Genomic DNA, 72,089 nt, shown 5'->3' on the forward strand with positions numbered 1-72,089 from the left:
GTTGTGTCCAACTACAACTAAAAATAAATTTAAAAAAATTAAAAAAGAATGAATACATTCTTCCTGAAGGTTCATTTTTTTTTTAACCCAAAGCACCTCATCAGATGGTTGTTCACTTCCACAGAATTCCCAGGAGAAGGTAATTGTATGGTCTAATGGGGGAATGCATTGAAAAGAGTAGATTTTTTTGTGGATGAAAAGCAGCATATCTTGAAAATACAAAACAAGAATAAGAATGTGACCTATGTTTAGACTCTGGTCTACAGTTGCAGAGATGTGGAGAAAATAAGGAGTCATTTGTCATTGCCCGGTGGCCTGGGGAAAAGCTAGACTCTCTGGCTTAGAGTATTGGTACCCTGTCCTGTAGCCTGTTTTTGATGGAGGGAGTCATATCCTGCCCATGATTTTAAAGCACCCTCCTAAGTTTAGCATGCATACAGGAAACCAAGCATCACAACCAAGTTGTATCAATTGCTCTTATTTATGGAGTAATTTACTGAATACCAGGCACTCTTCTCAGTATTTTAGCTGCATTGACCGACTTAAACCTTAAAATAAATCTGAGAGATACTCCTATCATCCCCGTTAGATGACTCAGAAAGATAAAGAAGTTCTCTTTCTCGAGGTGTTGTGGATGACCAACAGATTCGACCATCAAGGCTGTATCTCACAATTCTTATATATGAAATGAACTAGTTTAATAAATTTGCTACAAGACATAGAGGCAGGTACTAGAACTATCCAGTTAGGGGGCTTGTTAATAGATATAGCCGAAACAACAATTTCAATAGATGAGAAATGGCCAGGGACAGAGGCCATCAGATCTCTTACCACTCAGCCCTACATTGCAACTTGCAATCTTTGCTTCTACGGTGCTCAGTGGAGATGGCCCCAGTCGAAAGACTTCATAGGGAAGCATCCAAGGACCTCAAGGTGGGGCCTGTAGATATTGTTGAAGACAGACCAAGTGGAAGAGAATTCCCTGGTTGGGAACGTGTCCTCCGGAACATCAGACAGGGCACTAGAATGAGCGTCTCCATGTCCATCTACTCACCACAGAGGAGAAGGCTCAGCTATTCATTTCACTTTGGAGACCAGGAATGAGTTGATTTACATGGTCATGGGAGGAAATATGTATCTCCAGGCACTTAAGAAAGTACAAGTTCTGTGAACTCTATTGTGGAGAGTACAAGTTTGGGAAGGACTTTGACCCTCTGAGCAGAGCCAATAAGCTAGACAATAGTTCAGCGTTTTCAGTGAGCAAATTTCCTTACCGTTCATCTCCATGAGATGGCTAGGCTGTCTTTCCTCATGTGAACTTGAGGAAAGTTCTGTCCAATTGCAGCTTCACCTTTGTAAAACCCCTGCCTTGGTTCAATTTGGTAGTGGTGTTATTTAAGTATCATTGTGTTTGATGTCTACCTTTTGGGGCTGGAATTTTATTTCTAGAGACTAAATCATTTTGCACATTCTCATATACATATACACACCTCAAGCTGACTTGAACTTCATTTCCTATTGTTTTCCTGGAGAAAGACAATTCCTGGAAGCAATAGGAAACATTACAAATTTGATTTATGGCATGAGGTGGAAGAATTAGAAGGACTTTCCATACTCTTCAAGGAATCCTGAAAGGGACTGAAGAGAAGGAATGGGGGAGGTTGTGTAGCACAGACTGAAGACAGTGTGACCTCTGAGTCAGATAGACCTGGCGTTGAACACTGTCCCACCAGTTGCTGGCTGTGCGACTTGGGCAAGTTGTGGTTTGATCCTTATTTTCCTTGTTTGTAAATTTTGGCAGACCAGTAACTATCTTGAAAGAAAGTTCCAAATAATTAGGAAATGTACCAAACACAGTACTCAGCACAAAATAGGTACTCAAAAGTGAAATCTATGGACTGAATTTAGCTTCCAGGGTTGTATAGACACAATATTGAGCCAAGACCATGGGAGATATAAATTCTTGTCCTAAGCCAGTGTGGCCATACCAGCATCTGGTTTTCATCACACATTCTTTCTACATCTTATCTAGTGCTCACCACAATGTGGGAGCTCATGGGTCTGTGCTCATACCAGGCAAAAACCTCCAAGTCATCCAAGACTGGGTCCATTTTGCTTACCACTTAATGCCTGGAACATGGTCATGGTTCTGTGTTTGTGGAATAAAATTCACAGCTAATTGCATTGACTGCCCACATTTGGGATGTTTGGCTCTAAGAAGAGAATATGGTGAAGACTTTCTCTACCACAGTACCACATATGTTCTTAGACATTTTTCAATTTGTTTCAGAGTTTATTTCATGTATAGAATAATGCCCAGGTACTTAGCAAGGATACTGAAGAACTCAAAGAAAAATTCTTAAATTCAGTCCTTTCATATCTTCTGATACATGTAACTGAAAAAGATGCTTTAAAAATAGTCCTAGAATCTAATGGCAATAATGGAATAAAAAATTATCTTAGAAAAATATTTTTTTATGAATGGACACCTACCAATTTCCTAACAATAAGAAAAAAGGTGGACAATAAGTTCTATAATATCTGCTACTAAATTATTGTAGCCTAATATTCCAACAAAGGAGATGAATAAGGTTCTCCTTCTATATTTTATTTCACTAAGACATTGACCTGGATATTGCTACTCACATGTAATCTAGGAGAGAATAGAAGATAGTTTGAGGATTTGCATAGAGCTCAGGAAAACATAAAATCTGAATACTATATGTAGCTTCCATAATGAATGTTCTCATTCTTTAATTTCAACTTTTAATGATTTACGTGATCCAAAATATATTTGTAAAAACTAGCTGGCATTTTTATGCCTTTGATTTTGGGAAGTTATATTTTATAGATTTTTATAAAATTTCTTTCATATTATTTTTGGCCATTAATATAACCATTTTTTTTACATTTTTGTTTGAAGAAGAAAATTAATTCCTTGATTCATTGCTTAGCTGCAACCATGTTTTGACAGTAAGTAGTGTGGGGCTGGATTCCAAGTTTTAGAAGGATTGTAGAATTTTCTAGAAGTAATAAGAGAACACCTTTTATGGTTTAGATATACAATGTCCCCCCAAAAGCTCATGTGTTGGGAATGTTTCAGAAGTGAAATGACTGGATTGTGAGGGCTGTAATGTCATCAGTGTATTAATCCATTTGATGACTTAATAATTTGAATGAATTACTAAGTGGTAACTATAGGCAGGTGAGGTGTGGTTGGAGGGAGTAGGTCACTGGAGGCCTGTCCTTTGGGACTATATCTGTCCCTGGCCCCTTCCTCTTCCTCTCTCTGTCATGAGCTGAGCAACTTTCCTCCACCTTGCCTTTATGCCAGGATGCTCTGCCTCATGTCAGTGATTGAGTTGGCTGACCATGGACTGAGACTTCTGAACCCATGAGCCAAAACAAATGTTTTCTCCTCTAAGTTGTTCCTGGCAGGTATTTTGGTCACAGTGATGAAAAGCAAGGTTTAGTGTCTAAGAGCGCACTTTGGCTCTGGAGGGAGATGTTTGGTTACACTCTGGGGTGGCCCCTCCTGATCCTCATTTCCTTTAGAGTCTGGGCAAGGCCTATGACTGTTCCTATGGCCAGTGTGAGGGATGTCACCATCATTACAATGGTAAGTTGTGTGTCTCCATCTTTTTGTTAGGTTCTCTCTTTCTCTTTATTTCTTCTTCGGTCCCTCCCTTCTGCCCCCACCACCCCATTCTTCTGTTTCTGGCTTTGAAGAAGCAAGCTTTCATGGAGCCCAAAACTTCAAAATTGATTCTTTCAATAGCTTGAAGAATCTTGCAAGTAGACTGTTCCCTGTCCAGCCATGGTGGACACACTTGGATTGCGAATGGATCCTAAGCCGAGGACTCATCTCAAGCATGCTTTGACTCCTGATTTAGACATTGTGAGCTAAAAAAATGAGTGAAATTTCTTTGTGGTAAAATTTATTCAGAATAGAAAACCAATTGCCCTACTCTGAGGCACCTCGAAGAATCTCTAATTCTCTAGAGTACACAATTTTGGAAACTAACAAAGAAAGATACAATAGAAATCACAGCAGTTTATGAAGCTCAAATTCAAATACCTGAAGTCTTGAAAAATGTCCACTGTGGTTGCTCCTGTCCATAATCTGCTGTTTCATTTTCTTCCTGTTACACTAGGCAATACAGAATGACAAAGGGAATCATGCTATCCTGGATCAGACTAAAATTCTGGATGGCAGAATGCTGGTACAGTAAGGACTAGAATTAGGCTCTGCATTGCTTTGACGATTTGAAAATTTTCTACAATAGGAGGAAAACTGAAGTAAAGAACAAAAAAGTGACGGGATATTATTTATTAGCTCACAGTAATGACAACATCCACAGATTGCAAGGACAAAAGCTTGTGGTCTCTGCTCTGCTTTCTTGTCATAACTTCATTGCTTGTCATATTCTTTCCACATTTGTGCAAAACTGACCACCAAGTCCTCCAAGCGCTCATCTAATAAGAGTAACCATCCTGGTGGAGAGAGTACTTGGCAGCAGCAGTCTTAAGCAGTACTCACATCATTTCTTTTTCCTGGACACCCAGGAACACTGCATTTCCCAGTCTCTCTTGTAGTTGGGTTGAGGCTAAATGACTTAACTCTGGATAGGAAAAATTAGGTAGGAGGGATGAAAGCCACTTCAAGATCTGGCCATTGCAAACAACTCTTGGTGCTTTTTAGCTTCTTCTAAATATTAATACATCCCTTTGCCTTGATGCCTTAGAGTCCCCATGGTTCAGGTGGGAAAGTCACAACATAACTGAAGGCTGCTCAACTTGAATTGAATCTTTTGTGAACTTGAAATAAAACTTGCTTATATAAAAACATTGAGATGTCAGGTTTTATTTTCTTTCAGTCATGGTCCAGCCCATCCAGATTAATACAAGGACTATGTTCCCAATTTCCTAAGGACCAACTCTCACTCTGCTTATTTACTCTTGTACCCGTGCTTGAGATAGTTCTAGTAAGGGTAATAACATGTGAGGAAGATTCAATCCCTATATGGTCTGAGATGTGAAAAAAATTGCCCTATGTTTTCCATGGTCATTACTGATCTTCTGGGAGATAAATTACTATATATTATGGTCAATTTCCTGGATCACTGATAGAGCACATATTCAAAAGTCTAAGAGCTTCCAGGATAATTGTTTATGAAATAGGAATTTGGTCATTTATACCAATTCGGGTTCATTGAAAAAATTTTTTTTAGTCTAATAATCAAATATTTATCAGCCTGAAATTTTTCTTCTTATTCATACCCTTTTCATGTCTGGAGTTTATGCTGCACGATTTAGTATGTTTGTTCAAATATAGGAGGGCTTCATGTAAATTCCTTATTTTTCACTAACACTGTATCTGGCTTTGTTTTTATTAAATATTAATACATTTATCTTGCAGAAAATTTAATTTTTTTTCTTTGCAAATCCTGAAGAAGTGGAAAGTTAAACTCCAGGGATTATGATTAGTATTGTACATGGGCAATCTCATCTACATTAATCTCATCCTGGGACCAGTTTTCATTACAGAAAATCTTTCTTGCACTGAGGAAGTGGAGCAGGGAACTTTAGCATCCTTGTGTTGTAGGAAAACCCTCCTCTCCCTACTGAAGTTTTTATGATGCAAATACAGATATCTTTAATGACCTAAATTTTCTTTTCTTATGAATTTTAAATCTCTTTGGAATGTTATATTTCCATAGTTGGACAAATATCAAAAGGCATATTTTTTCTGACAAGATTATTGCTCTCATTGGCAATTGCATACTTTTATTCTTTAAAATTGATAGTGTGAGCATTTCACTAATGCTGTAAAGAATGAAAATAAATATACAAGACACAAAAAAAGGAGATTTTTGTTCAGAATTAAGTGCTCAAATTAGCAACATATGCAGTAAAGTACTATTGAAAAATTCAAACCCAAAAGAATTTGAAAAAAATATATAATGGATATGTGTGCACCATTTTTATGATTTCACCACTCTTACCTTGCCACAATATCTGTGTCTCTCCATGTTTGTACATACACATATACTTGTGTGCATATGTATAAATTCATACATTCTCTTTTTCCAAATCTTCTGATGGTATCATGAAGATACTTCTTGACATTTCTGCATTCAATACTGCATAATGCATGATCCAAGAACAAGAACATTTTTTTTCTAAATAGACTCTATATTACAGCTGCACTTAGGAAAACCAACATTGACTCCAAAACATCATCTGGTTTTCAGTCTCTACACATTTTCACTATTTCTTACTTTTAAAGTAAGGATCCTTTTAAGATGTATATGTAGCCTTTGCTGGGAAGTCCCTTTAGTCTCCCATAACCTAGAACTTTCCTTTTGCCTTTCCTGTTTCATCATGGTATTGCGTTCTTTGATAATTGCAGCCACAAGGCCTACAGAACATTCCACCTTTTGAATTTGTCTGACTACTACATCTTGGTTAAATCTGAATCACACATTTCAGGCAAGAATTCCACAAAGGTGATATGCGTCTCATAGAAGTCATATTGGAAGACACAGGACATCAGGACAACTCACTGTTGAGAGGGAGCTTAACCACTTGGCTAAGGTGATGATTACCAGATTGCCATTTCACAATTTTCCCTTTGAAAATAGTGAAGCATTGGGGGGTACTCTGAGATAATGTGATTTTTTTTTTTGGTTTTGTCCAGTGCCTCTTCATTCAATGGTTTCTGTATTTATTGATGTATTCTTGCTTGAATTGTACAGAGGTTACCAATGTTGATTTTCTAATTCTATCATTCCTTCAACTTTTACCATATTGCATTCTTTCATAAAATATTTTTTTAAAATTTTATCTCCGTGCATTATATGTTTATGCAATATTTATTTTTAGTATTATTGCAGACCCAGGGATTATTTAAATATGGTTATTCTTACACATTATGACTTTGTTGCTCAGATTCTTCTAGACTTGGCCAGTAAGGTTCTTCTCACCTCTTCACCCCAGTTTTGTGCTTATTTGACATGAACACATTAACATTTGAATACTTACTTGCTTTCTGGTCCAGTCGTATAAATGGAGTGATGCAATGTGTGATCTTCTGCACCTGATGACTTTCACTTAGCACACTGTGTTCCAGGTTCATCTCCGTGCATCATGCATCAGTATTTCATTTTATTTGTTGGCAAGTAACATCCATCGTATGAATATAGCACTCCCCAGAGTTTGGAGTGTCCCTTTCTCATTTTGAATCTAAGTTTTGCAATGACTCAGACTTTCTCAACAGAAACAGGGGAAAGAAGGTCTGCAGTAACTGTTAAGAAACCTAGAAGGAAGAAGAGACATCCTGCAATCATGTTTCTGTCCAACAGAAATACATTAAAGGAAACATATGGTAGAATGAAACTGGAGACAGATGAGGCTACCTTTAATATAAGTCAAGTGTCTATGGGGCCTTTTAGGAATAAAAGGAGATAGGGAGAGGAAAAATACCATCAGGGGTGTAAGGACTCCTGGGGTGGCAGAAATGGGCAGACAGTCATTCAGCACATAGTCAGCCAAAATTTGGTGTATATAGAGTCACATTGAGGGTTAGGGCTTCAACATAAGAATTTGGGGGGATACAATTCAGTCTGTAACAACTACTTAAGTCCTGTACTTCTCTATGTCTAAAAAAATCATGTCAGTTTTTTTTAAGGAAAAGTTCTTACTTATTTAATCAAAGTTTCTGTAACACCAGGGTTCAGTGTAGTGCCCGACATATAGTGACAATCAGACACATTATTGGGGTGAACAAATTCATGATTGAAAAGAACAGTAACAAATTAAGAGAGTCCTGAACTTCCTGTTGACACCCATTTTCAACAAAAATGTTAGAAAATCCACTCCTAGGTACATTTTATGCCAGTTCTAATATTGTCCAATTCTTTTTCTCTGAAGGGTAGAAAATTGTAGGTGTGAACTTCTAAAGGAGAATACACCGAGTGAAGAATGAACTAATGTCTTTTGGGACCCAGATGGGTAAATTGTTTTATTTCATGGTAACTGCTGAAGAGCTCTCAAAAATAATTTTTAATGATTGCATTTGGTTCTCATACATGGGGTCCTGACTCCAGTCCTTTGGTCCCATCTGTGACAGTGGCAACATGAAGCAAGATGACAGGTCACCATCAGTCTGGTTCAGGTAGAAGTGGAAGTGGTGGAGTTGACATCAGTGCTGCAGTAGAAAGTCACCAAGCCCTTCCACAGCAGCCTGAACTTGTGTTTGTGGTCATTGATCACCACAACAATAATATTACAAGCAATAGTTATCGGAAAAGGAAACTCAGTTGAAGACAGGAAGTCCAGAGACATGGATGAAGTGGTCTGTTGAGAGTTTGAATTGTAAGCAGGGACTATGAAGATGCATAAAACGTTGTGAACTTCTACAGACATAGAGGTTTGGGAACTTAAGAAAACTTGGAGCATGAAATCCTCATTTTATAGTTGAAGAAATCAAGATTCAAAGAAGGAGGTGAATTTTCTGTTTTTTAGTTCTTCATAACTAAGTGATTAAGGTCCTTTATAAATATATAATTTCTTTATCTTCACTAGAAGGTCAACTCCATGAAGGCAGCGTTTTAAAAATCAATTATTTACTAAATTTCCCAATTACTTGGTACATATTAAGAAGGCACTCATGTTGAATGAGTCTTTTTGTGGCTAAGATTTTAAGCTTTGAGTCAATAAGATAAAAAACTGAGATACTGACTACTACCTACTAGATGTGTTAGGGTCTGTGAGCTGTAAGGAAGATGTCAATCAAAATAATGCATATAAACCAACTTGAGCAGCCTGGTACATAGTAAGCACTCCATAAATGTTGGACATTTCCAATAATAACAGTCATATTTCACTTTGCTGATGGTATTATAATTTCAATTATAATATATTATAATTGTTGTTGATTGTATTATAATTTCAAAAAATTTTTGTTTCACCCAACTTTCTTCCCAAGTTCAGGTGGTTAACCTTCTTGCTTTCATAAATGTTAGGCCATTCCTCCATATAGTCATTCTTTAAATGGTTTATTTTAATTTCCCTCATGAAAATACATTAATGTGTCAAAAATTAGCATTTGCATTATAACCTCATTTCACTTGCTGAACAGTCTGTCAATTACTATTTTTCTCTAAATCATAATTACTCCCCAATTGCTCATACAGTTAAACAATCAATGCCATTATTACATCCTCAGTCAAAAATGTCAAGATAAAAATTATCTGATGGGAGAGACAATCCTTGAGTAATAGTTCCAGTTCCATAATGTGTGTTTAGCAATTTAAAATAGTGTCCCTCAGTGCTTTTGTTTATTAACTACATGAAAAATAAGAAAACTCCAGGGTTCTATTTACCTAGAAATCACTACAGCACTAATAAACCAGGGAAACAATTTCAGGCCAGGATTGCCAGAAACTACATATGGAGTGAATGATGAAATGGCTTGCTGGTGTAATTAGCAAACACAGTTAGGCCTTTGCAATACAAAGTGTTTTCTATTCATCTGCTTTGGCAACATCCGGGAGCTTGATATGAAGGCAAACTCTCTATCCCCACCCCAGACCTATTGACTTAGAATCTGCATTTAAAGAAGATTCTCCAGGTGATTAAAGTTTGACGAAAAGCACTTTCAAACTTTAAAGTGGAGGGTTTAAAAAGGCATGCAGAATTGCCCAGAACTGCTTTGTTTTAAAGCATTTTGTTTTGTACAGCACATTCCTAAATGAAATAATTTAAATAATATTAAATCAAGGTCATAGACAAAAGTTAAAAAAAAATTTAAAAAATCATATCCTCTAGCAAAACTCAGACTGTCTATGGATATTTAAGTGCACAATTTCATATACAACAGACTATACTATCCATGCTATTTTGTAATATGATTTTTCCCCTTTCAAACAATAATACATTGTGCTCATCTATGTAGGACAATAAACAGAGCTATATATCATCATTTTAAATGGCTGCATAGGATTCAGGGTTTCCATATACAACTCTTATTTATCAAATGTCCTATTGATTGAAAGTTAGGTTTTTTCAATTTTACGCTATTATAATCTGTAAGTGGAACATCTTTGTGATATGTCTCCTTGCTTTTGTGCATTTATCACCTAAATCGAAGATTATTCATCATTTGTCACAATTTTTCTTCCCCCAAAATGTTTTTTGCAGAAAAAGTACTGGATGAGGAATCAAGGGATTCTAATCCTGGTTTGGTTTTCACTAACTTCGTCACTGCTACTTCAGTTTGCATATTCATAAATAAGGAGTTTGAAAATTATTGTTAAGGCACTTCATAGTTATGAATATGATATAAAATAGTGATGTCAAAAGTCTTATCACATTTAACATTCTAATGAATTTTGTAGGGAATTTCTATATTTGTCAGTCATTAATAAACTCCATTTAGTTGAGCATAATATAGAATTTAATTTTCATTTCTTGAGTTCACATCAATTTGATAGTAGGCAAAGGTGACCTTAAAAAGATCCAGGGTGCCAAGGAGAACTTAACTTGGCATAACGTATATGCTGTATTTGAGATGTTGGGGTGCATTGATTTATATCAGACTTTGATCCTCAGATATTTAGGACAAACATTGGTTGGTATCAGACAACCAATATTTGAGGCCCAGCTCTGTTTTTCCTAGCCATGTGAATTTGGGAAGATTACAAAAATTCTTTTAGCTCTACTTTTTCTATCTAAGAACATGACCATCTACAGAGGTCATGGGATCCTTGTTTGTGTCATATTAGAAGACAATGCGAATGCAGTCCTTGCCAGAAATGGTCTATATTTACTTATCTGCAATTGTAAACTTCTTCCCACTTTGAAAGCTTTTTGTACTGTAAGAGGACAAGTAAAAATGCCAACTTGCCATCCTTAAATAACATGTTAAGATTATGAAGGAATCTGATGCTTTAAGAGGATTTGGATCATTCTCTTAGTTATTCTAAATCCATCTTATAGATACAGAGCATAGTGTTTAGGCTAGAATAGGATTATCCTATCCCAGAATGGAAGATTATGTAGAATATAGGATTTAGATGATTCTTATGCAGATAAAGAAAAATAGGGCACAGGGAAGAATTCATTTGCCTAGATTATGTAGTTAGCTACTATTATAGTTGTAGTTGATTCCTTTTCCTGGTCCAAGCTTTAGCCACCAATGTTACCACTAATGAAGAGGGACAAGGGAGTGATATCTAGGTGTTATAGTCCACTGACAAATTGTGATTGTTCTGTGGAGCAAAATGAATGAGCAGCTTAGAAAATGTCCAAATAGACAACTTAGGCAGTTGTACTCACTAGTAACCAGAGGAAAACTGTATCCGATGCTTTTTGTGACCTATCAAATTTCCATTTTAAAAATGCTACCCAGTTTGGCAGTAGACCATGAAAATTATCATTTGACAAGAAGTATCCAAAGCTAAAAATGCTCATCGTCTTTTACCAGCACTTCTTCATGTAGGGACTTATCCTAAAAAATAGTCATGGATGTACACAAGTATTTATAAACGAGGATAATGTAAGGTCGGGCAGTGGTGACCAAAAGGAGACAGTTTTTAAAAAGGCTGCCGAACAGGCTTTATTGAGATTTCAATCCAGGGAGATCCTCAGACCAACAGGGTGGGTCTGAGAAGAAGTGCAGTGGGGTGGGGGGGGGGGTTGGACCAGACTGGAATTTTTTTGGGCTTAGGGCAGGAAGGGAGGGCTTGGTACAGGAAAGGGGGGGTTTTAGAGTCCCTTGTCCTACTGGGGTTGTGGGGAGCTGGCTAAGATTCAGGATTGGCCAGGAGACCCTGCTGATTGACAGGCGGTTCCGTCAGCGTCTGATTGGTGGTTCTTTCGCGCTTGTGGGCTGCTTGATGCTTAGTTCCTTAGCCACCCACCAACCTAACAGATAATAACAGGAAATCACAAAAAATTCAATAATAGGACATTGGTTAAAATTGCAGAAATAATGCAGACAGGGAAAAATCACATTTGAAAAGAATATTTAATGAAATGAAAAATGTTCATAACGCATTGAGAAAGTAGGTAATCAAACAATAGGTATAGTACAACCCTAAACACTCAGGTACTAACTCTGAGTTAGTATTGCAGGCCCAAGTTTTCCTAATCTTGAATTGTGATAAAAGAAACTGTGCTCCTAGTTTATTCCTCCATGGAACTTCAAGTTTAAAAGGCTGATCCATATAGAACTTTCTCCATGCTGCAGTGATATCAGATGACATGAATGGTAATGTGGATCACAAGATATTTGATTTTTTTTTGTATTTATTTTTTAGGTGTAGTTGGACACAATGCCTTTATTTTATTTACCTATTTTTATGTGGTGCTGAGGATTGAACTCAGGGCTTCTAATGTGCTAGGCGAGTGCTCTACTGCTGAGCTACAACCCTAGTCCCGACATTTGATTTTTAATTATGCAATTATGAATAAAATTGGTAAGAGATCCAGCAGGTTTGCATTATATGCCAGGCTCTATGGGCAATGACCAAACAGACTCCATTTCGCTCTGAGACTCCATATCATGTAAGAAATGCTTCTCTCATGGGAAAGCCCCTCTTCTGTCCCCATTAATAGTTACCATACTTGGCAACACAAAATTGCATTTCTTATACAATGTAAAATTGTTCTCTTTGGTTTCCATTTTTCTTGGCAATGTACCTTGTCAGAGATTGACCATTTTCTAACGTGTACTGAACTAGGGTCATTTTGACCCACTTCCCTCTGCTTGCTTACTGCTATGCCAACCTGGAAAGTCCCATGGGAAATTCCAATGTACCCATTGCATTGTCTCACTAACTGCTCAATTCAGCTTCTGTACCTGCTTGCTTGCAGCTATGTCAACCCAGATGTGGTTTTTGCCTTTAAATACCCTAAAATGTTCACGTCCAGGGCTGTTCCTTGCAGAGACCATTATGAGTCCTGTGGGGGGCAGTAACTGCCAGCTGGCCAGCTAAGTAAAGACTCTTCAATTTGGACAAAAATGGGACCTAGTATGTTTTCTGAGCCACCTGCCCCACAACATTTGCAATACTCCCCAAATTTCCTAACAAAAGCATTGGAGCACATCTCTTCTTAAAAAGTAAACTCCCTCCTTGCTTTCTCTTTCTCTTCTACTCATGGAATCCTTCTCCAATTCTTCTTACACAGGCTCCAAGTGAGCAAATACAGATTTTGCTCTATCAAACTTGGGACTATTTACTATATAAAGATGGGACTATTTTTCATCATGTTATTTGAATACAATAATATTATACTATTATATTTAGGGATGGAGATCTTTAAGAGTCCTGGAAAGGAAGCAATTCCGTTAATTATAAACCTGAACCTGGTTCTAACTCTGTCCTACTTTTTTTGTTGAGTCATTTTCCTCCTGTAGTGTCTGGTCTTCCCGTAGTATCTTGATGATGTGCAGATTTTTTTCTCTAAATTCAAAAATTTGGTTTCTACTTAATAACTTTAAAAACTTCTCTTAAAGTACTATGATTCTTTTATTGACTGATATTTCCCAATTCTGTGTGCTGCAGAACAGAATTCTCCTAATGCTAATTCTACATGTGTGATTGATTTTCCATTCTCTTTCCATTGCATAAATTGCCATGACCATTAAACATGGTGGGATACACTGCTCTCACCAACTCTCTCCCAAATAGAGACGTAAAATAAATCTCCATTTAAAGTAACTTTTACTACTGCTTTCCCTACTCAGAACAGACATGCACATTTTGAAGAATTTTAAGGCTCTTCACATTATTGACCAGCTAAGTGACAAACTAGAGTTTAGTTTTTTAGTGAGGAACCTGGACCCCATCTCATTTGATCATTATTTGGAATACTTAAGGGAAAAGTATTTTTTAAAAAAAGTATTTAAGAAAAATCTGTAGCAAGGATTAGATGATGAAATTCCAGTATCTGAGGCCCTCACAGATGTGCAGAAGTGAATATTGAAATCACCTGATCCATCATTCTTTCTGATATTATGTAAATAGATTTTTGTGTAACTGTAGATTGAAGTCCTTAATCAAGATACAAGGGTACTCATTGTTTTAGTCACATCAGCAAAAAAAATTCTACCGGGTGTTGTGGTGCACACCTATATTTCCAGTGGCTCGGGAGGCTGAGGCAGGAGGATCTAGAGTTCAAAGCTAGCCTCTGCAACTTAGCAAGGCTCTGAGCAACTCAGCAAGATCCTGTCTCTAAATAAAACTTTAAAAAAGAGCTGGGGATGTGGCTCAGTGTTTAAGTGCTCCTGGGTTCAATCCCTGGTACCAAAATAAATAAATAAATAAATAAATAAAATTCTTAAACTCAAAATTCTAAAAGTTATAAGAATAAAACAGTTCATCTCCAAAAATATCTCCTAAGAAACTGGTAAGAATTTGTCAGAGATAATTTAAGAGATATTGGGTAGGATTGTAAGGGTCCAGCGAACGTCGGAGGAAGAGACCACCAAGAGACCGGCTCATGCAATAGCAAAAGGGGATTTATTGAGGATCCAATCCAGCGCGCTGGGGCTCTAGGCTCACTCAGGAAGGGAGAGCGGCCAAGAGCCCGGAGCAGGGGTTGAGCAGTGCTTAAGTACACTTTTTGGGGAGGGCGGGGGCTTTGCATACATCAGAACAAATCATCATGAGGCGTGGGAAAATTGAACAACAACTCTCAAATATGATTAGTCCATTCATTGGCGGGAACAGGTTGGGCGGGGGTGATAGGTCACTCCTAAAGAGGGGGATACATTTAAACTGATTGGTTTGGGCCCTGAATGCCTACGTGCCAAACTGCACAGGGTCCTAGGTTATTAAACAACTAAATGGTCAGTACCAGGCATTGTCTTAACTGCCTCAGGAATTTCAGGTTCTGTGTGCAGTTCAGAAACTTTACAGTACCTAGTCCTTTACATTTTAACTCAGGCTTTGCAGCTTAGAAACTTTACCCTTTCAGGATCTCCGGAAAAGTTGTCGTCTGATTACTTTTTGAAGTCAATGGATTGGGGTAGGGGTGGTGGTGAATAAGGGAAAAAATTAAGACTGAGCATACCTGTTTTCCTAAAGATTGTTGCCGTAGAATTTAAATGTCTGTTATGTACACCTTAAATAGGATATCTGTATCCATAGACACAGTGTAGTATGTTAGACCAGGACGCAAGAAAAGACCACTGACTCCAATTAAAATCAAATTAAAGCAAGCTTATTATTTCCACTGGCCGGGCTGCCTTTCCCTCCCAAAACGGCGGGAACAAAACAGCAACCCCACCTTTCTTACAGCCCAGCTTTATAGCCCAGAAAGTTACACAAAGGGGGGGTTACAGATAACAGAACTCTGACAAGCATCACACTAATGGTAGTTTACATTTTTTGCTGGCCCCAACATCAGAATTTATGAAGGTCATTAGAGCCTCAGAGAGGGTCGTTATCTGGCCAGGGAAGGCCAAGATTGATGAGGCCTCACTAAAGTTTGAGAGAGGGCTGCTATCTGGTCAGAGAGCCAGGCATGGGTGAGTTCAAGGCACGGGCAGGCATTCCAAGCAGGTTCAGAATTTGCAGTAATTTATAGTAAAGCCGAAATTATCTTTTCATTGCTTTGTGGCAAGATGGCTCCCAATTTTAATAAAAGATCAGGTTGGGTCTGTCAAGTACTGGAAGAAAATGAACTAGAAAATGAACTAGACTTCAGGTCAGAAAGCCTGAGAGCTGTATGACCTTGAGTCATTCCATTACCTCTCCTGAGAATTGTATTCCCAGGATTAAATGTATCCACAGCTTTTGGAAAGGTGTAAAATGTTCAAACCTGTCAAATGATTTATTAGTTATACAAATTTCCTAGAAATTATTTTAAAGGTAGTACTCATTTGTAGTCATTAAGCTCATTTTCCAAATCCTAGTATTCTAAGAATTAACAGAGTTCCCTTCCCACCACATATGATTAACAGATAGTTTCTAAGCCCCCAGAAATGCTTCCCCAATCTCTTGGCATTATGCCTGCAGTTGATATGCCAAATAAACTTGCTTTCTCACTGTGAATAAAATCACCTAAAATATCTCACTACTATTTGTTGCTAACATCCATTGTTGGCTTACCTCCTGGCACTTCTCTACTGCTGCAAAAGTAATAGTACAATTATGTAGAAAAAGAGCAGAATAATTATGCAAAGAAAATTCCTTTAATAACTGACGTGATAGATGGCACATCTGAAGAACAATATTAAGTCCACTGTCTTTGAAGGGGGTAAATGATATTATGTATATAAAGGAAATTATGGTTGTTTCAGATGCAAACCGTGGAGTTACATGACAATTCACTGCTGAAATAGGCAGGGCATCCATCTCCATTGCTTGCTGAAGTCACAAGCCCGAGGCTCTCAGCTCATCTATCACAGGAAACAGGCCTAATGGACTGAGTGGGCTGTATGAGCTGTTGATTCCTTTAGTTACCTTGGGCAAGATACTGAAGTCTTTAGAACACACGATTCATTCATAAAAAGTTTAGAAGTTTTTCTGTTTTTCCAATTTTTTTATTGATGCATCATAGCTATATGTATAGTAGAATTTGTTGTTACACATTTGTACATGCACACAAGTTGACAATATAATTTGCTCAATATCATTACCCACTGTTACCCCTTCCTCCTCCTCCTCCCTCCCCACCAGTCTGCCTCAAAGAGTCACAGTGAGATTGGTACAAGACAGCAAAATGCCTTCCAAAATTGAGCTCTGTCATCTATTTGAAGCTGGGCAAGGTGGGGGGTGGTGCAAAAGAAAAATTTACAACCCAGAATCTGTCCCTAATAATCTCTGAGTATTCTGTTGCTTATCTTGCATTGTTTGGGACCAATAGAAAACAGTAAGGTTTGATGGTTAAATGTTAATTTTTGGCATCAGACTACTCAGACTACCTGGTTTGGATTCCAAATTTGCTGCTTCAAAGCTGTCAAATGTTGGAAATTATTTAATCTCTTTGGATCTCAGTCTTTTCACCTGTGAATTGGAATTAGTTTCGTAAAACAAAAGCAAAAATACATAAGCTTGTTTTGTACCATTAAATGAAATAATTCCTTTCATGTGTGCCGGTAAATGTCTAATTTATCAGCTCTTGGTGTGCGGGCAGGTTAGCATTTGCTGACTTCCATGGTGTAAATTTCCCACCTGGGCCATTTCAAGCTGGGGAGATGTGTGCACAATTAGTTCTTTGGCCACAACACATGCCACTGATGTCAGACACTTAGAATAGTGCCTGTAATATTGAGGGGCTCTATTATAATCAGATATTATTATAAATTTTATCATTTTCAAATGGATTTTATTATTGAAATTTCCTAAACAAAATTTGCCTTCTCTATTAGTATCCTTCCTCCAAAATAGAAAAATGAAAAATTATTAATTTTGGAAATTATAATGATACTTAAAACGTAAGACAGCTAATCAAAGTCCTGTTTAGAGTCAATTTAGGAGGAAATTGACCATTGAGTGAATCCTAAGTTGACTCTAATTTGGAAGGAAATAACAGTGAAACTTTAATTTTAGCTCTTGTTGCAGTCTGTCTAGTGTGGGTTTTACTTAGTCTCTCAATGCTCAGTTTTTCTGCTCATAAAATGGGTGAGATATTTTGCTCTCTTTACTGGAAATTTTGAGTATTAAAATCTAAAACTTATAAGGAAATTCCTTGTAAACTTTTCAAGTCTTGTTTTATATTCAGTATCACTGATTCAGTAATCCAGTGCAGAGGATTTGTAAAAGTAAAGAAATAATTACAAAGAAGAAGCCTTTTAAAAATACCAAGCAATTGGAACACAACTGAGTATGCATTATTGTGCTTTGTTTTAGGTAATTTATCTTAGGTAAATGCAACTGAATGTTATATTAGTGTAAATGAATATTATGCTAATATACATGAATATTATACTAATGTTATATTAATGGTAATATAACATTAACTTTGCCATAGAGAAATGGTCTTCTTGAATATAGAGGTGGTATTTTTCTAGGAGAAAAGTTTTATGACGTTACATGGCAAAAGTCACCGAATTGTATTATATTACAAATATAATCATGTAATATATGCTATACTTGGAAAACATGGGAAAGAAATGCAAAAAGTATTAAAATTGTGGTGTTAAGTCTTAGATTTTATATTATAAAAGCCATGAATAAAAATCAAATTTTAAAAATACATTATGGAAATAGTTAGAGGGTAATAAGATATTAATGGAAATCCAATAAGTAGAAAGACATCAGCCCAGAGAATTATTTCTTTCTAAAAGAAATCCACATTATTTTCCAGATAGGACCTAGCAAATTGATTAATTACTATACAAAAGTGATTTTTTCTGAGACCTGAGAATGGAAAGTGTCAACTTCCTGAAACTAGAAACATGGTTCAAATTTGAGCTGGTGATGGCCCTTCACTTCCAGGTAGGGTACATATTGAACTTGCGGGTTGTGCCAGCCCATGCCTGGGTTCACGCTGACACTGGTAGAGTGAATAGTACTTAAGATATTTCTGATGGTAGACCTGCCTTCTAATTCTGCTTTATATTTCAAGCTCAGATGACTGGAGTCTTCACTTGACTTATTTTAAGCCATGACTTTGTGGCCTTAGTCTTCCTAGACCTGGTCAGGGCTCCTGTAAACCTTTGTCTTTTTTGCCTGAGTTCTAGACCACTCTTGCTTGACTTCTTCCAAGAAGAGCATATTTCTTCCTGTATGACTCCCTAGAACCCCAATCTCATACACACCTTACGGCTTATCTCCCATCAACATTGGGTGTCCTGTAACTGATGATGATTCATAATAAGGGCCAAATCTTTGTTTCCTCAAAGGTCTGAATTACCTTTGTGTACCAGGGAGGGATACTAGACCATTGGATTGAAGCTTGGAATGTGTGGTAAAATGAAGAGCAGCTCCAATGCTTGAGAGACACTGGCTGGTCTCTGTGACCATGAGAGGCTTCAACTCAGAATTTGCAAGCTCAAAACCACACAAGGGCATTCAGATGACATAGAAAAATAGGAAATAGTGAAGCTGCAAAATTCGGTTAGAATAACACCTCTTCATTTGCATAGTGCATTATGCAAATACTTTGCAACCTAAATATGCTGACCACACAGAGTACTGCAGGTTGCTGATTTGCTGTGCTGCCTACTGCCCAACATAGGGTGAAGAGAAGCAAGAATGTTTATGCAGTGTGAGCTAGTATATCCAGGTGAGGAAGAATGCAGCTCTGCTCCCTCACTTTCTCTCCCCTCACCTTAGCTGGAAGACTGCTTACTGATCTGGGTTTGAGCCAAAAAGGATATAAGTAGCTCATTGCTTCTCTGACACATTAGTAATGGATGCTTCTGGTCCCTCGCATTGTTTCCAATGTCTCTATCCACTCTTCCTTCATGAGTCCATGCAGCTCCTAGGTACATGTACCCTAGCACCTGAACTAACATTGATTTCTTTCCAATGGTGAGATTCTAGAATATGACACCTGCATCAGTTCTTTCAGAAGTGAAAACCAGGCCTTTCATTCACAATTTGTACACAGCTTCCTTCCTACAGTCCTGTTTCAAATGAAAAACCTTGGGGCAAACATGACTGTACTCTAAATGCAGTATCTAAAGCTGACAGGTTTATGGTTTGATTATAGGAAATGTTTTCCATGACTCAGACTCAGGGGGGAATGCTTAAGATCTTATCAAAGGCCATGGCTGGTCTTCTGGAACGATGTTTTGATATTTTTAAATGTACCTTTACAAGCTGACAATGATTTTGCCTCTTCTTTCTGTCAATATATCCATCAGAAATAGTTATTACAGATATTAAATACCCACTTAGTATATGCTCCGCACCATGCTGGGAGCTGTAGGATATTTAGCAGAAACATAAACCACAGTCTCTATCCTCAAAGAGTTTATAATCCAGATGCAAACACATATACACACAAACACATAGTCAGGAAATGAGAGTATGCGTGTCAGGATAATAGTTACCATCCACTGAGGCTCTACTAGGTCAGACAGTTTACATAAGTGATTTTACAACCTCACAATTCTGAAAGTTTTCCATCTGCCCCTAAAACAAATATTCAAAGCCACACAGCCTTATAGGTAAAGCATTTTGCTCCCGAGTTGCAACAATGAGTCTTCCTGATGTCATCAGTTATGTTCTATAAAGAAAAGGTAAATGGATGAAATTTGCAATGTGTACATATTACTGAGTGTACTGTGTCTCAAGGAAGCCCACCTCATTTGAAAATCACAGAAACCTGGGGTATGATGAGTCAGATAGCATATTTACCAATGGGAAAACAGGTCCAGAGTGATAAAGTGAATTGCTGAACATCACTTGGCTAGTTAGTGACTCCATCCAGTGCTCATTTCATTGCACCACTTGGACTAAGCAGCTCCCATAGTGTGGGAACTTTGTGGCACTGCTGCAAATTGAATGATGAGATCAATAATAGAAGGAGCGACTAATTGAATGAGGTGAAGGGTATGGGTATATTAAAAACAATCACTACGCTTGCGAGCACTCCTTAAGTTCCTAAGACAGATGCAGCTCAGGCTGTGTTATCATAATCATCCTTCTAAATAAATTATTCAAATTAAGCCATGCATGCTCATGAGCTTGTGAAATGCAGATAAACATATTTTTTTCCCAAGCCATTTGCTGGGGGCATTAGTATGCATTCCTTGGTCTCTTCTCTTCCCCAAATATAATGGCCTGAAATACTTCAGACCATGACCAGGCTATGGCACAGGAATGTCCATTCAAGCACAGGCAAAGCGATGAATTAGTAGCCTTCGGCAAAACTGCCTTATTTGGCCTGTGCTTCCAGAAATCAAGTTGTCAGAGAATAATTAATTTTGGAGAGGCAGCTACATGAAGCTTCTACAACAGAGAAAGGAGTTAAAATACCAGATGGTGTTATCAATGAACAGCAGATGTTTGCCAGTGAGCTGGGATCTGTGGTTTTAATTCCCAGAGCAAAATAGTTTTCTAAAATAGAGTAGAGCTTAATGTTATGGGTCCCCTTTGTGGAATTGATGCACCCTGTGGAACTCATTGTATAGGATATCCAGCCTTCTATATGAGGTGGCAGATAGGAGCTGGCACAGCTGCCTTAGTGACCCTTCATAGCTCATTTTACCTTTCTAGAAGAACCCTAAGGAAAATGGGGACTTGCACTCCAGGCTCAAGAAATCTATTGGTCAGCAATTGAAAAATAAGAAAAATTTCTAAATGATTAAAATGTATCAGATACAATTTTGAAGACAGCTAGAAAAGATATAATAAACCAAACATGAAGAGGTAAAAGTTACCTATGTGTATATTTAATTCTTCAAAAAAAATGTGTCTAAATTGCTAATATTGTCTGAAAATTGTCAGAAATTTCATTTACACAAGAAAACAGAGTTCCCATTTTGAAGCCATCAGAACTGAATTTAAATCTCATTAGCCACTGGGGGATACACATTGGGCTATTTTGATTTCAAGTAACAAATATTCAGTGAATTAAATAAGGAATGATGGAATCCAAGAAAGAGTTGGATAAGTGCTCTTTGAAAAAAAGACAATCCCTATTTCCTAAAGGAATTGAAGTGACCAGGAGTAGTTTAGAAAATCTTATTAAAACAGAGCACTAATCTCCAGGATATATAAAGAACTCAAAAAACTTAACACCAAAAAACAAACACCCCAAACAATAAATGGGCTAAGGTGCTGAAGAGACACATCTCAGAAGAAGATGTATATTCGATCAACAAATATATGAAAAAATGTTCAACATCTCTAGTAATTAAAGAAATGCAAATTCAAACTACTCTAAGATTTCATCTCAGGCCAGTCATAAAGGCAGGTATCAAGAATTCAGATAACAGTAAGTGTTGGTGAGGATGTGGAGAAAAAGGCACACTCAAAATTGCTGGTGGGACTGCAAATTGGTGCAACCAATCTGGAAAGCAGTAAGGAGATTCCTTAAAAAACTGGGAATGGAACCACCATTTGACCCAGCTATCCCACTCCTCAGTCTACACTCAAAGGACTTAAAATCATCATACTAAAGAGACACAGCCACATCAATGCTTATAGCAGCTCAGTTCCCAATAATTAAATTATGGAATCAACCTAGATCCAATATATGAATGGATAAAGAAACTGTGGTATATATACACAATGGAATATTACTCAGCATTAAAAGAGAATACAATTATGACATTTGCAGCTAAGTGGATAGAATTGGAGAATATCTTGCTAAGTAAAGTTAGCCAATCCCCCAAAACAAAGGGGGAAATGTTCTCTTATGAGTGGATACTGATCCATAATTGGGGGGACCTGGGAAAAATGGAAGAGCTTTAATGGGGCAAAGGGGAGGGAGGAGTGGGGAGGGGACATGAGGGCAGGAAAGATGGTGGAATGAGATGGAAATCATTACCCTAGGAACAGGTATGACTGCACATATGGTGCGACACAACATTGTATACAATCATTGAAATGTAAAGTTGTGCTGCAATTGTGTACAATGAATTAAAATTCATTCTGTAATAAATATATAATTAAAATAAATAAATTAATTTTTAAAAAGTGGTAGAGAAAGAGAACAGTTTTATTTTTGAATAAGCATCAAACTAGAATGTGATGTGCATTACAGGTGAATGCTACGAAGCTTCAAAGAGAAAAATGCTACCCTTTTATTTAACCAAGCAGATGTAATTGGTTGCATTTTTTTTTCAACATAAACAATAACCAGACACAAAGTAAGGGGACTTGACACTGCCGCTTGTCACTTGTAGCTCACACTAGGTTCCCCTGGCAAATGGGAAGAAGAAACAAACTTCTTATATTTTTATTTACTTTAAAATTTTTGTTCTTTTTAGATATATATGACAGTAGAGTGCATTTTGACATATATTTATGGAGTATATCTTATTCTAATTAGGATCCCATTTTTTGGAGTTGTACATAATGGAGTTTCACTGGTTGTGCATTCATAAATGAACATAGGAAAGTTATGTGTAATTCATTCTAGGGCCCTTTCTATTCCCATTCCTCCTTCCTTCAATTCACTCCCCTTTGTCAAATCCAGGGAACTTTTATTTCCCTCCGTCTTAGGTGTTAGCATCTACATACCAGAGAGAACACTCAGCTTTTGGTTTTTTGGGGACTGACTTATTTTGCTTAGTATGAAAGTCTCCATTTCTATCTATTTATTGGCAAATTCTATAATTTCATTCTTCTTTATGGATGACCAATATTTTGTTGTGTATATATAGCACATTTTCTTTATCTATTCATCAGTTTAAGGGCACCTAGGTTGGTTTCAGAGCTTAGCTATTGTGAATCGAGCTGCTATAAATGTTGATGTGACTATATAATTGTATGCTGATTTTAAGTCTTTAGGTATATGCCAAGGATTGGGATATATGGGTCAAATGGTGGTTCCATTCCAAGTTTCTAAGGAATCTCCATACTGCTTTCCATAATGGTTGTACCGATTTGCATTTCCATCAGTGTATGAGTGAATCTTTCCCCCCATATCCTTGCCAAAATTTACTGTTATATATTCCTGATAATTGACATTCTGACTGGAGTGAGATGGAGTTTCAGTGTGGTTTTAATTTGCATTTCTTTAGCTGCTAGAGATGTTGAACATTTTTTTCATATATTTGTTGACTATTAGTATTTCTTCTGTGAAACACCTGTTCAATCCTTAGCCCATTTATTGATTTTTTTTGGTGTTAAGTTTTTTGAGTTCTTTGTATATCCTAGAGATTAATTCCATATCTGAGATTAAGGTGGTAAAGATTTTCTCCAATTCTGTAGGCTCTCTCTTCACTTTCTTGTTTGTTTCCTTTTCTATGAAGAAGTTTTTTCATTTGATACCATCCCATTTATTGATTCTTGATTTTACTTCTTGGATTTTAGGAGTCTTGTTGATGCATTCAGTTCCTAAGCAGACATGATAGAAACTTGGGCCTTCATTTTCTTCTAGTAGATGCAGGGTCTCTGATCTAATGCCTAGGTCCTTGACCCACATTGAGATGAGTTTTGTGCAGGGTGAGAGAGAGGGGTTCAACTTCATTCTTCTATATATGGATTTCCAATTTCTCCAGCACCATTTGTTGAAGAGGCTATCTTTTCTCTAATATATGTTTCTAACAGGAGGTAGTTTTGCAACTTAGGGCAAGGTGCCCATCTAAATTAGGCTCTATCCTCCCATAGAAACCGGGAGATGGGTTTGCTATCTCTGCTGGATTCTTACATTTCAAAGGATGGCTCCCAGGTCCTTGAGAAAGATATTACTAAGTCATAAAGCTGACAAAAGTCCTATTTAGTTTTCAGGAGGATCTGTTACATTTCAAAGACTCACAATTGCCAAGTGTTCTAAAGTGAATGCTCTAAGAAAAAGGAGAGAAGGGGAATCGCTTCCCTTGTTTCCAACAGAGAGAATTTAACTTCCTATTATAAATTTTTGTTGTCTTTCTAAAAAGGCACTTTAATTTTCATTATTGCCCAGCATCTGTCTTGCCAAAACTCATTCAGTCTTTTGCTTGCAGAAGCTTTCCATTTCACTTACAGACCTGAGGCAGGGGGATTCAAAATGAAGAAAGAAAGAAAAAGAAAGAAAGCCATGATAACTCAGTGAATGACAAATCAGTGTTGCATGAGGTCTTAGCACGACTTTCTTCTTTGCTTTGCTGCTCATAACCCCATTTTATTGGTACCTAAATGCTGATGTGGTCCCGCCCGCCCCCAGCACTTGCTAAATGGAAACAAGAAGGTGGTGATGGTGGGGAGGGAGAAGTATAAGGGCACAAGACTTTTCAAAGGGTATTAGCATGGTTCTGACTGAGGGTTTTGAAAGTCACTGGAGTCTCTTAGATTGATACTGTCTTTGTTGTTATAATTTTAACCTAATAGTTTGAGCCAAGCTGCTGCCAACTCAACAGGTGATAAGGAAGAGGAATACAAGCCACAGGGACAGTTGCCACTCAGACTCGGCCTGTTGCTGTTTCAGGAAGGAGAGTCTAAGGTCCGATATTTACATTTTAAAGGACAGGCTGGAAATCTGACTATTTTGATCTGATTTTTTGGGGGATATTTATATTTGCAAACAATTAAAATATTACACCGGCCAAACAGATAGATGTATATTTGCTGTCAATCCAACCCAGGCAATATCTTCTAAATCCTATTTTGTTATCTACAATCCGCACGCGGTGTGGGCCTATGTTAGACCTTCAGTAAAGACTGACAAGCATGGAGGCTGGCATCTCCCATCCTGGAAAGGTCAAAGTAATCAAGTCATCAAACAGAAACAAATCAATACCGTGGCCTCTGCCTGTATTTAGCGAGGGTTTGCTTGACATTTGTCCTTCTCTCTCTCTCTCTGGGCATCTAAGCCCTGAGGTGAAGATAATCCTCCCAACTTCTCCATCCAGGTGCTCCCTCCTCCTCCCTCCCACAGCCTCTGCCTTCTTGCCCAGATTTAGACTGAAAGGGCCAGACAAACCCTGGCCTTTCTAGAACTCTTAACGGGCAGATGTCAGGTTGGTAAGTATTAAATAATCTGAAAATAATGTGTTGCCAAGGATGAGAAGAAATGAATTCCTTTATGGAGACCTAAACTTAACCTCATAGTGACAATCAGTTTTTTCTTTCATTCATGCTTTTGAATCTTTAGTAGAAGGATATATAAAATATATGCATTAAGTTCCTGACCTTAGGATGTCATAACTTCCTGGTGTTCAGACTGGGATGAGGCATGGGTGTTGGGGATGTCCTGTGGTCTTCAGCAAACACCTGGTGATGCCAGGGTGACAATAATTATTATGCATGGATGACTGATCACTAAAGGCCAGGACTCCAGAAAATACAAATGACTGCCTTGGTTGTGACTGGTAGCACATTAGCTCAGGAAGGCAAGCGATGCCACTTCTGTTCATTTAAATCAACACATTTCAGCTTCAAGCATCACCCATCTAGACTGGGTGATGAAACAGAATTGCTAATTCTGTTTCAATCATTAGGGGGACCTCTCTATCTGTGGAACTATGTCAGCATCTAGCTGTTCCACAGCTGGGGCCTTTTAGGAAACTGAGGCAGCACAAAGATCACCTCCCCCCACTTCAAACCCCAATTTTCCTGATCAAGTCCGAAAGCTCTCAGATATGTCACTCAGAGTAACAAGAATGTGTTTATTGAAGGGATAGGAAAAAGGAAAGGGGACACTCTCAAGGGAGAGAGTGGGTCCTCTCAGAGAGGAGAGGGACAATGTACTTCTCCTGAACTTCAGTTTTATTGGGGATCCCAGAGAAGTGTCCAGAGACTCCTTCCCATGTCTACCTCTTGACTCTTAACTAACAGCAAGATGACATCAGACCTTCAAATACTCACTGCCATGAGAACTTTAGGTCACCTTGCCCCATGCTGAGTGATCCCAATTGGAACCATATTCTTACAGATTTTATCATTGGGAGGAATTATCCTTATCTTCCTGAGTTTTGAGATCTGGCTTATAAAAAGGGTCACAAAAGTCTCCCCCTTGAGGGTAACTTGGGTTCCTCTTATCAACATTATTTCAGTCCTGCATTTCTTCTGCAGATGACAGATTGTTTGCAGAAGAATGTGACATATCCTGTCCACTTAGGCCAGGCAGGGTTGCAGGTAAATTACTTCTTGCAAAAGAAAGCATGTGGGGGTCAGCTCTGCATGCCCATTTTATAGAATTATTCTCTTAACCTTGTGTTCCCACCATTCACACCTATATGTCTCCTAAAAGGAATGTAAGTAGTATCCCCAAAAGTGAGGCAGAACCCCTTACTACCTATGTGCTTGCAACTGATATCCTAACTATGCAAGTCTGCCGGGGTACTCTCCCTGTTGATTCCTTCTATGAGATATGGGATTCTGTAGACCACTCAGTACAGGTAATCTCATCCCCAGGGTTCCCTTGCATCTTTGCTTCGATGGAGGCTGCTCAGGAGCTGACTTGGGACACTTTTCTCTCACCTGCTCAGGGATATAGAGCTCTCTCTCTTCTTCCATCTTCCTTGTCTGTACAGAAGCTCACCCCTTGTGTTGCCATATGGGGTCCAAGGAGGTCTCAGGAGTAAAGGAGACTTCTATTCAGAACTTCTGGGTTCTTAACTACCTTGCAGAAAAGAATTTAAGGGAACATTGATATGAGTAGCAGAGCAAGAGTTTTATTATAAAGGGAAAGTATGCACTTGAGAATGGGAGTATAGCCAACCTCAGAGCAAGTCATTTTAACTTAATCTGGGATATTAACCTTTATATAGGTCTATGGTAGCTTGGGGGCTGGCCTAGAGTTGGAGTTAGGGTGGTGTTACGTAATTTCATACCAGTTTTCTTGCCATGCATATTGCCCTTGCATGTCCTAATCAGCCTATTTCTTACATGATATGTCTCATTAGCATCTGAAATCTCCACTCAGTGGTGTGTGTCTTACTATTATAGTGAGGCTAGGGTCATTTTTTGATTGCCAAAGTCTCTAATGAGCATGCTTCCTTAAATGAGTGATTACTTCAGGGGCCTTGAGATTATTTTGTGTTTTTTTTTTTGGTTTTTCATCATCCATTTGGCAAGTTGTGGGACAGGGTGTGGGCACAAGAATTCAGGCTAGGCTGCTCATGAATTACTTGTTGTGTATTCCAACAGTTTATGAACATTCTCTTTTTAGACTCAGTGGTCTGTCTGTACCCCTAAATTTCAATCTCACTTATACCCTTTCTATCCTGGTGCAGATCATCTAAGGATATGTGCACATCTCTGCCATTGCTTTGCATTGCTTCAGATCACAATCATGAACCATAATTAACATAGATTGTGAAATGATCCAGGTAGTTAGAAATGTAGAGTGGTCAATGTTTACTGAATTATCTAAGAATATGCTTCCATTGCAATTTCTGAGAAGTTATATATTCATTTACAGTTAGCCCTCCATACCCTAAGATCCCTATCCATGGATTCAAATCAATATTTGATTGAAAATATTTGAAAAAATTCCAGAATGTTCTAAAAAGCAAAACTGGAATATGCTGTATGCTGAATACTATGCAGGATACATGCAAATAGAGCGATGAGTAGGTATTGTATTAGCTGTTATATAGAGATGATTTAGATTATATGGGAGGTTTGCATAGTTTATAGGAAAATTCTCTGTCATTGATTTTGGTGTCCTTGGGCATTCCTGGAATCAACCTCCAACAGATATTGAGTGATAACTGTATTTTGTGCAGACATCTGACCTATTTACTTTAACACACCCACAAATGGATATATTTGTACTTGTATTTGGTAATGAAGATGATTTACGATTCAGAGCAGTTAAGCCTTTGGGTTAGGTCATGCAGGGATTTCTGATTAAAGGATGATTAATGCTATTTAGAACACACATACACACAGCTATCTTTTCATCTGCATGTGAATTATTTTAGAGTAAATAATACTCAGAAGAGCAACTGGCTTCAAACTTGATCAGAAATAAGAATTAAAATGTGAAATACCAAGAAAGACTAGTACAAGATATCAGTGAAGCAGTCCATTTTTTGTTTCTAATAACAGCATATCACAGGCTGGGTGAGTTAAAGGGAAAGCAGGTTTATTTACCGCACAGTTCTGGAGATGCAAGGGCTTGCACCTGGTGATGGTGTTCATGCTGGCAGAGTCTTGAGGCAGCATAGGGCATCCTGTGACAAAAGACAGGGAGAGTGTGTGTGTGTGTGTGTGTGTGTGTGTGTGTGTGTCTGTGTGTCTGTGTGTCTGTCTGGTCTCTGTCTATTTATACCAAGATTCACTCTACCAGGGTTCAATCAAGAGGGTTCCACTTAATGACCTTTTCTATTCCTAATCACTTTCCAAAAGCCCCACCTCTAAACTCCACAGTTTCCTTCTTACTGCTTCATAAGGGGGATTGAATTTCAACCCATGAAGCCTTTGGGGCAGCTCAAAATATATTCAAACCATAGCAATAAGCTCTAGAACTTTTGTCTGCAAATGACAGAAAACAACTCACAAATTGTTTTATAAAGGAATAAAAGGAAATTATTGGCTCAGATTCCAAATGATTAGCTCTGACTCAATTTATTCTCATCAATATCTTTTTTCTTTTTCTCTCTCTGGATAGTTTCACTCTCTGCTGGGCTCCCTCCTTGATGTAGAAGAGTAAGATCCTGTCTTATACAGTCTTTTTACCTTGTGATTTTATAATAAAAGAGACCTTCTTCAGCTGGCATTCAAATCTAGTCTTTAAAAATGGCCTCTGCCTGGTCTTTGCTCTATCACCTTCCCAGTCTTTGGGTGGAGAGGCATGCCCCATGATTGACACCTCCTTCTCCAGGTCATGGAGATTATGGGAAAGATTATTCCTAGAATGAAAAAAAAAAAAACAGGAAAAGCAAAAACAAAGCAGGCTGACAAAAGTCTGATGTTCAGACTCTTGTCAATATGTGATTTTGACCAATTCCTGGGAACAGGGAGGGATAGGATTTTTTCCTTGCTTATAGTCTTTACTAAAATTATATTCACTAATCTCAGCTCCTGAAAATGCAATGCAAATCCATATGCCAGCTGCAAACATATTCCCACACTAGAGGGTTCAAGAATTAGCAGAATTATGATTGACAACAAATGCATTTGATGAAATGATTAATAATGATGATTAAGAGGTATTTACTCAATCTATGATTTTAATCACATCTTTCTCTGAAAGTCTTTCCAAACTCTTCTAACAGTTTTCATCATTTGTGCCTCATTCCTAACCAGGAATATGGGAATTTGATCTGTCATTGCTTTTGGATTTATTTTATAGCTCCACATACACCATTCCTGAACTCTATTAAATCCTCATTCCTCAGTATGTTTATGTTGGAAGCTCTAGGAGGCACAGCATGCGTTGGGGTTTTAGATCCACATGATTGTCAGCCTTCAACACTGTGCAGTTACAGCTCCTCTTGATTAAAAAAAAAAAAAAAAAACCAAATTGCTTCTTTCTCAAAAGACAAAAATGACCAAACTGGAACTGGATGCTTTCTCCCCAATCCGAGCCTAAGCTGAGGTTTTCAGGAATTAATAATGAAGAGAAAGAATGAAAACAGCCACGAGATACATGACATCAGGTCAGCATACTTGATCTAAAGCATTCAGATCTCTCCTCTGGTCCTAACCCATGAACCTTCTCATAGTCTCAGAGAGGCGATGAGATTTCTAGCAGCAGTGGGTGTCTACTACACAACGTGCTGTAATGGATGCTTTGCAGGATGACAGATTTTACAAGGCCTCATTTGCTTCATCTGCACCATTGTCATTACCATCATTTCCACAGCTAACACTCTTTGAGAGTTTAGTATGTGCCAGCTTGGGCTTAAGCACCTTATGTGTATTGCCTCATTTAATTCTTATCAACAGCTTCAGTAGGTAGTCCATTAGTCACCACCCTTTCACTTGCAGACAAGAGAAGCCCAATTCAATAACAACAGCACCCAGCACATGGGAGGAAGAAGAGGGAGCATCACCACTTGAGCTCAGGAGTTGAGACCAGCCTGGGCAACATAACGAGACTGTCTCAGGGGGGGAAAAAAAAGGAAGAAAAAAGAAGAGGAACTTCTAGTCCAACAACAGAAACAGCAGCAACAGCAACTGCCTCTCAAAGAACTGGGTAGGGCAGGTCAATCTGTGTGAATCAGGAACGAAGAGTTCCAGCTCTTGGTCACTTTGCCTCCCTGTCCTTCTTTGCTCAGGCTTTAGGCTTCCCTGCAGGGTGTTTCCCTCTATGGCAGAACTGATCGCTACCTGCAGGCACAGCAAGCAAACACGCTTGCTCCCTCTGAGAAATCCCAAGAAAGAGCACCAGTTGGTCGAGATTAGCTCCTGTGTTTGTCCTTTAATCAATTACCAGAGCCAGGTAGGTAGATGGAGAGCTCTTGTTGGCCAGTCCTAATAGCTCAAAATAAGGTCTAAGGAACCAGATCCAAGATTCGCATCCCACCAGAATTTTCATTGTATGGTAGAAGGGGCAAACAAGCAAACAAACAAAATCAGATGTCTCCTACAGGTGTTATTATTTAATCACTTAACATGCAGATCCTGAATTTGACCATCCTCCTACAAATGTCAGCAATGAGACGGGATTGTGGGTTTGACAATTTGAAAGCCAATGTTCTTAACTAGGAGCCTAGTTCCTATCTTACAGATAGATATCGAGCTATATTGTGGCATTTATTACAATTTATAATGATGAAAAGTATTATATGTGTATTTAGGTAATTGGTACAGAACAATGAATAGATGAAGGAGAGGCTAACCCTCTTCCATATTCTGTAAGTGAATCAAGTAAGGAACATTAGATAGGATATGAATTTATCAAAGGATTCTTAGAGGAAAAATTATTTAAGAAAATTGAAAGCAGGGTATACAACTGGCTAACCAGAAAAGGAATTTTACTTAATTATGTTCAACAGTGAAAAAAAATTTTTTTGGGGGGAGGGTGTTTGCTAGAACTTTATTTCTGGCCCAATATTGTAAAGTTAAAGAGAAGTAGGTCTGGCCGGGGCTCAGCTGCCGACTCACATGTGACTTGGACATATTCACACTCTGGACTCAGTTTCCACGTCTGCAAAATATAGCACTAATGCCTGCCCCATCGTGCCACAGAGTTCTAACGGGATTCCCACATGAGCACGTGGAGGCTGATAGCAGGTGTCAGCTGCATCGAGATTCCCACGTGAGCTCGTGGTTGCTGATATCAGGTGTCCGCTGCATGGAGGAGCACCCAGAGAACGTGTAAAGCATTATTCCCGGGCGTGTCTGTGAGCGTGATTGCAGAGCAGCCTGGCCTGTAAGTCTGAGTGGACTAGGGGAAGACCCGCCCTGAAGTGCGTGGGCACCATCCAATTGGCTAGTGGGTTGGATAAAGCAAACAAAGGAGAGCCAAGTTAGTCTCTGGCGGGAGCTGAGCTAGGCTCTTTTGCTTTGGCTGGAGAACTCACACCAGTGGTCCTCCCTGGAACTCCACTCCCTGTTCCCTGGCCCTTGGACTTGAATTGAGCCTTCCCACCCGTTCCAGGGTCTCCAGCTTTCTGATGGCCCGTCGTGGAACTTCATAGCGCCCCAGTCAGGTAAGCCAATCTCTTAATAAATTTCTCACCTATCTATGTATGCATCCCATTAGTTTACTCTGGAGAATCCTAACAAATACAGAGAATAAATGCCAAAGCCTTTTAAAAGCTTAAAAACACTGTCTAAAGGGATGATGGCATCATTATTGTTATCCGTTTCCTCCTGGGCATAAAAAAGGACATTTTTTCCTCTGATAGACTCTCTAAAATTAGAGGGGAAATGAGAACATATCACAGTAGCAGTTTCCAAACAGGTGGCTGAAGAGGCAAAAATTAAACCAAACAATTTATCCTTGTATTTCTAGTGTCCCAAGGTAAAGCTTTCCAATTTCAATTTGTTGCACTCATTGCTAACAGCAGCAGGACCATTATAGAATAAATTCTGTGCACAAGAAAAAGTTTTGGTTTGCAACCAAATTAAGCATCTTTCTCTTTCTCTTGATATGTGTTGGTAAGCAGGGGTATCTTTTTGGATGACTCCTTCTTGGTAATTAACTGTTTATTGCTTCTCACTTGGATCTTCTACAAACTGAGCAAAACTTTCTCCTTAAATACTTCAAGTTATTCTCACGTCTCTTCTGAGTAACTACAAATGTGTATGAGGCATTAATTTCAAAAACATCATTTAGGAAACAAGTTTTGTAAATAAGGTGAAATGCTACATTTTATGCATAATTGGATCAAATAACAGACCCCAAATGTGGCAGATGGAAGCAGTGAAGTTCATGCTTTATTTTAACAGGTTTAGTTACATATGTTCACATAGATAATAAAGTGGCAGACAGAAAGTTGACAAAGAAGGAAGAAGTTCTTGTCCAAGAAAGCTAGTCTTTGCTGCTCAAGACCTTTAAATTTTATCCGAGGTGGATAATAAGCTACTTGGTGTATTCTTACAAATCTTTATCATGAAGAATACTGTGAATTTTTTCCAAATACATTTAGTAATGAGATAAGTGAACAGCCCTTTAAAAGCATCACATATGGGATCCTGTGATGTTGAGGGGTGGAGGCAGAGTTTGGCCTCAGAACTGTACTCTTGATGGACATGATCGTGAGGAGGCAGAAAGATTCTTTTCTTGGGTGTTCTTCCTTGGATACAAATCTAGGGTAAAATAACAGAAGAATTCTGCAAAGGAGGGGATGCAAAAACATAGAAAACAGACTGTTTATGTAAAAGGAGATAAATATGATACAGTAGTGAGTTTAACACTCAAGAATTATGGTGCTAACCATCAGAGAACAGGAAAATTACTAAAATGGATTTTCAGGAAGTGGGATTTCAGGCGAGGAACTATGAGGACAGAAAGCTGTTGCTTTTTATTCTAAACCCATCTTGAGTAATTACTTAACCAGGGGCATGTAGCACCTTAATATGCTTAGGATAAATAATGAGGAATAATATGAATGTGTCAGACTAAAAGGACATAGGTTGAACTGAAAAGTGAACTAAATTCCACAACACTGGTTTGGAGTACATTAGTCTGTTTTATAAAATTTCCTAGAAAATGAGAGCAAACCTTAAGTTTTTATGATGTATCAGGCATTGTATTTAGAACTTAATATAATTTAGTTTCTTGAAGGTTAAGTAAATTATCTAAAGTGGGTACTGCTTTCTCTGACCTTACAGAGAAGGATGCTAAGGAACGGAGTTCAGTGGCTCAAGTTTACACAAGTAGCTTCAGAGCTGGGATTTAAGCCCAGGTGCTTCACTACCTCACACCATACTAAGCTCCTCTACTACCCCAAGTGGTTCTTATGCTCATGTAGATCTGAGAATGCCACCTACAGCGTGGATTTCCAATGGAAAATTTCAAAGATCCAACTTGGGAAGCAGTGCAGTAAGCGATAGTCTGTACGTTTGCTACTAAACTGAGATCTGTTGCTTAGATGTTTGCATCATACACCAGATTGGTTCATTCCTCATTGGGTATATGCTTGAGCAAAGCTGAGCTATTCTACTAGGAGCTCTTCTTTTAGTGCTTCCTGTCACCGCAAAGGATATCACATTTTATGCTTTTGAACAAGTTCAGAAAACCTGGGCGTCATCCCAAGTTTCCCCTTTTCTGCTCACAGATTATCACCCTGCGGTAGTAAATGATCTCTATTGCTTTTATCTATGAACTCATTACTACTATTTTGGTACTAGGGATTGAACTCAAGGATGCTTTACCACTAAGCTTCATCCCGACCTTCCCTACCCCCACTTTTTAAATTTTGTGACAGGTCCTCACTAAGTTGCTTAGGGTCTTAGTGAGGCTGGCCTTGAATTTACAATCTTCCAGCCCAGGCCTCCTGAACTCAGGAGGATTACAGGTTACACAGGTGTGTGCTATTGCACCCAGTTTACCTATTATCTTTTGCAAAAAAGATACCCTCTCTTGTTCTCTGGCCACCCCAATCATGTTGCCATAGTCTGAGGCTACTCTCTCCAATCTGTTCCTCATAATGTAGCAAGCATGAGGGAAACTCAATGAAGACTGAAACCTTTAGCTTTTGCTGGGATACCCCGCATGTGCTGCCCCACCAGCCTCTGGGCCTCATCTCTGATCACTGTCCCCACCTGCCAGGGCTCCAGCCATGAGACCTTTTTTCTTCAGCTTCTCAAACTTCCCAGGTTCTCTGACTTCAACCCCCACACACCGCATGCTAGTTCCTCTGCCTGGAATGCGCCTCTCAACCTGTCTTAGGAAAGTTACTGATTGCCAGAAGCTTCAGCTGTCTGTCTCATCTGTAAAGTGGGAATTAAAGTGCCATAGATCAGAGTGGTTGAAAATATGACATGAAATACACACAGGTTCTTGGTATGGAAGAGGTGTTCAATAAATTTGTTTTCCTAAACATTTTCTAGGATTTAAAACTTTCCAATGATATATCATAAAGATAAACCCATTCATATTTGTTCTCTAAATGTGATTGATAAAACTTCTATGTAGTAAGGAAACTTTAAAGGATTTGTTTATCTCAGAAATTTATTGCAATCATAATGTATCTTGCCATGAAGTACTTGAGCTGCAGTTTTTAATTACTGACAAGTTAACAATATCCCGAGAGTATGGAGTCTTTGTTAAATGCAGGTGTTAGACAGCTATAATTTTCAAAATTGCTGCTTTGTCCTAGAGCCTATTAAAACAGTAAAAATAATTAATGAAATGTACATACTTTTAGAGGCAATGACATTTAAAAGGACTCCAAACAAATGAGCAAATGAAGAAAATAAATCAGCATCTAATTTGTAATTAGAGATTGTAGTTCTTGATAATTTGAAATGAGTTAAGCCTTTATGTGATGCTTCAAGGTAGAAGCACAGCCACATTCCCATGAAGATAAAATGACCTTAATAAATCTCCGATTAAAATTGACATATTAAAAGAACAGAGATATAATTACGTAAGGAACATCAACAACAAGAAAGACTCAATTTGCTAGAATGAGAAAGGAGGAGGCGTTTGAAGTATAGGATGTGGAGGAGCAGTGAGATGATGGGAAATAAGAAATAACCTTACAACAAGTTTATACTGTTAAAATTATTAGAAATTCCATTGAGATGGGTGAACAACTAGGGAAAAATCCAAATGTGTGATTTTTTTTTTTTGATATTCATGTATTATGAATGTTAGCCATATTCCAATATTTGAAATGAGAAGTTCTGAGTGTGTTGTGGCTGTTTTAAATCTGTCTTTAAGAAATTGGATAACTGACCTCGGCACTCAGCAGTGCAGCTAATTGCCTTCAGGGTGCTCATGTAAATCTCAGTTGAGCTCAATATTAAAAGTCCCAGCGAGTAAACATCCTAGAGTTTAGAGAGAGGGTTGTTATGGTCAGATGAGAGAAAATAAATGAATGTATGCCTGCAGGTGTGTCAGATCTCATTTATACATCACTCCTTGCTGGTTGTACAAATTGGGGAGGTTAATTGTTATAAGCCTCAGTTTCCAGGCATGTAAAGTGGAGATAATAATAGCTGATCCATGAAATTGTTGTGTTTGCTGATAAAATATTTAAGGAACAAAGTAGTGCCAGGATTCACCTAAGAATTTTGACTCAAGAGTTCCATACTTTTTAATGTTTTCCATGTAATATACAATAAAATTCACTTTTATTTTGATATACAGTTCTATGAGTTTTAACACATGTCTAGTGTCATGTCATCAGCTCAATAAGGATATATAATAGTTCCATTATCCCAAACAAGTGCCTTGTGTACACCCTTTGGAGTCTACCCTCTCCCCACTCCTCACCTCTGGCAGCTACTAACTGATTCTCTAATTATGGTTGTGTCTTTCTGAGACATCAATGGAATCATCATCTAGCATGTAATCATTTGGGATTGGCTTTCTTCACGCAGAATTTTGAGGTTCATCCAAATTGTTGTAACATTGGCAGTCTCCTTTTTATTGCCAAGAAGAACTCCATTGAACCGTTTTGTACCACATTCTGTTGTTCTCTTCACCCATTGAAGAAGTTTTGGGTGATTTCCAGTTTGGGGTGGTTATGGATAGAGCATCTGTGAACATTCATTGCAGTATTTGGTGTGAAGTAAGTTTTCATTTCCCTAGGGTAAGGACCTAGGAGTGGCTTTGCTAGGTCTTGTATTTTTAGCTTTGAATGTTTGTATGTTTAACTTCATAATGAACTACCAAGCCATCTCCCCAAAGGGCTATGCCATTTTGCAGTCCCAGTATCAAATATATGAGAATTCCAGTTGTTCCACATCTTGGAAGCACTGGGTTTGCTAATATTATTAAGAAAACAAAGCAGAGTCAATTCTCCCCACTTTTATCCATGGATCATCTTGGCTCATGTTAACAAGGACTCTTCTTAATTTTTATTCATTTGCTTTCATAGCTCTCCATTGTCTTTTGAAATATAATTTTGTTTAATTTATCCATTTTTTCCCCCTCATCCCGACAGTCGGAGCAGTAGTACTACTAGTACTTACTTCTTCCTTCTGGAAGATGAAATTGGCAATGGTATTTTATGCTCTGCCATTTCAGCTTGATTGTACAAGCTATTCTTCATAAATCTGAAATGACTGTGCAAATAATGTGCAATAGCTGAAAAACAGCATGTGATTTTAAACACCCACACATACAAACACAGACTGTGGAAGCAATTGGATGAATTGTGACTAAAAATGGTAAATCTGTTTGAATATTTTGTTTCTGTGATTATGGGTAAGTTTTTTTTTTAATATACTTTAAGGACTACTTGTCTTTTTTGTCTTTTGGAGATGCTACAAAATTTTTAAATAAATATCTAGAAGCTATTTAGAGAACTAATGAGACAGATGCATCATAAATACAAGGCTGCTGCATTGATATCAGTATCAGGTTTATAAAGTTGAATTAGCTTTTATGGCATTTTTTTTTAACCTAAGTGGATTACCTTTCTCCATTTGCAGAAGAGGGTTTCTTAAATCCTTCATCTGAGACCACTCAGAGAAGGTGAATAAGACTCAAGAGTTGAGAAGCCAGCCATCCACCTGCAGAGTAGGGGGTGAGCATTCCAACCTTGAGGAACAGCATGCACAGACTCCATGAGTTGGGGGATAAAACAAGCCACAGTGTAGGTCGGAGAGACCACAGTGGCTGAGGCATGATGGGGTTAGGACTCAGGCAGGGCCAACACACCCTGGACTCGTGCCTCATTTTTAATTTTATTCAATTCGCCTCTTCCCCACCCACTGGACAGCTCATCCTTTCAATATTCCAGCAGTGAAATTGGTTGGATGATCTTAATAGGGTGCTGGGTTGGAAACCACTTGAATTACACTAGTCTACCTCTCTGCCCAATTAGGCCATTTCTTTGGCGATTTTATGTAAAGGGATAGCCTTGGGGATGACATTTTTAAACTTCTGCCTGTTGTCAGAGGACAATGGGAAGCCAGCTCTATGTTTCAAACTATAAAACAACAACCAAGCCTCTAACCAGCCTTATGGCCAACTTACTCTAGATCTTCACCACTAAACCCTTCTTCAAATGGAAATGAAAACGGAGGATTAAAAAATGATCAATGATGGGTGGATTCCTCTCAGATGGATTTCTCTCCAGGGATTTGGAGAAGCCCTATAAATAAGCAACATGAAGGGAGTCTGGAACATCTTTTCAAAACCACTCTTCTGTGGCCCCTGACTATTAGCTTGATCTGGGAACCTGCTTCTGTGCCCTTCCGTAGAAGAAACGTCCTTGATGGGCCATGGCCTCTAGAGGAGAAATTTCCCCTCATTTCAAAGCTTCCTGTGCAGATTTCATCTGGGTTGCTGACTGTTGGCTCTGGCTCCCTTTCCTAGAGGAGGTCCACATAGTTATCCAGGAGGAGAGGAGGCCTTAAATTATTTCACAATCCTGGAAAGCTCTGAAAACTCAGTGAATAGAGGGAAATAGCTGGCCTGGGGTCCACACAGAGCATTTTAAGTCTGGGATGAGGGCGAATCTCCTCTCCCTCTCCTATCTAGGCTGTAGCTCATAGGAGGGTGTTTTATTTTTATGGAAGAATAGATAATACAACCTAAGTGTCCATTAACAAATGAATGAAGAAAATGTGGTGGATGTGTACAATGGAATGTAGACATGATGATTCAGCCTTTTAAAAGAAATTCATCTTGCTGTTGTGACAACCTGGATGAAGTTGGAAGTCCTTACACTGAGGGAAATATGCCAGGCGTTAAAGATAAGGATTGAATGATTTCATTTATATGTGGCACCTAAAAATAAAAAAACCAAACACACAGAAAGTAGAATGATGGTTAGGGCGGGGGTGAAATTGGGAGATGTTTGTTAAAGGGTACAAAAGTTTGTTAGGATGAATAAGTTCTGCAAATTTGTTGCATAGCATGGTGACTGGTGTTAATAATGGTGTCTTAGATACTCGAGAATTGCTAAGAGTAGTAGTAAAGGTTTTCACAAAAAATAAGTACGAGATAATCCATACATTAGCTTGATTTCATCATTTCACAATGTATATGAAGATTAAAAATAATATTGTATACCAAAAATGATTTTTGTTATCTATACCTTAATTAAGCTAGGGGAAGAGTTCTAGCTTTTTAAAGAAGAACTTAATACTTGAAAACATCTTTTAAAAGTCACCTTCTACAGGTCTTCATCTAAGCTTTTGAAGTATCAGCAGAGGTATAGGGATACTAGGAGCACACAAATCAGAATTTTAGGCACTGGAGGATACTTTGGTATCTAACCAACCCTTCATTTTAAGGCTCATTTAACAAAGTCCTCAAGGAAGGACTTGATACAAATGGATGTCAGAGTGTCCAGTGCTAGAGCTGATTTTTTTTTGGCCGGATTCATTTATTCCAAGACACGGCAAGGAATGTGTCGGTAGCTCTGGGCTAGACCACAAGGTGATGGGTATTGATGGGCACCTCCCTGGGTGATGTCTATGATTCATACTTGGTATCTGGTAGGTTTCTAAGTACCATGGCCACGGTGATGAGCAAAACCCAACACTGTGCTTTGTCTCCTGGAGTTCCCAGTCTTGTCTTCAAGAGATTGTAGCATTTTGAAGAAGCCAAACAACTCTCCACAAAACAGTTAAGGAATGGTCAACAGGTAAATGCCCTTTTAAAAGGGGTAGGGTGCAGAATGAGAGGAATGCTTTAGGAAGTAGGAAAAGGGAACACACACAAGATCAGTCATTAACATTTGTGCTCTGGGTCAAGTCAAGGTCTCCAAAGCAGAGTGCAGGAAGCCTCCACCCTAGGATGTTGTGTATGCGTTAGCATCTCAGAGTGAGTCTGATAAACTGGCAGAGGCTCCAGGGAGCCCAGGTCTGTCTGCAGCCAGCAGTGGTGTGGAGCAGTGTGGCAAGCCAGAAGCACTTGGGTCTCCGCAGCCTGCGATAGTTCATGGGTTCCCCAGCAGTGGGGGGTCCTGAGATTCCAGTTGAAGCCCATGTAGTGGCTCCTCTATCTGTGCAAGTGGCAGCTGTTGCCCACCAGAGCTCAAGTCGGATGGAGTTGGGTAGCTGAGCGCCTGCCCCCACTGTTAGCGGAAAGCCTGGTGTTGGTGTTTGGGGTCTGGGATCCCCTTTTTGCCAAGGTCTCGGCTTGGCACCAGAATCACGAGCCACCACATAGCTTTGTAGGTTCAAACAGCAATTCTTTATTCCCGCTCTCACACCGCCTCCACACAGGTCCAGGGGCAATCGCGTTCTGCCGTCTGCCCGCACAAACCTACTCCACGAGGCTATCTCCAAATCCCATTTTAATCTCACAAGAACTCAACGGGAACAAGCAGCAGGAACACCCTAATCCCAGCAATAATCTTCAACCTCCAACTTCCCTAAAACCCATTATTTTAAACTGGCAACGCCTTAAACTCAAGGAGCCGGTTACTTCCTCAAACCTGATCAGCTCTAAACCCGGATCCGCCTTGGTCCTTGAGCAAGGTCACCTTATTAAAGCATGCATGCAATGTCCCATTGAATGTCCTCTAAGCAGCATGGGGTACGCTTGGCAAGGAAATTTCGATGCGTCATTCCTACTTGGTAATGGCCCTCAGCACCTTTTGGATCCTCTTCCTTGAAATGGAAAAAGTACCCACTGTGGCTCTCCAGTGGAGCAGTGCAAGAATCTTGGTCTTCTGTTCCCTGGGCATCTCTGTAGCAGGACTCCCCGTGCCTGCCTGGCTAACAAAACCCTGGACAAGCACCAGCTCCTAGGCGGTGCTTCTGCCACGTAGTCTCAGGAACACACAGAGAAAAGCTAAGTGCAGCAATGCAGGGGTATGACCTTCCTGTGACTTTCGGATCCCTGAGAATGCCTGAAGCTCAAGAACAGCCTGGGAAAGGCTACAACTTGGAGCTATAGGAGCTGATGCCAGTCCAGCATCACATTTGCTCTGACAGATGACTCCTTGCACACATGTGGACCACTGTTCTGGCCACAAAAACAGCATGAGTAGAGGCAGAGGTGTTGAGGTTGCAGGCAGAGGAGGAGTTGGAAGACTTGAAGCTGGCTGGCCAGTCATTGGGAGGATGTGGATAGGTAGGGCTTCTGGAAAGGCAGGTACACAGCCTCCCTGGTCATTTTCCACAGAAGTGACATTTCTCCAGGGTCTGCCTCTATCCTACCCAGTCTCTATCTTATTCTCCAAATTTCATTCTTGAAAGATGCTTTGGAGTAAGCAATGACTTGTCTCCTAGTTTAAAAACTAGGAATTCCCTTTGTCTACTGATCTTTATTCTTTATTTTATCTCCCTCCCCAACTTATTTTGGATTGGATTCTACATATCAGAAAACATTTGACTTTTGGGGATTGGCTTATTTCACTTTGCATGATAATCTCCGGTTGCATCCATTTACAGGAAAATGCCATAAAATCATTCTTCTTTGTGGCCGAGTAATACCTCAATTTCTTTATCTGTTTATCTGTTGATGGGTATCTAAGTTGGTTCCATAGTTTAGCTATTGTGAATTGTGCTGCTGTAAACACTGATGTGATTATGTCACTGCAGTACGCTGATTTTTAAATCCTTTGGATATATACTGAGGAGTGGGAGAGCTGGGCCGTATGGTGATATCATTCATAGGTTTTTAAGGAGTCTCCATACTCTCTTCCAGAGTGATTTATATATTGATTCCTGAAGAGTGGCAAGAGCTCACCGTGTTGAAACTTGAGATAGAAGCTGGGAGATTCTGATTGAAAATCCTGCTCAGGTTGGCCCTGACAGACAGATGGTATCTGAACTGAGGTTCTTTCTCTTCCTGTCCTAGGAAGATGTCCCATGTTACTCTCACAGGGCTCTGGTGAGACCCAAAGAGATGCTGTTATAAGGCACATCTGCTAACAGTGCTCTGGAGTGGCTGCTGCCATGGTTAACTGTAAACAGATTTATTGATACTTACTGAATGTCGTCCATGTGGAATTTATTGAGTTTGCCACCAAGAATGGCTCCACCTCACCACTTTATTTCTGCCATATGCTTTTTTGAAAATATTTTTTGAGACATTGAGGGACTTTTATTTTGTTCATTTATTTATATGCAGTGATGAGAATCGAACCCAGGGCCTCACACATGCTGGGCAAGTGCTCTACCACTGAGCTACAGCCCTGGTTCCTTCCATGTGCTATTTTACTGTTGCTGTGAGTCTGGTGGTTTGTATGAGGAGAAGCTAAGGTAAGGAGGGGAGGTGAGCATAGAGAGCTGTCTCTCTGGTAACATTAGCTTGCACATATCAGATGGAGAAGAATGAAGCCAGTGTGGCTAAACCATCTATCAGCTACAGCAGAGTGGTTGGGAGAGGGCATGAGCTCCGTAGCCAAGTGTGAGGAGGTTGAACCTGACTTGAAGCTCTGCACCTATTGGACGAGTTAATATTCTTGAGCAAGTCAGTTAATTCCCCTAAGCCTCTGAAATGAAGCTCTGTCATTTTTAATTCAACAATATTTATGAACCAGTTGATATTGTCTTTCACTAGTGCAGTTAACAAATAGTTTATACCTAGGACCTGTTTGCTTAAGTGCTGCAGGTGTTGTGACAAACGGGGACAGGGCTGCTGCTTTCATGAAGCATCTTTAGTAGGAATAGAAAATCAGTTAAAGATGAATGCATGACCAATGTGATTCTGCAACATTGTATAATCAGAAAAATGAGATTATATCCCATCTGATCCAAGTGTATGATATGTCAAGGTCATTGTACTGTCATGTGTAACTAATTAAAACAAAACAAAAAACAAAAGATGAACTTGGGACTCCTTAGTTATATGGGTTAACTAGCAGAGGTACTGATAGCAAATAGAGATGTTGAGAAGATGGAATGAGGTGTTGCTGAGGTGAAATAAAAAGCAGACCAAGGACTGTCCTGCTCAGCCTGGGTTCTGTGATCTAGCAGTGGGAGTGTCATTTCCTTATGAGTGTTGAAGATGTTTTAGTTCCCACGTTACTGGTTCTGTATGCAGAATGCAGCTGCCCTAGAGGGTGGACAGAACTGAGAAGGGTCTTGGTAGCTGGGAGTTGAAGATGGGCTCTTACCTGGCATACTCTGGAGCCCCTGCCTTTGCTGTTCCCTTGGGAAAGGGATTGGGATTTTTTCCTTGAGACCCCATCTCCCATCATTTGGCATCTTCCAGAAAATAACTGGCTGTGTGGGATCCTAATTAGAATAAGATCTATTCCATGCTTGTATAAATAGATCAAAATCCATCAAAATAGTTTCTTCTGTGGTGTATAACTAAAAAGAACAAACCAACCAAAACGGGTACAGTGGCACCCGCTCTCAGCAGCTTGGGAGGCTGAGGCGGCAGGATTGCGAATTCAAAGCCAGCCTGAGAGACCCTGTCTCTAAATAAAATATATTAAAAAAAAAAAAAAGCTGGGGATGTGGCTCAGTGGTAAAATGCCTCTGGCTTCAATCTCCAGTGCCCCCTCCCCCAATCCCAAAAAAGGCTATCCTGTCCCGTAACACATCTGAACTATCTCCTTGTTGAATTTGTCTAGCAAAGATGTCCAAAAGTTGGAAAAAACGTCAATTTTCAGTGAGGTTAAAAGGAGCTCATCAATTTTGTTGGACTTTCAGTCAAATTTTGTATTAATCCCTTGCTGGAAGCTTGTCAGAAATTGGAGTTTGAGAATGTCAAGGAGCCACTGGTTGGGATCCACCCAGGTTGGGATTAGTATTGCTGGATGGTGATGTTGGCTTCCGAGGTCTCTCTCCCTTTCAGGCAGTGACCTTTCTTCCCTTCACCAGTATTTTTGTGAGTCACCTTGCGGAGACCCTGTGAGGGAGTGGGACTTCACTAATGGCGTGAATCAGTGTCATCTTGTGTTTCCTGGAGGCCCCAAAGGTGAGGAGATGGAAGGTGTGGGCTCTGAGCTGAATCATCTGGTTTAGTGTCACCACACGGATGGGATTTGTAGTCAGAGGAGCCGACTGTGCTCCTGCCCAGCCCTCCCACTGGCAGGCTGGGGGGATCCTCGGGCAAAACCTTTAATCTCAGTGCAGGAAGAAATGGAAGGGCTCAAGGAGGTTTTGTGTAAGAGCTGGGTGTTAACGGAGATGCGCTCAAGTGAGCAGAGTGAGAGGAGGAGGAAGCTCCAGGCCGAGGTAGAGTTTCCAGATGTGGTGGGATGGATCTGGTTGGCTTGGATGCTCTCAGCTGAAGAGAAATGGGCAAGCAGGTCTGCCGCTTTAGTGGTGATGACTGAAAGCTGATTTTTGCCACGTCTGCCTTCCTGATGTGCTCACCAGACATCCCCCTAGGTCCAGGGAGCCTCCATCATGTGTAGTGGTCCCTAAGTCCACAGAACCCACCCCACACTGAGGGGTGGAGGGGAGGAACAAGGAGGGGAAAAGAAATAATATTTCTGAGTTATGACTTGGAATTGGAGGTCTTTGGAGGAAATAGATACACGAATAATTTCCATAGGGGGAATCCGAGTTCTAAAACTCAGACCCATGTGCCCACCTTGCTGTTCAGATCCACAGAGCCGAATGTGAACCTCTGGATCGATCATGATTTTTATCTCTCTGCATGACAGCAAATGATAGCTGTGGAAAACTGGCTTTGCAAAGTCGAGTTAGAATATTTAGCATAGGACAGGGTTTCTGTCCATTAGCATGCCAGGGCATCCAGGTTGGGATCAATATTATTGAGCTCTCTGACAGTATGTCTGTGCAACTATAGTGTCATACGTCAGCTTTTCTAAGATGCTGGCTGGTGAGATCAAGGAAGGAGAGAGGAGACAGGAGGGCTGGGAAAGATGTAGCTTCCTTTTTTTTTTTCTCCAACTTCACGATCTTTCTCTTTGAAAACAATTTTCCTCTCCAAGATTTGGACAAGTGTCCTGTTCAATGAAAGCCTTCTTTGAAGTGATGAAGTAGCTGTCACCACTTTTTTGTAAATTTTTCTAAATTTCGCTAAGTAATCGTGCTTTTGCTTTGTTGTAAGTCAAGGCTTCTTTATTTCAGTCTTCACTCTACGTGGTTAAATTCTTTATTGTTAGGTGGATAGATTTAAGATTGCTCACTGTCTCCAGCCTGATCCATACCTTGGTCTTGGAGAAAGATGAAAGAAAAGATAGAACAAGCACTTTGCACACTTGTTACTAGTGAGCTGAGCTGTCTGTGGTATCTCAGATGATCTCCGTGAGAAAGTAAGTAATGTTAAGAATCAGAATCTTGTCCATCTCTCAGGATAATGGAAATAAGAAAAATGACTTGCTAACCTTTATCAAAGTGTATTTCATGGGACATCAGTAGGTGCTGGGTAAAACAATGCAGTCTTTATTGTGAAGGTGGTGGCCTTCCGGATGACATTGGGTTAAATGATGCTCATTTACTGTATTGATCATGAATGGTCTTCAGTACTCTAATGCTCAATGTGAATTCCTGAATTTATTTGAAAATGTGACCCTCTCATTCTACCCCTGCCCCACTGTCTTACCAGACCAGTCCTCTGTGGAACCTACTTGCAAAGGTCTGGATTAGTGGTCTATTTCCATGTTGTGGGTTTCAAATTAATAAGTGATGTGGGGACATTTGTCACCTTAGGTGGTAGCCATCCATAATGTCTTCCTCAAAATCTTAAAAATTCACTTTTGTGTCTCAGACATTTTTCATGTGGTTGGATTTAGGCAAAGACTCGAGGGTAGATGTCCTTAGGGACATTTTCAGTTGCCACCTAGCAGACAGTCTGTGTCTATTCCACTTTTCCTGGCTGACACACTGTGGTTTTGGGGGTGGAGAATGGATTAATAGTAACAAGTTTCCTGTCCTTTGCCAGGTATTTATTTTCCAGCCTCCCCTGTAGCCAAGAGTGGCCTATGCCCTTGTGGCCAATGAGGAAAAGGAAGAAATCCACTGGGGGTTGGGATGGAGGGAAGAGAGAAAGAAGTTTCTGAAAAAAGTTTGAGGAAACTTCAGAGTTGACTGGTGTGAAGGAATTATACTCTTAAGAGTAGAGATTTTGCTTCGGTTTGTAGATAGTTTTATTTATTTTTCTCATTAGGAAAAAATCTTGCCTTTTGTCTAGAGTGTGACTGAGCTTTAGCTGCCGTCTTTGTGATAGTGAAGGTATACACCTAAGGATGAGAAGCCAGTGCTCTGGAGATGGCAGAGTGAAGGACAAACCAAAGTTAGATTTTTGAAGATGAAGGACAAACCAAAGTTAGATTTTTTGAAGATGTTACTGAGCTGTTAAATGGAATTGCCTATCTTTAAACTCCTTGCTAAATAGATTCTTTTTTATTTAATAAGCTTAAAAAAAAACTTGCTTAAAAAAACTTTCTGTGGAACACATCCTAATTGATACATATTTTATTCCTGAAACATGTCCTCTTATCTTCTCTTGTCCTTGCGACCCATGGGTACATCAAGGGTAGCAAGGACCCAACTTAGTATATTTTGAACAGCATTTGAGCATGCTGATAATTTTTTTTATTGATTAAAAGACTAATATCTTGGCCTATTTTAAATGCCTTTTTCCTTCTCTTGTTTGGTCAAATAGGACAGTGTCTCCTGTGACTATGTCCTGTTCTTCAGGGGCACCGAAGGTGGACATGCACTGATTAAAAAAAAAAAAAAAGTCATATCCCATTCATACATAGCTAATCAATTAGGGCTGTTATTCAGTGCATAAAGGTAATCACTGTTGGCTTAAACTGTGAGCTTCCCGGGAGCATCTCAAATACAATTTTAGTAGCAAGAATGAGGTCATGGAGAGCCTTGGAGGAACTCATCATCGGAGGTGACAGAGGGCTGCCCCCTGTTTCTTTTTGCTGCTGAGAAACAGCTGAGCAGCTCATCTGGCAGGAAGGCCCCAGGGCTGGGTGTCAGGTTTCCAGGAGGCTAAGGGGACCTGGGAGCTATCAAGGTCCCTCCCAGGGGTGGCTAGTGAAGGATTCTGAGATGCAGAACTGGCCTGCACCGTGGTGAGGGATGCTGCTCCGAATGCTTTCAGCTTATGGCCTATTAATGCCCAGCAGCCGGTGTTCTCCCTTCTGCCTTCTAATAATTTAACCCGGGCTCAGATTTACAAACCTCAGCCTCGTTGTAGCTCCTTGAGGTTTTGTATTTTCCTCAGGATATTATGGTCTGGGGATTTAAGAAACTTTGGGAAGTGGGAAAGTGCACATAGTCCATGGATGAATTTATTAAGTTTATTTATGGGTAGTTCAGCTAATCTGCATACCCACCTAAATGCTCTCTTCTCCTGAACCCACTTAACACTCCTGGACGACTTTTCCCAACTTACATTCTTACTACACTTACCCACCTACCTATCTTTTCAAAACATAAAGAATGAAATTCTTTCTCCATTTAATGGTTTTGCTTCATTCTCTTTGACCTTGACTTGAAGAGTTTTAGCCCATACTCGGGTGTGGTTATTGTTGTTGTGCTATTTAGGAAGTAGTCTGTACTGATAAACCTCCAAAGAGGATAGCAGGTGTGATGTTGTTGGCTTCTTTAATAGGTGATGTTGAATGGATTATCAAGAGGCTGAAGAAATTGTCTGAGCTGTTGGGAGATTTTTAGCTTGGCTTCATAGAAGGATTTAATCACTCATTTTTAATTTATGCACTTTTCTATTCACCCCTATATTTCCCTTCTGTCATCAAGCCTTACGCTATGTGATCTAACAGGACAGGTAGTGGATTCTAAAGACATACAGGCCAGTCTCTCACAATGGCCCCTGATCTCTCCACAAAAGCAAGACTCTTCTAAAATACTGACTGTACTTAGTTGAAGAGTGTCTCCCTAAAATGCATGTCCACCTGGAAGCTGCAGATAGGGTCCTTGCAGACACTATCCAATTCAGAAGCCTGGGTAGTGCAGCTGCAAATCAAGGAAACCAACGATTGCCAGAAATCTCTGGAATCCAGGAAGTGGCAAGGGTGGGCTTTTCCTCAGAACCTTCAGAGGGAGCATGGCTGGCCCTGGCCTGCTGACCTCTTGGTTTTGGACTTCTGGCCTTCAGAACTGTGAGTGGATCAATTTCAAATTCCTGTTCTAAGCGATACAGTTTGTGGGAATTTGTTACCGTAGTTCTGTGAGACTAATGCAGTTATCTGTGTTTTAATAGGACATTTAATTCAGAAATACAGAACATTAGGAAAAAGTGTGTTGGGGGGGAAAAACTCAAACTTCTATGTATGAATGTAGTCTCTTTCAGTCCTTTTCTAAAATAGTCTTTACTGGTTATAATCATGGGGTACTATTTTTTTTTTTTGCATGGTTTAGAAATTTATCATGGTTTTTTGGCAGTTAGCATTTAAACCTTTTCTGGTTTAAAAAACAAAACAAAACAAAAAAAACAAAAAGCAAACAGAACTTTGGATGTTCTTGCTCCCAGTATATGTGTCTGTATTGAGTTCTTCCCTAGTGAACAGAAAAATTAGTGGAGAGTCCAACCTGTGAACACAATGAGGGAACAATGTTATTCTCTCTGGTAATCGGAGAAGGGCATATTAAAAGGGTACTGTTCTTCACCCAGGAAGGTAGTAGAAACAATATAGTGTGAGCTGAGATTCTTAGCAAAGTTACAAGTCCAAACTCACAAGACCTGTTCTAAGACTGAACAGCTGCTTATTGGGTTGTGATGGGGATAGGGTGGGGTTCCTGAGATATGGATGCAATAAAGTCTTTTAACCCTGAGATTTTTATTTTTCTTGGGACAAAGGAAATATGGAAGCATGCTGTGACTGCAAGTGCTAAATTCAGAGTGGCAGTCTTGCCAAGGAAATTTTTTTTCCCTTTTATGCATTGCCTCAATGTTCTCATTTCTTCTATATTTTCTTCTTCTCACCCTAGGAAACTAAATCTCGGTAGCATTTCTCTAATGGTCACTTTTTGATTAGCACCTCTGAAGTCCTGCCAAGTTTCAACTTGACCTTTTCTTTCCTTTATTCATCTCAAGGGTCTTAAGAGCCAACTTTATGGTTTCCTAAAGCTGATTTCTCACCAGTGGGTGGTGGCTCGTTGCTTTCAGGGGAAAGCGGGCAGCCACAAGGGTTTGAGTAGAGGGGGCAAAGGTGGGATGTGGTGTGTCAGAGATAACTGGCGTTAGGGGACAGGCAAAAGGCTGCTAAGCCCACTGATAACAGAATTGATTTGGCAGTTTGCTTGAACAGCTTTCATTGATGACTGATTTAAAAAACTTCTATTGCATAAGCTTTAGGATTATTTCAGGAAAGTTTTGAGGGGCCTCCTACAGAAGAAAATGTTTACACACACAAACATACCCCCACACACACGCACTTACACATACACACACATTTGAGAGTAGGGGAAATATGTATACACAAGTACATATATATGTGTGTGTGTGTGTGTGTGTGTGTATATTTTCCCCATTTACAAACTCTCACAAGATTTGATTCCTATAGGCACTAGGATCCACTCTGTCACCCTGAGAGGATAAATGAGACTGGGTTAGTCTCAGACTCCTCTTGCTGATGATAACATTGGAATGATGCTGATGGCCAATTCTCTCATGTTCTAAGTAGTGGGTCTGGAAGGGCAAGGAGTAGAAGTTGTTCTTAATTCCCACAGGAAAAGAGATTTTGATGATCCTGTTAAAAACCTTGGGTGAATCTGGGAAGCAGAATCCTGAGCCATCGACGTAAACATGCTGGTTCCGGAGGTCAACACATGGCAGCTTTGCTCAGACACTCTGGGAGGAGTGAAGCAAGTCCCGTGTGGGCAGAGCAGCAGCTAAGGAGGGAATAAGCTGGGTATTGATGGAGGTCACAATTTAGCTCAGGAACTGGGCACATTCCTTGATGACTCTGGACACCACATTCTCTAGAGGCAGGAGTTGCAGGTGGGGACAAGTCTGTCCTGCTACAGAACTTTCCCAGCAGGGCATCCCCTGCAGTTATGCAGCCTGCTAGCTAGCAGGCACTTGCCCTGAAGGTGAGGGGCTGGATCCTGGAAACGGGGGTCTTCCCTAATTTTGACAGTAGCACATTATGGAGTAGGGTATCCCTGCAACCCAAGACCTAAAAATGTGAGGTTTTCTTTTCCTTCCTTCCCATTTGTTCTCGTTTTCATCTTTAGATATTTAGTCTCACAAATGAGAGATTTTTGTCCTGTTCTGGTCCCTTCCTCTGTTAACTATTTCCCCTGGTGAAGAATGCTTAAAAAATGCATTAAATGTTTTATGGAGCACTTGGTTTATTATACTAATAAATCCTTCTTGAGTTTGCCAAATACTTGCAGTAAATGTGATGGGTTTATATGGAAATTAAGGTAGCACTTCATCTTTTTAATAGGACATAGATGTAAGGGGAAGAAAAAAGGTGGGGTTCGGTAGAGGGTTTTCCTGTGGTTTTCACAGGTTAGTGGGCGGGTGTTGACTGCAGGGTCCAGTTGGGTCTACACCTCCCTCCTCAGTAAGAAAGCACTTGGGTGGGGGAAATGACTTTCTGAGCCGAGTTCTTTATTCAGAGCTCCCTCAGTCTCCCACTTAGGTTATTCATGTCACAGGCAAGGAAGGCATTTTGCAGCTTTCCAAGGAGCAGGCAGAGGCCTGTCCATTTGCAGTTCCCCTCAACCATGTCTGCACATTGGAATCACTTGGGTGCTTCACAGAACCATCAAACCTGCACTAGGGCAAAGCATGAACGGCAATAATATCCACAAGTGCAGTGTGGACATCAGGTTTTGTTTTAAAACTCCCCAGAACCTCTCAAGAAATGTTGGGGAATCTGTGTTTTCCAAGGTTGGTTTGTAAAAGTGCAGAGGTACCTGCACATGCTCACCCATGATCACGGACCGTGGCTCCTAACACACACACATAGACATGCGTCAGGGCACAGAGACACAGTCCTAGAACACAGAACATTGAACATCGATGCAGACTCACACAGATGCATGTGCACACAGGCATGCACAGACTTAGATATAGTTTCAAGGAGAGAGTCACACACACACAATACTACCAGGTATAGATGTAGCCCAAGATACAGAGATACATATGAGATGGCACATGGAGACTGTTTACAGATCCACTGAGAGGTACATTCAGACACCCCACAATAAAGAGACACGCTCAGAAAAGCACTCTTGGAAACATTCAGGACTTTTGTGTCCAAGATTATGAAGAAGTCTTTGGCTGATTTCTCCTTCCATAAAATGGATTTTGCCCAAGGATGAAACTTGTGTAGCCCCAGAGGAGGGCACAGGCTGGTTTTTGGAGAAATAGTTCCTACTGAGATGGTGGTACCTTTTCCAAGCCCATAGGCTCCGTGAAAGACAATGAAGCCGTCACTTGATGTGGGGTGGTGATAGCTCTGGAGGAAGGACAAAAGTTCTACAAGTGGTGACATTGACAGTCTTCCAGTTTCTCTCAAAGCCATGATCTCAAATCTACCATTTGTAGTGAGATTTTCAAGAATGTGTTTTGGCCCTCAGAACAAGCTAGTGGGATAAGTTCTATTATTTGTCCTCCTTTTTTTTTTTATGTGTGGGAATCCAGGGACAGATTAATTGAGTATCTTTCTGGGCCAATTGGCCAGTGAATTCGTGTCTAGATTTCACTTGAAGGTCTGTGTCCTTCCCCACCACTCATATTTATACTTCTCTTACTGAGAGGCAGATGTAATTCAATGATCCTTTCCTGCAATGAGAAGACAGAGGGTCAGAGTGGTTAAGCACCTCCACATGGGGTCCTCACAGATACAGACTTTGAATTTGAGTATTGACAGTCCTTGACTTGAAATGGCTCTACTTAAGGGTTTTCTACTTTACAATGTTGTGAAAGCAATGCATAAGCAACAGCTTGAGTTGTGAATACTGAACTTTTTCCAGGCTAGTAATATTCCATGTGATGTACTTTGGGGATGCCATGCAGCTCCCAGTCGGCGAAAGGATCATGAGTGTAAACAACTGATGCTCCACTATGTGCTTGTGTTGCTAAACTATGAAGTTCAGTAGGTTGAGTTATTAAGTGCATTTTAATTTATTTTAAACTTAAAATGGCTTATAGGACCTAACCCAGGATGAGTTGAGGAGCATCTGTATCTGGTTTCTTTCCAAGCCTGCCTACCTTAGATAAACTTAGGTCATTCCTCTGCTTGTATGTGGACTTGATAGTGTGGGGTTGGTGACTCTGAGCACAGGGAACTAGGATTATAAAAAATCAGGATGCCATAGCTATCCTGAGAATCAGATTTTTTTTTTCTCTAAAAAGACAAGGAATTGGGGAAGGCATCTATTTCTCTCTTCCAGTTTGCTTCAATGCCGGGCTTTTTGTAGAACATAGACTATTTGTACTTAAAAGTTCTTGGATTTGAACAAGTCTTGACATCATGATCCTAGGTGAGATGACCTAAGCTTTGGCAGTATGCATTTTCCATAGCTGTGGATCTCATGGAAATGACACTCTTGGCTGAGTTAGTGCCTCCAGGTGGAATCTGCTGCAGTCCTCTCTTTAGCCCTTGGTTGTAGAGATGACTGTTTTAGGATACAAACATGAATCCTGTCAATCATCCAGTGGACCCTTGGTATATTGAGCATTTATCATAGGCTTATCCCTGTGATAGATTCTGTGGTGGGCATAAGAGTAAGTGTTCCTGTCCCCAAGGGGCTTAAGATGTAATTGGAGTGACAAATAATTAAGCTTTAAATTAAGGGCAGAGATTGAAAGTGGAATGAATGAACCTGACTGGGAGATGGTCACCTCTCCTCCAACATAATGTTTAAAAATATTTTAAAATGGATTGGAAATCCATTTCCAATAAATATCAGAATATTTAAAAATCAGAATATTTAAAATAAAAATTGGGGTTCCTGAGTTCTCTTGCCAAAAAAAAAAAAAAAAAATTAGTAGATCTGGCATCTCTGTGCCTACAGGCCACGTAGAAGTGATCGGCTCTAGGACATGGGACAAGGCACCTGCTGTTCCCTTTCCTGTGCTTCCTGCAGGCTTGGGTCTGGGCCTGTGCACTCAGATTACCTGCCTGGACGCTGCAGGCGTTTAACTCATTATCATGCTTAGGAATAAACTGATAAGGTTCAGTGACAAATGTCTTGAGAGACTGAGGAGAGAAAGTCATTGAGGGCTGGAACGGAAGCCTCATGGAGGAATTGGTAACTAAGTTGAACGACAAAAGCATTAGGATTTAGGTAAGGACTTGGGATGGGGGTTGGCATGTCCTCTTGTACATGGCCCATAGGCAAATGGTAGGTACAAAGTTAACTAAAATCTAAAGGGCTGTGAAAAGCAAAAGTTCTACACGTTTGGAAGAAAATGTGGAAGCCTTTTATATCAGAACTGGGAAGAATTTATTTGGATGTCATAAAAAGCCCAAACCTTAAGGAAAACCTTGTCAAGTTTGGCTTCATGGAATTAAAAAGAAAAATAAATCCCCTGGTTAGCTATCAATGGAGGAAACAAAAGGCAAGTATGAGACGGGGAGAGTAACCACGAACAAAGTCGAGGGTTATTGCCCAGAGTTCATCAAATAGAAACTCGTAAAATCGGAAAATATAAGTAGCTCAATAGAAAAATGTATAAAATATACACAATGTAGAAGAAAAGATTAGTGAAATTAGGAGGATATAAATAGAAACTTAAGAGTGAAAAAGGACAAAAAAAAGTCCCAAAAGACCCGAGTAGCAACACAGATGGACTGACATGAGGTCGTGGATACTAACTCATATGAACGTGGAGTTCTGAAGGAAGGAAGGAAGGGAGGGAGGAAAGTAAACAAGCTGGGGTGGTGGCACGTGCTCCTAATCCCAGCGACTCAGGAGGCAATTTAGCATGACCCTGTCTTAAAATAAAAAGGGGCTGGGTGTGTAGCTCAGAGGTAGAATGCTCCTGGGTTCAACCTGGGTAGAAAACACACTGAAGAAGTAAAGGTGATTTTCTTCTTGGAGTTCTGACAATGATTTTCTGATACCACCTTAATCTCCAAGCGGTTGTTCAATTCACATCTGCAGACCCCACAGGGTAAAGGACTTAGTCCCAGGAGGTTGATAGGACACCAGGCACAGGTCCCAGCACCAGCCACTTTAGCCAGAAGCTGACTTCTGGTCAACTGACTCAACTGCAAATTTGGGAGTTCCCTTGATTCCCCATTGGGTTCAATGACTCAGAACTTGGGGGAAAAGAACAATCTAAAATTATGTTTTTACTATAAATATGAATAAATGTCCAGGTGAATAAGAACATGGTCAAGGTCTGGAAGAGGCCCACGTGCAGTAGCATCTGCCCTGCTGGAGTCTGGGTATGCCACCCTCTAGGTACGTCCACGTGCTTTCCAACCAGCAAGCCTCGAGCCTCATTGTGCTCCGTTTTCATTGAGGCTTCATTGTTCCCCTTCCCTCCCTGGTTGGGTCCAGCCACCATCCTGGAACTATGTAAAGCACCTCCCCTGCCACCCTTAACCTCAGTAGCATAACAGATACATTCCTATCGGGGGAATTCCAACTGTCAGATGGTCTCTGTCCCTCCATGCTATCTATGGTCTACTCCAATATATAGACATTCTGACTTTCCAAGTTATATGAAAATTACAAGCCCATATGTCTGATATATTGAATGCCAACTAGGGTGAACATAAAGAAAACCATACCAGTGTTCGAGATTGAAAATGTTGAAAAACAGTGATAAAGCTCAGAAACATCTAAAGAAAAATAGCATATAATTACATAAACACTCAGGCTTCTTGTTTGAAAATAAGGGGAAAAAAAGGTGGTGGAATTTTAAAGTGGTAAAAACAAACAAAAAACAAAACAAAACAAAAAACCCTCAAAAACCCATGAACCAACAGAATTCCATATCCTATGAAAAAATCTTACTGTACAAACAAAACCAGAATTTATTGCCAGCATACCTTCTGTACTACAAGAAGTATTAAAGGAAGTTTTTGAGGCTGAAGGAAAATGATATCAGATAGATCGACGAGGGAACAAAGAATGCTGGAAAATATAAAAGACATTTTAGAATCATAAATTTTTTTGAAAGATAATCAAAGAAATATTATTTATTGTGGGTTTCTACTTTTTGTAGAATTAAACATCACAGTAGCACAGAGGGTCTGGGGGGAATGTAAGTATGCTGTTGTACACTTTCCTGTAAAATAAAACTTTCCAAGATTTGGAGCTAAACCCTGACTAGTGCATAATTTAACTATAGAACAATCACAAAATAAAACCAGGACAGTACGGCTAATGAGCCAAAAGTAGAGCTAGAATAAAATATAAAAACACTATTAATCCAAAAGAAGGAAAGAAAAGGACAAAGGACAGATGGCATGCAGAAAATAAGTAGGATAATAGTTAAACATCACAATATGGACGAGTTAACGATTTAAATACGTAGTTAAAAAGCAAACTATAGACCAGGTTTAAAAAGAAATTCCAGTTATGTTCATTTTTTAAAGAAATGCATTATAAAAAAGACAAAAGTACTGAAAAAAATATGAAGCATGATCACATCACATTTGGAATAGCTGAGAAATACTGGCAGTGGTGGGGAGAACTTTTGAACGGAGTATTTGCAGAGATGGGAACATGTCATAAAGATAAAGGGTTAAGTCACCAGCAAGCCGCAACAACCTGAAATGGGTGTGCACAATAAGAATTTCAAAACTCGCGAAACAAAAATTGGCATAATTAACTGAAAGCAGAAATGAAAGCAACCATAATTATGATTGGAGATTATGAAACACTCGTATTTGGCTTAATAATTTTCACAGAGAAACATAACAAGATTCAAAAAGTGTTATCAACCAACTTGGAGTAATTGAGAGTTATAGAGCAGAGCACTCAATAAAAGGAGAGAACAGCCCTTTGAGAGGCACCGGGAGCCTTTGAGATGGACCATGAGCTGGGCCACAGATAATCTTCAGTGAATTATGAAGGTTGAAGTCATGCAGAGTATGTTCTGGGACCACAGAAATAAATTCAGATCCTGGCTGTCCTTGAAACTTGAAACTAAACTACACACTTCTAAATAATTAATGGGTCTAGGATAAATCATCAGGGAAAACATTTTTAACAGATGTGAAAACAAAACATAAGTGGGATATAGCTAAAGCAGCGGTGGGGGGCGGAGTTTTAGTTTCAGGTGCTTATTTTGTACAAGAATAGGTGTCTATGAGCAATTATCTAAGCTTTGTGAACCTTAAGCTATGAAGACGAAATTAAACTTGATATAGCACAAGAGAAATTAAGATCAGACTTGAAATCAAAGAAATTTTTAAGAACAACAAAGAAATTAAAAATAAACCTGAAGTTATTGAAAAACCACAGTAACACAGGAAGCAGTTTTAAGAGTTCTAAATTGGCCGAATTTGGGATATCGACTCTTCATGAGTATGAACCATCGAATGAAATGGAGAATCAGAATCCCCATGCTAGCAATAGTTTTTTTTTTTTTAAAAAAGACTTGCTTATGGAATATTGATATGTAAGTGGTAATTGTGGACCTAGGACAAGAGTTAGGGAATCATGTTATACCCAATGTAACAAATTTGATCAGGCCAGAATCACCAAAGGATGCCAAATCTAGGGGGAAATTTTGATAATGGGAAAGAGATTGGTATGATCTTAAAGTATCATCCTGGAGAGCGTTTCATTGGTTACAATGGGGAAATATGATAGTAATCAAATGGGAGGAAAATTTGGCAGCCCCTTGACCAGGTGATTAAAAAATGAACAGCGGCACTGTGGGACACAAGGGTATCATGTGACACCCTCAGGAGATCATGGCATCACTGATTCCATATTCCTAAATTAATAGATTTAATCATGATACAGCACCCACAAACGAAGATTTGAGAAATGCATTCATTTCTAGAGCATTGGTGTCATAAAAGTCAGAGGTTGTGAGAATGTTGCTGATTCCAGAAAACTGTATGAATGCATGTGTTGAAACCTTGCCCCTGTGGGTTTTGGGGAAGTAGTTAGATGAGGTCTTGAGGCTGGGCCCCTTTTGAATGGGACTCGTGTCCTCATGAGAGTCTGGGGAGACCCTGCTTTCTCCCTTACGCTGTGAGGAGATAGCATGGAGACTGGCACGTGCCAGGGAGGGAGCAGCCTCCACCAGACACGGGATGTCCTGGCACCTTAATCTTGCACTCCACAGTTCTAGAACCGTAAGAATTGAGTGTGTGTGGTTAAGCCACCCAGTTGATGGCATGTTGATATAGCAGCCAAGCTAAGAGTGGTGGCAGCCGGTGCTGGTGTAGCAAATCCCTGAAAATATGGAAGCAGTTTTGGTTAAGTACAGGGTGTTCAAAAAGGAATTGTAATCCACAGATACTTGTTTTGAAGAATTAATGGATAGGGCCGGGGATGTGGCTCAAGCGGTAGTGTGCTCGCCTGGCATGCGCGGGACGGTGGGTTCGATCCTCAGCACCACATAAAAATAAAAGATGTTGTGTCGACCGAAAACTGAAAAATATATATTAAAAAAAAGGAATTAATGGATACTTGCTTACTTTTTCCTTCATTCAGTTTCGATTGATCAAAATGATTTTTTCTTTTTTTTCCAGATCACATTGAGTTTAAGTGAAAGAAGAGAGAAAGAGTGGTGGGGGGAGAGGAAGGGAGGAGAGAAACATTTGATTCATTTAGGAACCGTTTTATATCCCTTTCTCCACACTCTTTTGAATTTACTCCCTTTGGTTCAAAGTCTTTTCTTGAGCATTCCTGACAACTATTGGAATTTTAAGAGGTTTTCTAGTAAGATGAAATTATGGGTGACCGGAAGAGAAGGGAAATGTGTTGATTCTTCCTTGTGGCCTCACAAGGAAATGAAGTTTGTTTCTCAGTGTGCAGGGATTCTGCAGAGATGACAGGCAACAATAAGCTTTTATCTCTTCCAGAAGATCATTTCTCTCCGGGAATTCAAATCCGGATCCCAGCTTACCTGCAAACATCTGCTGTTCATTGACAGTAAGTCAGATGCTCATTCCAGCTCTGTACTCTGTTGTGAGCACATCAGCCTTGCTGCCTTACAGAAATTATTTATTCTGAAATATTCTGGAAGCACGGACTAGGTAGAGTAGGTTTGCTGAAAGCTACAAGCCAACTTGATGGTTTCCCAGCTCTTGAATGAACTGTCCTGATACTTTCACCTTGTCGTGGTCTGAAGTGTATCGCTGCATCACATTTAGGAAATAATACATATTAATGTGTTCAGTAAGTAACTTGGGAAGAAAAGTGTTTATCTTTTTTCACCAGAAGCTGATGGGCATGCATTTCCTAATCTGAATAATTTATTTAGAGGAGGATGATTACGATCATACAGCTTGGTTGGCATCTGTCACAGGTACTTTCGCAGTGCTTCCTGGAGAGTGATAGCTTTTAATGCATCTATACCCTTTGCCTTGTTCAATTAGCAGTGTTTTGAATTATTGATCTTAGTTTATTTGCACTGGTTCAGCAGGGTCATTTTCATGGTCCTATGGCTGGTGCAGCTACTTAGAAGGTCCCTACACTTTAATATGCTGCAGTTTCAGTCTTGAAAAATCTTACGTTTTGAACAAACAGGTCTGAATTTTAATTTTTTCACTGGGTCCTTCAAATTATATAGCCACCACTGTTTGGTGTTATCAAGCTGTAATGGCATTGGAGTGGGCCAGTCAGGGTCAAGTAATGTAATGACAGAGCTTGGTCACCAATTAGCTGTGTGACCTGCAGGGAGTTTGGTTCTTGGTTTTATTGATTAGAAATAAGTAAAATAATTGCCCCACTAACTTCCAAACTCTTACGATGTTTAAAGGAGATGATACGAGGATATAGTGTAAACTATAATCAACAACATGTATGTATTGATAACTCTTCTCTTACACTTTCGAGTTGAAGTCAAGTGACTTTGTAACGAGGTGATTAACATTAAGGTCTTTGTGGCTGAGAAGCATCAGTGTTTGGGAAAATTATTTGATCCCAGGTTACCTGCTAGAAATTTTCACCTGCCTAGCGCTCTCAGTACTATATTCCAGTGTTTGGGTCAAATAATGGCTTTTGTTTCAGTTGGGTTTTCCTCCTGACCAGCTAAAGACATGCAAGGTCAGATCTCAAGTGGATCTAAGGAGGAAGTGAGGATTGATTCTGCCTTTTTTCTTTGTTTTAATTTTTTGGGTGGAAAGAGCACTGATTTGATGTCGGGACGATTTGGCTTTGCCAATTTTACTGTGACTTTAGATGAAATCTATGAGACTCAATCTGTTAAATGGAAAAACAAAACAAAAAAATCCTTATAAGTTTGAGTTGTGAGCCTGCAGAGTCACCTTTGTAAAGTGCCTACCTCTTAATAGGCAGCAAATATTTATTTTCATCTCTTATTTGTATTCTTATTTTGTGAATGTTGTGTGTGTGTGTGTGGGGGGGGGGTCCACCACTAGATTGTGAAATCTTTGAGATCATGGATGATGGGGGCTTTTCTGTCTCCTACAGTTTCTAATAGAGTGCTGAACATTTAACAAATAGGTTCGTGTAAAATATTTCTTGATTGATTTTTTTTTCTTCGACAGAAATGAAATTAAAAGTCAGTTCAGCTCTGTCAAATGTATTTAAAAACACTAAAATTGCATCCTGGCAGGCTCATCACAGATTTCAATAAGATCCTAAGAGCATTTGCTCATCTGTGTCTGGGCTACAGACATATCTTTTTAGCAATCAGCCTGCGGGAGTCATCTATTTAGAAATTCCATTTGGAACACTGATACTTGTCTTCTGAATCCTTCCATACTGTAGAGGACTACAGGAAGAAAACTGCATAAATTTGGAGTTTGGACCCAAGCCTGGGTCTCATTTCTGCAGTAACAAATGCAGGTGTTATATTCTATAAATGGGGGATATGGGAGAATGTGTGCTAGAAAGTCTGGCTCAGGAGATTGGTACCTGAGCAGAGAATGGGAACCAGAAGTGATACTCCGTATCAGAGCAGCAAGGGATGTGACTGGAGAGTGACAGAATCTAATGGACAGTCTTGGGTTTCACCATTTTGGAAATCCCAACATGAATGACCTGGTTTTAGTTAAGGATTTGGGTAGGGGGGGGAGGAAGGGGAAAAGATGAAATGCATGATGTTTTTCTCCTGCTTTTAACCTGGATTTGTTAGAGTTGGAACAGAACTGAACATATAGATGAGAGACCAGGAGCCCACTGGTGGTGGATTATAGGGCTGGCACTTTGGAATCGCCTCCACATTTCACGTACTTCGTCACTGTGAGATTCCCCACTCCTAATCCACACTGATGTGGGAAGCAGGCAGAGGTCTGAGTAGACTGGATGCTTATAAGCATGTTTGGTCATTTTAAAAATAGCACATGGTAATTGTGCCAGAGAGGTCCTAGAGCAGCTTTCAGGATTTCCATTCCCTGGTATTCATGTCCTACCTAATTCTATCTTTGTTACCTCTCTGTTGCTATGACAAAATATATAGCTAAGATTGATTTTGGCTTAAAGTTTCAGAGGTTTCAGTGCATGCATCTAGTGTGCTGTGACCAAAAAGACCTGATGAAAACAGTTTTAGAAGAGAAATTTCTTCGGCACTCATGGTTTTAGAGATCTTGGTCCATAGGTGGCCAACTCCATTGCTCTGAATTCGAGGTGAGGCAGGACATCATGGTGGAAGAGTATGGCAGAGGAATGTGGCTCAGGACATGGAAATCCTGAAGCACAGAGAACTGTGCTCACCAGGGACAAAACATACACCCTAAAGGCACGCCCCCAGTGGCCTACCTTCTCCAGCCACAGTTGCCACCAGCTAATCCATTCAAGCAGATTATGGACTGATAAGGTTAAGGATTTCATAATTGAATTATTTCACCTCAAAACTTTCTTGCATTGTCTCACAGCAGAGCTTAACACCATGGTCGGCTGGCTCTACTGTTTCTGAGGCAGGGAGGGAGTTCTAGAGCAAATATTGTCAGGAAACAGAGGTAGAGGAAGGGTCTGGAAACTTTCAAGGATTCACCCCCAAATGAACTATTTCCTTCAACTAAGCCCCACCTCCTAAAGTTTTCACCACCTCCCAAAAGCACCACCCGCTGGAGACCAAGCCTTCAACATGTGCCTTTGTGTTGGGGCATATTCCAGGTCCCACCTACAACACTGTTCTTTTGATGGGGGTTGGAATTGACTCACTTCTAGTCAATAGACTTAAGGGCAAGGGATATTTTGACATAATTAAGGCTCCAAATTGGTTGATTTCTATTTAAACAAAGGGACTTATCCTGGGAGGGCCTCACTGAATCGGGGAAAGGGTTTTGAAGCAGGCCTGGGCCCTTCCTGAGGGCTGGGCGAAGGGGATGGTGATGGTGAGAAGCACTGTGGCAGTGGGCTGAGGGCCGACTCTTGGATCTGAGGCCCGTTTCCACACAACAGCTAGCAGGCAGCTGGGCCCCCGTCGCACAGCTGCAGGGAAATGAATTCAGATGAGCTGAATGAGTAGATTCTTCCCCAGTTAATCCTCTCCATGAGAATTCATGTAGGTACCACTATTGCAGCCTTTTGAGACCATGGGGGGGGGGGAAAAACCAAAAACAACTCATACAAGCCAAGTCTAGATTTCTGGGCTGCAAGAAACTGAGACATCTGTTGTGATAATTTATTGTACAGTCAGAGAAACTCGTGGTGTATTTTAAAAGGCAATACAGCGTGGCAGGAGTGATTCCAGGTCTTAATACCACGCCAGCATGAGCTTTGCCTTCTTTCCTGCCTCCATTCACGTGTCCTACAGGCACACACATTTGTAAAGTCAATTGAGGACTTTGGATGGCCAAGGGGTGGGGGAGGGGGGCGGGGCCCCACTATTTTCTCTTTCAGGTCTTAGAGCAGTTCTGTCTTTTTTTTTGTGCACATTTTATAATTCATATTTTTCTTCTTATTTCATTTTATATTCTGTGAGTCAGACCTTTTTTGTCTTTGTTTTTGTTTTGTCCCCATTATCTTCTGCAGAGATAATGGGAATCGGGTTTAAGAGAGAATAAAGGTTAGGTTCTTGTTCCAATTCATCCATTCCTCCCAGCTGGTGTTGGGTGTGCCTTTGGTGTGCTTGTGGTTTGGGGAGCGAGGGAGTTCCTGGAAAGCACACAGGTGTGAGAGGTCACAGCAAAAGTGGCCCAGGGCTCAGGCAAGCAAGGCAGCTGGAATTTTCGAGCAGTCTAAATTGGAGGCCAAAGATAACAAGGGCTCCAAGATCTTGGCAGGCAATAAATCAAGCCTGGACATCAGTCATCTCAACTCCATGATGAACTCCATTTAGAAGAAAGGTCTCGGCCAGTCACGTCTGAGGTGCAGCGGGCACCCCTCGGCTGACGAGCAGTGTTCCTGGACACGAGGCTGCCTGGTACATGTTTTGTTTCTGGCTGGGAAAACCTGTAACAGCTGAAATTTTAAGACATCCCTAGCTTTAGGAAGTTGCTTTTCTCTTTTTGTTTTCAAGGCTCCAATCAACCTTTGTTGAGTACACGGTAAATGTCGAGGTCTGATATGGATCCAAGTACAGAGAGCCACGCTGAGAAGCAGGACAATATATGGTCCTTTCTAGCAATTGAAATTCAGTGTAGTTGATTTCCATTCATACCTGACTAGTACATAACTATTTACCATTTTTAAAGTATATCTTATTTATTATGGATACCAGGGATTAAACTCAGGGGCACTCAACCACTGAGCCACATCCCCAGCCCTGTTTTGTATTTTATTTAGAAACGGGGTCTCAATGAGTTTCTTAGCGCCTCACTTTTGCTCAGACTAGCTTTGAATTTGCGATCCTACTACCTTAGCCTCTGGAGCTGCTGGGATTACAGGTGTGCATCACTGTGCCTGGCTTAAAGTATATTTTAAATGTTTAGTTTTATCTATTATGATTTTTATAGCAAATGTTCTCTTGACCTTAACACAACCAGCTTATTTTCGTGTTGCGTTTTCTTAACATTTTTGTTCAAGTACACCCTATTCTTTTATATTATTTGTAATATGGTTAAGTTCTTTCTTTTTACCTCTTGCTATAACATATTGTGAGAGAAATATAGTTTGTGTGGCAAAACGGCCTCTACTATTCTAAACTTCAGGGGAAACATCCAATGGCATATGTATAGTGTAAATCACTTTAAAAGATTAAGCAAAATGAAAGATATTTCAGTAATTTCCTATTGTTTACAGGTTTTTTAAAAAATATTTCTTCGGGATAAATGCTACATATCATAATCCTAGATCAGTGGTTTAAAATATGAAAGCAAGACTTATGCTTTTAGATCTTAGATTTTAATACAACTTCAGAGAGGTGCACAAAGTACATATTTCCCTCCATTTTACAGGTTGAGAAGCTGATCCAAGAAATTTAAGTAGCTTTCCCAAGGTCAGAGGACCAGTTACTGGCAGAATCACTCTGCCTTTTTACTCTCGGGTTTTTCCCTTTTAAAGAATGGAAGTAAAAAGCTTGTTTGAGCAACAGTAAATATTGGCGAGGATGGAAAGCAATATGGAGATTCCTTCGAAAACTTGGAATGAACCCGCTATTTGACCCAGTCATCCCACTCCTAGGTTTATATCCAAAGGACTTAAAATCAGCATGCTACAGTGACACAGCCACATCAATGTTTATAGCCACTGAATTCATAATAGCTAAACTATGAAACCAACCTAGGCACGCACCTTTCAATAGATGAATGGATAAAAAAATATTGTGGTATATATACACAATGGAATATTACTTAGCCTTAAATGAGAATGAAACTATGGCACTTACAGGTAAATGGATGGAACTGGAGAATATTATGCTCATTAAGCTAATCCCAAAGAACCAAAGGCTGAGTGTTTTCTCTAATATGCTAATTTACACTGGTGGTGGTGGTGGTGGTGGTGGGGAAGAATAGAGATAGTTTAGACAGAGGGAAGTGAAGGAAGGGGAGGGGTATGGTATAGGAATGATAGGGTAATAATGTCTAATTCATTCTACTATGTGTGCATATGATTACATGAGCTGAGTAACATGATCATGTACAACCAGAAGAATGAGAAGTTATATTCCATTTATGTATGATGTATCAAAATTTATTTATGCGTACCATAAATAACTACTGTCATATATAACTAATTAGAACAAATAAAAAAATAAAACTATAAAAAACAGAAGCTTGTTTGGCTTTGTTTTGCATTTTAAATTCTTTATAATTTACCAAATTCATAGTTTCTTCATATTCAATTACAAGATTTTGAAGGAATGGTTTCAAAGAAGAGAGGAAAATTTGGATTCTATTTAGATGGCTATCATTATGATAATAAAGTAACATAATCAAATTAATAATGGTTAGAGTTACTAAAAACCACATTATGGGCATTGTACTTGACTAAGTCAATAATTATATTTAATCTTTTTGATAAACTGAGATTTTTGGTATAGAAATTCTTATAAGGCTTTTAGTCTAAGACCTAGAGGGATGAAATATTTCTCAAGGACAGAGAGCAATAAGGGATACAATCAGGATCCAAACCAGATAATTTTTTTTTGGTTTTTGTGGTTCTGGAAATTAAACCTAGGTCTTGGTGCATGTGAGCCGAGTGCTTTGCCACTCAGCTACATCCCCAGCCCAAACCAGAAAGTCTGCTCTTACCCTACAGATCACATTGCAGATGGCTGAGGTTGCCCAGGATCACCAGGTTCAGATTCTGGGTTGTAAATTTTGGTTTTGTTTCATTTTCCCAACTTCAACTGCCTGATGACGGTTACGGTTGGAACCAGCATCTTGTTTTCTTACGGTCGAGCTGTGACTCCATGGTTTGGGTTTGTATAAAATCTCCCAATTTCTAGGAATACATTTGGTGTCTTAAGGCCTCAGTATCTTGCCCAACAGCGTCAGCTAGTGTGACCCTACTCTATGAGGCCAAGCTGCTTCCCAGGATGGATGAGCGGAGGGCTCAGTGCATGTTGTGATTCAGATAAGCAAGAGGGAGGGAGGTCCAGGCTTCTCAAGCTGTGGATCACCCTGGAACCCTACCACTGGCTGATAGTGAATTATCATGATTCCCTTAGGACATCTCTTTCCTCTCTCCCTTAGTGAAAGTGAGTTTGTGAGTATCATTTGTCTTCTGATTCTCCATCCATTTTTGTGTCAGTTATGCTGGGAAGATTTTTATTTTAAATGATTATTCCTCTTTGCTCTTATCTAACTGGCTTCCAAGATGGTCTTGTCACTGTTACCAATGTCATGGAGAAACTCTAGACTATAAATCAACATTGAATCATAGCAGCTAATGAGAGGGGGCCTTTCATGATTCACTGGGTAAAAGGAAATTGTCAACTGCAGGTGCCACAGCTGTAGGCTTGGTCTATCTGTCAGGTGACAAGGAAGTGGTTACATTGCTTCATGGGAGACTGGGACTTTGGAAATTAGTTTAATAACCACAATTCAAATTTCCCTTTGAAATATTTCCTAGAAAGTGATTAAAATTATAATTACTTGATAAAAAATTCTTAAAATGTGGTAACTTCCCTTTTGTTTAGTGTGTTTCTTTACAGAAATAGAATTTTAAAAATTGCCATAAGCTGAAACATATTGAGAGACCCCCAGATCCCCCAACCCGGAATGGACCACGCGAGACACTGGATGCAAACAGCAGGAGGATTTATTCTCACACAGGCGCCCGTGGGTGCACAGCAAAACCTCAGCTGGAGCTTCGGTGACTGGCACACCCGGGCTCGGGGGTACAGAGTTTTTATAGGAATCAGAGGGCAAGGTTTCAGCCTAGCACAGTAACAGTTATTCTATTGGTTTATCTAAGTTCCTCTAGGTCCAGCCCCTTAGGTCACCTGGGGGGTAAACTTGTTTTTTCCACTTTATGTTCTCAGAAAAGAAACCCATAAATTGCATCCTATTCTTTTAGTTCCTGTTTTTACTCTATTTGCTCAAGCTTGGCCTTCCCAGGATTATCTATATGGAACATCTGGTGGTGGCATTGTATAGAGCTTGGAGTGTTACGTGCAGCTGGGAAGTGCTACGTGCAGCTTGTGGGGTTTTAACATGGGGGTTGTACATGGGAACACCCTGTAGGGCACAGGGGTTAGAATTCCTAACGTTGGGTTTGGGGCCCTGTAGTCCTTCAATATGAGATGCAGATTTTCATTGAATTTTATAGAATACCACACATTGAGAAATTTGTTCTGTTTCTTGCTTCAAAACTTTCCCCTAGCTTTACTGAAGCATATTTTAAAATAAAAATTGTATATACTTAAGTTGTACAGCACATTATACAATATATATGTGCTTTGATACACATATATTGTGTAATGTTTATCACAATCAAATTAGTACATCCATTGGCACACATTTCAAGTAAATTGTACAGTACTAGTAACTACAGTCATTGTGCTGTATATTAGTTCACTAGAATTTATTCATTTGACAAGTAAATGGTTGTGCCCTTCATTTACTAATTGCTACCATCTCTGCCTTACCCCAGCCCCTGGTAACCAGTGTTCTATTCTCTTCTTCTGATTTGGACTCTTTAAGATTACACACACAATTGAGATCATACAGTACTTGTTTTCCTGTGCCCGACTTATCTCACTTAGCAGTATGTCCTTTAGGTTCATCCATATGATGTCAAATGGAAGAATTTCTTTCTTTTTTATGGCTGAATAGTATTCTACTGTGTGTATAGGGGTGTGTTTGTGTGTGTATATATAAATACTTATGTCACATTTTGTTTCTTTGCACATTTGTCAGTGGATGATTGTGTTGTTTCTGTATCTTAGCTATTATAAATAATGCTGCAGTGAACATGTGGGTGCATATATCTCGTTGACATACTGATTTCATTTCATTTGGATAAATACCCAGAAGTAGGAAGGTAGTTCTATTTTTAATTTTTTAAAGGAAACTCCTTGCTGTTTTCCTTATTGTAACAATTTACATTCCTGCCAGCATGCATGGTTGCCCTATTCTTCACATCCTTGCCAACAGGTATTGCCTTTTTGTTGATAGTCATTCCTATTGGTGTGATGTGATGTCTTGTTTTGGTTTTGATTTGCATGGCCCTGATGTTGAGCACCTATTCACATACTTGTTGGCAATTTGTATGTCTTCTTGGGAAAAATATCTGTTCAGGTCCATTGTCCACTTTTTAATTGAGATTATTATTATTATTATTATTTTTTGCTGTTGAGTGGTGTGAATTACTTATACACTTGGATACTTATCAGTCACATGGTTTGCATCCCCCAGTTGCCTTTTCATTTGGTTGATTGTTTCCTCAGAAATAAACTTACCCCCACATTGTCATATCTGTGACAAGCATCTCAAGAATTCAAAATGAGGGAATAAATGGTGGATGTTTGGAAAACTGAATATCTACACTGAAATTGGACCCTTGTGTTACATTGTATACAAAAATTACTTTGAAATGAATTAAAGACTTAAATGTAAGACCGGAAGCTGTAAAAATCCTAGGAGTAAACCAAAAGCTCCTTGACATTGACCTTGGCAATGACATTTTGGTTATGCCAAAAGCATAGGCAATAAAAAGTAAAAATAACAACTTGAACCACATAAGACCAGAAAGCTTGCTCAGCAAAGGAGATGATCAATAAAATGGAGTGTGCTAATTTCCTAAGGATGTGTGGCCAGGCCATCAATATTTTGAGTGCATATTCTGTTCCAGATACTGTGCCAGCATTTTCCATGCTACCTAACACTCACGATATCGTAGGAGTCAATTAACTCCATTTTACAGATGAGGAAACTGAAGTTTCACAGAAGTTGTATTTGGTCAAGGCCACATAGCAAATAAGTAACAAAAACTAGGTATGTGGCCTGTCTCATCCAAAAACTTATTTATTTTTTTATTTAAAAAAATCACGTTATGCTATAATTAACACAAGTAATCCTGTACCACATTTATAATAACTCTAATTCTGCCTGATTGCTAACTGGAAACTGGTATAGAAATCTAAAACAGCAAGAAGAACAAGGCAAGAATATAGCAGTTGATTAGATTGAGTTCAGTCTCTATAAACATTTCACCAAAAAATTAAAAGAACATTCTGGAAGTTTTAATTTTCTAAAAGATTTTATAATGAGGAAAAGTTTTCTATATTCATTTTCTCTTCTAATTGCTTTTCCTTTCAAGATGTCCAAGAGAAGGATCCCCAATGATTCTTGGTTTCTGCTTTTGTCTTGACCTTGACTATATGAATCATTTGGGACGATTTCTCACTTGTGTGCCACAGGTGACCATGTCCATCTAGAACCCGGACTATTCTCATTTGACCATAGACTCTTGAGAGTCGGATGGTGACTTCATTTTCAAATCTAGCATTTGGCCCAGTGCTAGATTAAAGATGGTTGTTAAAATATTGAAGATGTGTGAGTGATTGCCCAAGGATTTCTGCTGATTCAGGGTCTTTCAGTACCCACTCATGATCTTGGTCCTTCTTTTCTTTCCTTTTTTCCAAAGGGATCCATGAACACTTACCTGCTGTCAGGTTGGGCCCTGCTTGCTTCCCTGTATTTGCTTATCTAGCTTGAAGTTTCATGAAGCCTGCTTGGACAGTCATTTCAACATTTGTTCACCCTAAATTCTAGGTGGCACGTCTATATTTCTGGCCTAAACTGACTTCTATTCCTGACCCTTTGTTTTTTTTGGCTTTTGTTGTTGGCTTTATGGGAACATAGTATATTCTAGAACTTTTGTTTTTCCTTCTCTTGCTCTCCCAAGACTGAAGTCATTGGACTGTCCCTTTTCCCACGTCGTCTTTTGAGTAGATTTGATCGTGGCAGGAGCTTAGGTTTACTTGGCAAACTGTCAGTCCTCCCCCAAATTCATCCCCATCTTGGCTTTATTTTAAAAGATTCGTTCTCTTTAAACTTGTACAAATATGAACATTTTATACCCGAAGTACATTTTCTCCATCAGAACTTCTAGGCATGGACGTTTTCTGATTCTGTCCCCATCCTTACTTATAGATGGGTGAAGCTGAGAATATTCCGGCTGATAAGACGGTGACTTTGAAAAGATGATTTGTCATCAAGGACTTCATAACATTTCATCTTGACTGTGGAGATTTACTGAATATTGTCTGAGCCTCTGCTGTGGTTTCTGCCCATAAAATAAAAGTCGTATTATTATCAGCTGCACAGAATGGTACATATGCAATGATCGCGAAAGGCCTTGAAGGTGAACAGCCTTTGAAGAAGGGGACAAAGCCATTTTGAATTAATCTGAAGTATTAAGTATATCATTGCTGAATACAGAAAAGTTAAATTATTTTAGTCAAAGACATTGAAGGAAGCCCGCTTGAAAAGGCAGGTCACGTATTCTACTGCAAGCTCTCTGCTAACAAGGTTAGAGTTAATAGATTATTGATCCATTTAATGTTTAGTAGCAAGCTAATTTTTTCATCAGCTATGCGATTGGGCATTTGTCTGTTTTAGAGGCCAATCCAATAAACATCTTTCATTTGATATGGCTTTCTGATGTTGGGGAGCACATGCCTTGGATGCACTAAACTCCCTTTATGGCTACAGTCACCCTGGGGCATTGGTATTCCTGCCAGCCTGAGTACTCTTTTCTGAGGTTTACTTTTCTTTCTCCCTCAGGAGACTGGTAAAATCCTTTCTGATAGAGAAAGGCTTGGGCTTGAGGCATGGAGATAAGGGCAGCATCTGATTATATCATCCCCTAGCGCCCACTCTCCTTGACTGAGGTTCCCGTTATGCGGGATTTTATTCAATATTGTGATGAGAAACTTGAAGTGGCACCTGGCTAGTTATCTTCCAAGAAGTTCTCATCTTTGAATAACAACAAAAGAAAGCTTGTGGTAGTACTTAGGCCTTGAAGTCCCAGAGTTTTGATGAATACTAGACTTCAAAAGAGCAGAAGAAGGGAAGAGGACACTTGGAACAGGCTTAGAAAAGAACAGACTCCAAACTGAGTGTGTGTGTGTGTGTGTGTGTGTGTGTGTGTCCCAGTTAAAGTCGTGTTCATTTTTTCTGCTTATGCTGATCAAGAAGTGGAAACCTGTTTAGTAAGTGGAATAAAAATGCTTCATCTGCTTCGTGTCTTAACACACTTTAAAGGGGGGGGGTGGTGCTGAGAGCAGACACCTTGCCTTGGGGGGATCCTCCGTCAAGTGGAGCAGGTGTTAACAGCCAGTGGTTCAACCAGATTCCCCGCTTATCTCCATGCTACAAGTCTAGGGTTTTCTGCGGTAGAGAGGATTTACCAGTCTCCAGGAGGACAAACAAAAGTGAATCTTGGGAAAGGGAGTTCTCTGGGTTCAAGGCTGACCTTCACCTCTTAAGCTGTGAATCCTTGGATAAGATGCCAGGTCACTTGGGCTCTTTAGCTGTTTTTTTCTCCCTGAAAATCTGGAAAATAACAGCAGACTTTTTTTTTCCCCATAGAGATTTTAGTGTATTAATGATATATGTAAAATGTTTAGCGTAGCGTCTGGATAAGCACCCTGGGAAAATGTCTGGCTTTGCTTTTAGGACTATGTGCTTTTATTGATGGCAGCATTTACTAGTACTTTTTTTTTTCTCCCTTTTTCTTTTCTGAATTCAGTAAACATAAGGAAATGGGTGATTTTTCACTTAAACAACTATTAGCAGAAAGGAAGGAAGACACAGTTGTAAGTAGAAACTCTATTTTATTGCACATAGGTGCACATCTCTGATTTGCAGTCATCTCTTAGGTCCTTTATTCATGTATCTAACACAATGGATTCCTTCTGTGTCCAAATACCATTCTAGGTTTGAGGATATTATGGTGATTCATACCAGCAGTACATTAGACCATTAAATTCAAGGAGTTTATAATCTAGTTTGAAAAATCATCCACAAGAGACTTCAGGGATAAATGAGGTCAACTTAACATTTAATTCTGAAATCGCATTGAGCTAGTCGTCACTTAGCCTTCCTGTTAGCTCTCGGCCTTCACCTCCTGGTCTCCAACATCTCCCCAGTTAAATTTCAGAAGTACAAACGGGGTCTGTCATACGTGCTGCCGCGTCTTTCTGCATTTCTCGTCTCTCTCCACTGAATCGGAGCACAAATTCAAACCATGCTTTCTTGCTTTACCCAAACAATTCACACTGAGAGTGTTAGGGTAACTTTTTCATAAATAAGAGATGCCTGTGATGTCTTCAAACCTGCCGATGGCAAAGACTTCTCAGATTTTTTTCCTCGCACATTTGTTCTTCCTCCCTTGTCTGCTGAGGTGCTGAGGAAGGCAGGGTCTGTCATATGAATCGGAGGGTGCTGGTACTGAATCTCTGGAGGATGCTGGTTCATGAAGTGAACAGGAGTCCAGGAGTCGAGGGAATGCAGATACCCTTCCCTGGAGGAGGTAGCTTCAAGTGTTGAATAACATGAAAATGTCTAGCAGGTGGCCTTGACTCTGGCTGGGACCAGTGCCATCCTGTTGACATGGTATCAGGTGGTGATATTTTCATGTAGCACTATGTGAGTTTTATTTTCCGTGACTTAATTACCCATGTAGTAGTGGAACAATTAGGATATGATTTATGACACTGAATTGCAGACTGATTAATGTGACATCTGGGAGCCACAGTGCAGAACATAATACTCAGACATCTATTTCCTGCTCAGGGAGCAGGGAGAGGGACCTATCTCTGCAATTCCAGGTATACCTTCGTCACCCTTGAAACAGCCCATCCGCCTCCCTTCGTTGTTCCTCAGGGGTCCTCTTCATTTCCTCAGGTTACCTGTGGAATAAACCTTACTCTACCAGGTGCCAGAGGAGATGGGGCTTAAAAAGCACTTGATCTAACCTCAGCCACCACTTTGCTGTTACCTAGGACCTGTGAGCAATGTTCCTCTGAGCCTGGTGGTTCCAAAATCCTGCTTTCTTTTACATCTTTAATAGAAGATGAATGGGTAGGCAGCCTCATCATTACTGCTATTAGGAAACAGAATTTCAAGCTAAAAAATGAAAGGAGGTTATTAGAACTACGGGTATCTATTTCAGTCTAGTCTGGACAAA

Source organism: Ictidomys tridecemlineatus, chromosome 1 (genome assembly GCF_052094955.1).
Source record: "Ictidomys tridecemlineatus isolate mIctTri1 chromosome 1, mIctTri1.hap1, whole genome shotgun sequence".
Classification (NCBI taxonomy): Eukaryota; Metazoa; Chordata; class Mammalia; order Rodentia; family Sciuridae; genus Ictidomys; species Ictidomys tridecemlineatus.